This window comes from Hypanus sabinus, chromosome X2 (genome assembly GCF_030144855.1).
Source record: "Hypanus sabinus isolate sHypSab1 chromosome X2, sHypSab1.hap1, whole genome shotgun sequence".
Taxonomy (NCBI): Eukaryota; Metazoa; Chordata; class Chondrichthyes; order Myliobatiformes; family Dasyatidae; genus Hypanus; species Hypanus sabinus.
The window spans coordinates 2,552,485-2,624,573 of NC_082739.1; the positions used below are offsets into that span (position 1 = coordinate 2,552,485).

General features: G+C 43.8%; 1 protein-coding gene across 1 annotated transcript; it reads left to right on the forward strand.

Annotated features, from left to right (window-relative positions):
- Positions 1-10,422: 10,422 nt before the first annotated feature.
- pou2af2 (POU class 2 homeobox associating factor 2) lies at positions 10,423-52,318 on the forward strand. Its single transcript, XM_059956739.1, has 5 exons — positions 10,423-10,603; positions 13,283-13,395; positions 32,608-32,653; positions 42,650-42,957; positions 51,881-52,318. Exons 1-5 carry the CDS (start codon positions 10,423-10,425, stop codon positions 52,316-52,318), a joined length of 1,086 nt encoding a protein of 361 aa, XP_059812722.1.
- The last annotated feature ends 19,771 nt before the right edge of the window (positions 52,319-72,089 follow it).

Consider the following 72,089-nt stretch of genomic DNA (forward strand, 5'->3'; position numbering starts at 1 on the left):
GTCACTTCACACTGACACTCCAGACCTCATCCCTACACTGACACATTCCTCTCCACAGTCCCTCACCACCCCTCCATCCCCCATTCACTGTCACTTCACACTGACACTCCACACCTCATCCCTACACTGACACACTCCCCTCCACAGTCCCTCACCACCACTCCATCCCCCATTCACTGTCACTTCACACTGTCACTCCACACCTCATCCCTACACTGACACATTCCTCTCCACAGTCCCTCACCACCCCTCCATCCCCCCCATTCACTGTCACTCCACACTGACACTCCACACCTCATCCATACACTGACACACTCCTCTCCACAGTCCCTCACTACCCCCTTCATCCCCCCATTCACTGTCACTCCACACTGACACTCCACACCTCATCCCTACACTGACACATTCCTCTCCACAGTCTCTCACCACCCCTCCATCCCAAATTCACTGTCAATCCACACAACATCCCTTCACTGACACACTCCTCTCCACAGTCCCTCACCACCCCTCCATCCCCCATTCACTGTCACTTCACACTGACACTCCACACCTCATCCCCGCAGTGACACACTCCTCTCCACAGTCCCTCACCACCCCTCCATCCCCCATTCACTCACTCCACACCTCATTCCTACACTGACACACTCCTCTCCACAGTCCCTCAACACCCCCTCCATCCCCCATTCACTGTCACTTCACACTGACACTCCACACCTCATCCCTACACTGACACACTCCTCTCCACAGTCCCTCACCACCCCTCCATCCCCATTCACTGTCACTTCACTCTGACACTCCACACCTCATCCCCGCAGTGACACACTCCTCTCCACAGTCCCTCACCACCCCTCCATCCCCCATTCACTGTCACTCCACACTGACACTCCACACGTCATCCCTACACTGACACACTCCTCTCCACAGTCCCTCACCACCCCTCCATCCCCCATTGACTGTCACTCCACACTGACACTCCACACCTCATCCCTACACTGACACACTCCTCTCCACAGTCCCTCATTACCCCCTCCATCACCCATTCACTGTCACTCCACACCTCATCCCCACACTGACACACTCCTCTCCACAGTCCCTCACCACCCCTCCATTCCCCATTCTCTGTCACTCCACACTGACACTCCATACCTCATCCCCACACTGACACACTCCTCTCCACAGTCCCTCACCACCCCTCCATCCCCCATTCACTGTCACTCCACACTGACACTCCACACCTCATCCCTACACTGACACACTCCTCTCCACAGTCCCTCATTACCCCCTCCATCACCCATTCACTGTCATTCCACACCTCATCTCCACACTGACACACTCCTCTCCACAGTCCCTCACCACCCCTCCACCCCTCCATCCCCCATTCACTCACTCCACACCTCATTCCTACACTGACACACTCCTCTCCACAGTCCCTCACCATCCCTCCATCCCCCATTCACTGCTACTTCACACTGACACTCCACACCTCATCCCTATACTGACACACTCCTCTCCACAGTCCCTCACCACCCCCTTCATCCCCCCATTCACAGTTACTTCACACTGTCACTCCACACCTCATCCCTACACTGACACACTCCTCTCCACAGTCCCTCACCAGCCCTCCATCCCCATTCACTGTCACTTCACACTGACACTCCACACCTCATCCCTACACTAACACACTCAGCCTCACAGTCCCTCACTACCCCCTCCATCCCCATTCACTGTCACTCCACACTGACACTCCACACCTCATCCCTACACTAACACACTCATCCTCACAGTCCCTCACTACCCCCTCCATCCCCATTCACTGTCACTCCACACTGACACTCCACACCTCATCCCTACACTAACACACTCATCCTCACAGTCCCTCACTACCCCCTCCATCCCCATTCACTGTCACTCCACACTGACACTCCACACCTCATCCCTACACTAACACACTCCTCTCCACAGTCCCTCACCACCCCTCCATCCCCCATTCACTGTCACTCTACACTGACACTCCACACCTCATCCCTACACTGACACACTCCTCTTCACAGTCCCTCACCACCCCGTTCATCCCCCATTCACTGTCACTCCACACTGACACTCCACACCTCATCCCTACTCTTACACACTCCTCTCCACAGTCCCTCACCACCCCTCCATCCCCCATTCACTGTCACTTCACAATGACACTCCACACCTCATCCCTACACCGAAACACTCCACTCCACAGTCCCTCACCACCCCTTCATACCCCATTCACTGTCACTTCACACTGACACTCCACACCTCATACCTACACTGACACACTCCTCTCCACAGTCCCTCCCCACCCCTTCATCCCTCATTCACTGTCACATCACACTGACACTCCACACCTCATCCCTGCACTGACACACTCCTCTCCACAGTCCCTCACCACCCCTCCATCCCCCATTCACTCACTTCACACTGACACTCCACACCTCATCCCTACACTGACACACTCCTCTCCACAGTCCCTCACCACCCCCTCCATCCCCCATTCACTGGAACTTCACAATGACACTCCACACCTCATCCCTACACCGACACACACCACTCCACAGTCCCTCACCACCTCTTCATCCCCCATTCACTGTCACTTCACACTGACACTCCACACCTCATCCCCACACTGACACACTCCTCTCCACAGTCCCTCACCACCCCCTTCATCCCCATTCACTGTCACTCCACACTGACACTCCACACCTCATACCTACACTGAAACACTCCTCTCCACAGTCCCTCATCACCCACTTCATCCCCCATTCACTGTCACTTCACACTGACACTCTACACCTCATCCCCACACTGACACACTCCTCTCCACAGTCCCTCACCACCCCCTCCATCCCCCATTCACTGTCACACCACACTGACACTCCACACCTCATCCCTACACTGACACACTCCTCTCCACAGTCCCTCACCACCCCTCCATCCCCCATTCACTGTCACTTCACACTGACACTCCAGACCTCATCCCTACACTGACACATTGCTCTCTACAGTCCCTCACCACCCCTCCATCCCCCATTCACTGTCACTTCACACTGACACTCCACACCTCATCCCTACACTGACACACTCCTCTCCACAGTCCCTCACCACCCCTCCATCCCCCATTCACTGTCTCTTCACACTGACACTCCACACCTCATCCCCACACTGACACACTCCTCTCCACAGTCCCTCACCACCCCTCCATCCCCCATTCACTGTCACTCCACACTGACACTCCACACCTTATCCCTACACTGACACACTCCTCTCCACAGTCCCTCATTACCCCCTCCATCACCCATTCACTGTCACTCCACACCTCATCCCCACACTGACACACTCCTCTCCACAGTCCCTCACCACCCCTCCATCCCCCATTCACTGTCACTCCACACTGACACTCCACACGTCATCCCTACACTGACACACTCCTCTCCACAGTCCCTCATTACCCCCTCCATCACCCATTCACTGTCACTCCACACCTCATCCCCACTCTGACACACTCCTCTCCACAGTCCCTCACCACCCCCTCCATCACCCATTCACTGTCACTTCACACTGACACTCCAGACCTCATCCCTACACTGACACATTCCTCTCCACAGTCCCTCACCACCCCTCCATCCCCCATTCACTGTCACTTCACACTGACACTCCACACCTCATCCCTACACTGACACACTCCCCTCCACAGTCCCTCACCACCCCTCCATCCCCCATTCACTGTCACTTCACACTGTCACTCCACACCTCATCCCTACACTAACACACTCATCCTCACAGTCCCTCACTACCCCCTCCATCCCCATTCACTGTCACTCCACACTGACACTCCACACCTCATCCCTACACTAACACACTCCTCTCCACAGTCCCTCACTACCCCCTTCATCCCCCCATTCACTGTCACTCCACACTGACACTCCACACCTCATCCCTACACTGACACATTCCTCTCCACAGTCTCTCACCACCCCTCCATCCCAAATTCACTGTCAATCCACACAACATCCCTTCACTGACACACTCCTCTCCACAGTCCCTCACCACCCCTCCATCCCCCATTCACTGTCACTTCACACTGACACTCCACACCTCATCCCCGCAGTGACACACTCCTCTCCACAGTCCCTCACCACCCCTCCATCCCCCATTCACTCACTCCACACCTCATTCCTACACTGACACACTCCTCTCCACAGTCCCTCACCACCCCCTCCATCCCCCATTCACTGTCACTTCACACTGACACTCCACACCTCATCCCTACACTGACACACTCCTCTCCACAGTCCCTCACCACCCCTCCATCCCCATTCACTGTCACTTCACTCTGACACTCCACACCTCATCCCCGCAGTGACACACTCCTCTCCACAGTCCCTCACCACCCCTCCATCCCCCATTCACTGTCACTCCACACTGACACTCCACACGTCATCCCTACACTGACACACTCCTCTCCACAGTCCCTCACCACCCCTCCATCCCCCATTGACTGTCACTCCACACTGACACTCCACACCTCATCCCTACACTAACACACTCCTCTCCACAGTCCCTCATTACCCCCTCCATCACCCATTCACAGTCACTCCACACCTCATCCCCACACTGACACACTCCTCTCCACAGTCCCTCACCACCCCTCCATCCCCCATTCACTCACTCCACACCTCATCCCCACACTGACACATTCTTCTCCACAGTCCCTCACCACCCCTCCATCCCCCATTCACTCACTCCACACCTCATTCCTACACTAACACACTCTTCTCCACAGTCCCTCACCACCCCTCCATCCCCCATTCACTGTCACTCCACACTGACACTCCACACCTCATCCCCACACTGACACATTCCTCTCAGTCCCTCACCACCCCTCCATCCCCCATTCACTGTCACTCCACACTGACACTGCACACCTCATCCCTACACTGACACACTCCTCTCAGTCCCTCACCACCCCTCCATCCCCCATTCACTGTCACTTCACACTGACACTCCACACCTCATCCCTATACTGACACACTCCTCTCCACTGTCCCTCATCACCCCCTCCATCCCCATTCACTGTCACATCACTCTGACACTCCACACCTCATCCCCGCAGTGACACACTCCTCTCCACAGTCCCTCACCACCCCTCCATCCCCCATTCACTGTCACTCCACACTGACACTCCACACGTCATCCCTACACTGACACACTCCTCTCCACAGTCCCTCACCACCCCTCCATCCCCCATTCACTGTCACTCCACACTGACACTCCACACCTTATCCCTACACTGACACACTCCTCTCCACAGTCCCTCACCACCCCCTTCATCCCCATTCACTGTCACTCCACACCTCATCCCCACACTGACACACTCCTCTCCACAGTCCCTCATTACCCCCTCCATCACCCATTCACTGTCACTCCACACCTCATCCCCACACTGACACACTCCTCTCCACAGTCCCTCACCACCCCTCCATCCCCCATTCACTCACTCCACACCTGATTCCTACACTGACACACTATTCTCCACAGTCCCTCACCACCCCCTCCATCCCCCATTCACTGTCACTCCACACTGACACTCCACACGTCATCCCTACACTGACACACTCCTCTCCACAGTCCCTCACCACCCCTCCATCCCCCATTCACTGTCACTCCACACCTCATCCCTACACTGACACACTCCTCTCCACAGTCCCTCATTACCCCCTCCATCACCCATTCACTGTCACTCCACACCTCATCCCCACACTGACACACTCCTCTCCACAGTCCCTCACCACCCCTCCATCCCCCATTCACTCACTCCACACCTCATTCCTACACTGGCACACTCTTCTCCACAGTCCCTCACCACCCCTCCATCCCCCATTCACTGTCACTTCACTCTGACACTCCACACCTCATCACTACACTGACACACTCCTCTCCACAGTCCCTCACCACCCCCTCCATCCCCCATTCACTGTCACTCCACACTGACACTCCACACCTCATCCATACACTGACACACTCCTCTCCACAGTCCCTCATCACCCCCTCCATCCCCCATTCACTGTCACTTCACACTGACACTCCACACCTCATCCCCACACTGACACACTCCTCTCCACAGTCCCTCACCACCCCCTCCATCCCCCCAATTCACTGTCACTCCACACTTCATCCCTACACTGACACATTCCTCTCCACAGTCCCTCACCACCCCTCCATCCCCCCCATTCACTGTCACTCCACACTGACACTCCACACCTCATCCATACACTGACACACTCCTCTCCACAGTCCCTCACTACCCCCTTCATCCCCCCATTCACTGTCACTCCACACTGACACTCCACACCTCATCCCTACACTGACACATTCCTCTCCACAGTCTCTCACCACCCCTCCATCCCAAATTCACTGTCAATCCACACAACATCCCTTCACTGACACACTCCTCTCCACAGTCCCTCACCACCCCTCCATCCCCCATTCACTGTCACTTCACACTGACACTCCACACCTCATCCCCGCAGTGACACACTCCTCTCCACAGTCCCTCACCACCCCTCCATCCCCCATTCACTCACTCCACACCTCATTCCTACACTGACACACTCCTCTCCACAGTCCCTCACCACCCCCTCCATCCCCCATTCACTGTCACTTCACACTGACACTCCACACCTCATCCCTACACTGACACACTCCTCTCCACAGTCCCTCACCACCCCTCCATCCCCATTCACTGTCACTTCACTCTGACACTCCACACCTCATCCCCGCAGTGACACACTCCTCTCCACAGTCCCTCACCACCCCTCCATCCCCCATTCACTGTCACTCCACACTGACACTCCACACGTCATCCCTACACTGACACACTCCTCTCCACAGTCCCTCACCACCCCTCCATCCCCCATTGACTGTCACTCCACACTGACACTCCACACCTCATCCCTACACTGACACACTCCTCTCCACAGTCCCTCATTACCCCCTCCATCACCCATTCACTGTCACTCCACACCTCATCCCCACACTGACACACTCCTCTCCACAGTCCCTCACCACCCCTCCATCCCCCATTCACTCACTCCACACCTCATCCCCACACTGACACATTCTTCTCCACAGTCCCTCACCACCCCTCCATCCCCCATTCACTCACTCCACACCTCATTCCTACACTGACACACTCTTCTCCACAGTCCCTCACCACCCCTCCATCCCCCATTCACTGTCAGTTCACACTGACACTCCACACCTCATCCCTACACAGACACACTCCTCTCCACAGTCCCTCACCACCCCCTCCATCCCCCATTCACTGTCACTTCACACTGACACTCCACACCTCATCCCTATACTGACACACTCCTCTCCACTGTCCCTCATCACCCCCTCCATCCCCATTCACTGTCACATCACTCTGACACTCCACACCTCATCCCCGCAGTGACACACTCCTCTCCACAGTCCCTCACCACCCCTCCATCCCCCATTCACTGTCACTCCACACTGACACTCCACACGTCATCCCTACACTGACACACTCCTCTCCACAGTCCCTCACCACCCCTCCATCCCCCATTCACTGTCACTCCACACTGACACTCCACACCTTATCCCTACACTGATACACTCCTCTCCACAGTCCCTCATTACCCCCTCCATCACCCATTCACTGTCACTCCACACCTCATCCCCACACTGACACACTCCTCTCCACAGTCCCTCACCACCCCTCCATCCCCCATTCACTCACTCCACACCTGATTCCTACACTGACACACTATTCTCCACAGTCCCTCACCACCCCTCCATCCCCCATTCACTCACTCCACACCTCATTCCTACACTGACACACTCTTCTCCACAGTCCCTCACCACTCCTCCATCCCCCATTCACTGTCACTTCACTCTGACACTCCACACCTCATCACTACACTGACACACTCCCCTCCACAGTCCCTCACCACCCCCTCCATCCCCCATTCACTGTCACTCCACACTGACACTGCACACCTCATCCCTACACTGACACACTCCTCTCAGTCCCTCACCACCCCTCCATCCCCCATTCACTGTCAGTTCACACTGACACTCCACACCTCATCCCTACACAGACACACTCCTCTCCACAGTCCCTCACCACCCCTCCATCCCCCATTCACTGTCACTTCACACTGACACTCCACACCTCATCCCTACACTGACACACTCTTCTCCACAGTCCCTCACCACCCCTCCATCCCCCATTCACTGTCACTTCACACTGACACTCCACACCTCATCCCTATACTGACACACTCCTCTCCACTGTCCCTCATCACCCCCTCCATCCCCATTCACTGTCACATCACTCTGACACTCCACACCTCATCCCCGCAGTGACACACTCCTCTCCACAGTCCCTCACCACCCCTCCATCCCCCATTCACTGTCACTCCACACTGACACTCCACACGTCATCCCTACACTGACACACTCCTCTCCACAGTCCCTCACCACCCCTCCATCCCCCATTCACTGTCTCTCCACACTGACACTCCACACCTTATCCCTACACTGACACACTCCTCTCCACAGTCCCTCATTACCCCCTCCATCACCCATTCACTGTCACTCCACACCTCATCCCCACACTGACACACTCCTCTCCACAGTCCCTCACCACCCCTCCATCCCCCATTCACTGTCACTTCACTCTGACACTCCACACCTCATCACTACACTGACACACTCCTCTCCACAGTCCCTCACCACCCCCTCCATCACCCATTCACTGTCACTTCACACTGACACTCCACACCTCATTCCTACACTGACACACTCCTCTCCAAGTCCCTCAGCACCCCTCCTTCCCCATTCACTGTCACTCCACACTGACACTCCACACCTCATCCCTACACTGACACACTCCTCTCCACAGTCCCTCACCACCCCCTCCATCCCCCATTCACTGTCACTCCACACTGACACTCCACACCTCATCCCTACACTGACACACTCCTCTCCACAGTCCCTCACCACCCCCTCCATCACCCATTCACTGTCACTCCACACCTCATCCCTACACTGACATACACCTCTCCACAGTCCCTCAACAACCCCTCCATCCCCCATTCACTGTCACTTCACACTGACACTCCACACCTCAGCCCTACACTGACACACTCCTCTCCACAGTCCCTCACCACCCACTTCATTCCCCATTCACTGTCACTTCACACTGATACTCCATCTCACACTTATATAATCGTATTTTCTTTCCAAATGTCTGGCTGCTACTGGGAGATGTTGTGAATTCATCATTTCCTATCAGAATACCTGTTTTTGCAGATTCTCTGACATCTAGCGTTACTTCATGTGCATACAATGTTTTTGCTGTGCATGAGCCAATTTTCATGTATATACAAACATATTGCAGAGTTATTTGTACATTGTGTTTCCTGGGATTGATTCTGTATGTGTATTTGTTGTGGATTTTGCGCTTTCTGTTGCATTGGATCCGAAGTAACAATCATGTTCTCCTTTACCCTCGAGTGCTGCAGAATGACAATATAATCTCAAATCTTGAAACTTTCCAGCTGTACTGAATATGTGAAGGAAGTTAATTTTTTACGCAGAAGGTTGTTGGTGTCGGGTGTGGTAGTGGAAGAAGATATGAAAATGGTATTTATTTTTCTTTTAGATTGCACATGAATACTCAGGTCAAGTAAAGGTATGGTTTATTAACAGGCATTAGTTTAATTTGACATTGTGTGCTGTACTGTTCGATGTTACAATTGACAAGGACATTTTTCAATTCCCTATTTCTGTATTTGATATTATTTTGGCTCTAATACAATATTGTAGAAGTAATAATGGTCGGGAGAAATACTTTGCATTCTCTGTCTGCTCAAAGTGTAATCTGTTATCTGCTCTGAGTCCTGGAGTTTTATCATATGTTCATAGTTTAAACCTGTTCTACAGCTGAAGGCATAGCCTTCTTATTAGCACAATAAACAATGAGACTGCCTTTCTTTCTTTGGCAGAGATAGAAAGCCACAAGTTCAGGAAATCTGAAATATAAACAGAAACAGATATGTAGAAGAAATTTCAAAGCACTAGCTAGACGGTTGAAAAGACATCAATTAATACAAAATATTAATGGCCCATGTCACTATGCTTATTGAATTTGCTTAGATGCTAAATATATAATTTTTTATTATTGATGGTTCTAATAATGACTTGAAAAACATCACAGCAAAGTGTAAATTACTGTATATCATGACATTGATTGCATGTAAAGGTGTTTTCAAACAGTATGGGTTGCAGCAAAACTGGGTGCTGTTTTTTCTGCAGCTTGGATCCAGTAGTAAACACTTTATATTTACTGTGCTTTAGAGGTCTGCCATGAGGAAATGTGTAACAGAGAATGCAGGGATGCAACCCGAAACAAACATCGACTTCTGCTGGAGATCTTTAGCGCAAATTGATTTGGGCAAAGACACGTCGGTAAATGAATGTTGCCAGCTGGCACATTGCAGGGCGCAGGAGTTTGTGCCGAGGGGCACGTGGAGCAACTCAGAATCAAGTTTATTATTGCTTAACATTACGTGAAATTTGCTGTTTTTTCAGCTGCAGCATGGCGCAAAGATATAAAATTCTCCAAATGATAATGATAAATAAACTGTGTAGAGTTGGTGTTCATCGGTTCATGAACCATTTAGAAATCTGAATGCAGAGGAGAATCATTGAGTGTGGGTCTTTAGGCTCTGTATTTAGGTAATAATGAGAAGGGGGCCTGTCCCAGTTGGTGAGGGTCCTTAGTTATGGATGTGGCCTTCTTGAAGCAGCATCTCTTGAAAATGTACTTGAAGGTGGGACAGATTGTACCAAGATGGAACTGGCCGAATCTACCACCTTCTGCAGCTTCTTGCATTGGAGTCTCCGTAGCAGGCGGTGATGTAACCAGTCAGGATGCTCTTCACCACACACCTATAAACATTTGTAAGGGTTTTAGGTGACATACCAGATCTCTTCAAACTCCCAGTGATGTAGAGCCACTAGTGTGGCTTCCTCGTGACTGAGAAGGGACCCTCCGAGATGTTGATTCCCAGAAGCCTGACCTTTCAATTGCTGATCATTCCATGAGGAGTGGTGCATGCTCTCCTGATTTCCCCTTCCTAAAGTCCACCATGAGTTCTTTGTTGTTGAGATGCTATCCAACGAGCCGATCTATCTCGCTGGATGGAAGGAGCCGGTGCTGGTGCCACTACATCACTGGCTGGCTAAGGAGGGACTGAAGAAGAAGAAGGAATCTAATAGGAGAGGACAGAGGATGATGGGAGAAAGGGAAGGAGGACGGGCACCAGAGGGAGGTAAGGGGCAGGTGAGGAGAAGAGAAGGGAGCCAGAATGAGGAATGGAAAAAGAGAGAAGGAGGGAAGAGGGGAGAAATTACCAAAAGTCTGTGAAATTGATATTCATGCCAAGTTAGAAACATAAAAAACCTACAGCACAATATAGGCCCTTCGGCCCACAAAGTTGTGCTGAGCATGTCCCTACCTTAGAAATTACTAGGCTTACCCATAGCCCTCTATTTTTCTAAGCTCCATGTACCTCTCCAGGAGTCTCTGAAAAGACCCTATTGTATCTGCCTCCACCACCGTTGCCAGCAGCCCATTCCACGCACTCACCACTCTCTGTGTAAAGAGAGTGAACTTAATTAATGAATCAATGTTCGGGCTAATGAAAATTAACTTTTCACTGTTTTAAAGGTTTCTGGGGTATCCAATACAGACTGTGTTTTGAAAGGTTTGTGAATAGACTTTGCCTTTGAGGGATAGCTTGGAAATCTCACCATTCTGGTTCAGATCTGACTATCGGACACTCAAAAGGGACTTTTGTGATAAAGAGCTGTGAAATGTTCCTGAGATCGGGCCACAGTGTCCAACCTGCAAGGCCTGCTGGCATCATGCCTCACAGAAAACACTCAAGGGATAGCTCCACCAGCCCTTTGATTCCAGGGCAGTCAGTGAGGCTGAGGTAGAGTTTAGGGCAGTGGGCCTAATCATACACAATCCAGCATGCTGAGGCTCTTTTCCTTGGTGCAAATGAAAGATGGGAAACAAGTATATGGACAGGTTCATGGATGACAGAGTTTAGAGGGGTATGGGCCAAGTACTGCCAAATGGGATTAGCTTGAAACTGCAGTCAGTGGTCACTTTATTAGGTACACAGGTACACCTTCTTGTTAACGCAGATATCTCATCAGCCAATCATGTGGCAGCAACTCAATGCATAAAAGCATACAGACATGGTTAAGAGGTTCAGTTGTTGTTCAGACCAAACATCAGAGTGGGGAAGAAACGTGATCTAAGTGACTTTAACTATGGAATGATTGTTGGTGCCAGACAGGGTGATTTGAGTATCTCAGAAACTGCTGATCTCCTGGGATGTTCACACACAACAGTCTCTGGAGTTAACAGAGAATAGTGCAAAAAATACAAAAAGCATCCAGTGAGTGACAGTTCTGTGGGTGAAAACACCTTGTTAATGAGAGAGGTCAGTGGAGAATGGCCAGACTGGTTCAAGCTGACAGGAAGGCGACAGTAACTCAAATAACCACACGTTACAACAGTGGTGTGCAGAAGAGCATCTCTCAACACACAACACATCAAACCTTGAAGTGGATGGGCTACAGCAGCAGAAGACCATGAACGTACCGCACACTCAGTGTATATCTTTGTCAGTATGGGCGGAAGAAGGGCTTTTTTTCTGTGCACTACAGCTATGTGCCTTTAAATCATTTTGATCAAGGTGTTGAAACCAACAACCCACCCCACTTGCTCTCCATTCGCAAACAGGTGACTATAAAAGGTATATGGAAAGTACAGCTAACATGTAAATTTCTGCACCTGTCCTGAGCTGAGGTGTCTCTGTATTGCTTACAGCTGTCTTCAATCTGTTTGGTTAGGAAGGGAATTACTGTCCAATGTTCCCATTCCTGATTAGTCTTCCATGATCCTTGCCTGATAAGAAGAATACATTTAGTTTGAGCTTAGCTGATCACCACAACAATATTTTCCTTTACCAAAGTATTTGCTCCTATATTTGTGTGTGTGCATTGTATTTGCGTACATCTCTGTTAATGTTTATATGCTTGATGCTGGTCACAGCCTTTGCATTCAGAGCAGGATACAGGATGCGTGAAGGAAAGGGTTCACAATCAGGTTTTCTCTTTATATTTCATTTTTATATATTTTTAACAGTTCCATCAGAACATTCAAAACGTGTTTATCAGGGAGTCCGTGTCAAGCACACAGTTAAAGATCTGCTGGCAGAGAAACGGTCACGACAGAGTAATGTGCCCTTCAAATATAATGTAAGTATATGAATGGATGTTCTTAGATCCTTTTTTACAATCGTGTTTGGGCTAAACTGTGAACAAGGATCGCATACAAAATGCTGGAGGAGCTCAGCAGTTCAGGCAGCATCTACAGAAAGGAATTAACAGTCTAAGTTTCAGGTCCTGATGAAAGGTCTTAGTCCGAAATATTAACTGTTTATTCCCCTCCATAAGTGGTATCTGACCTACTGAGTTGCTCCAGTATTTTGTGTGTATTGCCCTGGATTTCTGGACAACTCTGGACAATGTTTCTCACCCTCCGCATGCCATCTTGGCTGAACAGAGGAGCACTTTCAGTAATAGACTGAGACAACTGTGTTGCTCCAAAGAGCGGTATACGAGGTCATTCTTACCCTCGGCCATTAGGCTCCATAATGAGTCAACTCATAGCTGGGGCAGTGATGACCCCTCCTGTTAGACTGAGTTAACTTATTTTTTTATTTTTTCTTACTTCACTTCTAATATTCGTATATTTGTGCACGTGTAATGCTACTGTGAAACTGTCATTTCCATTGGGATCAATAAAATATCTACCTATTTCCAGCATTTGCAGAATCTCTAGTGTCTGTGAACAAGGAAAAAAGCTTCTGTAAATCTTCTGTATGCTCCTGAATCTTTCATTTTAATTTCAGATTTAGGTAGATCTAGATGTTAAAACTAGAAGTACAAAAGAATTAATAACATTGTCTTGGCTAATTTATTTTTGAACTTGAATTTATTCACTTTATTTCATTTCTGTGGAGTTGAATTTGAAATCAAGTCATCAGGTATAACTTTTAACTTATTAGCTATTTCCAGGAGCTAGCTGGCTAGCTGTCTTCCATGTGAGCAGTTAAGTCACTTGTAGAATCATTGAATGTTCTGGAAAGACAAGAAGACCATAAGACATAGGAACAGAATTAGGGCATTCAGCCCATCGAGTCTGTTCTGCTATTTTATCATGGCTGATTTATTATCTATCTCAACTGCACTCTCCTACCATCTTTGTTGCCCTAATTAATCAAGAACTTATCAACTTCCACTTTAAGTATACCCCATGATTTGGCTTCCACAGCCACCTGTGGCAAATAATTCCACAGATTCACCACTCTCTTGCTGAAGAAATTCCTCCTTATCTCCGTTCTAAAGGTACGCCTCTCTATTCTGAGGCTGTGCCCTCTGGTCTTAGACTCAGCCCTATAGAAAACATCCACGCCATCCAGGTTTTTCAATATTCAATAGGTTTCAATGAGATCCCCCCCCCCCCCGTCATTTTTCTAAACTCCAGTGAGTACAGGCCCAGAGCCATCAAACACACCTCATGCATTAACCTTTTCATTGCCAGAATCATTCTTGTGAATCTCCTTTGAACACTCTCCAATGCCAGCACATCTTTTCTTAGATAAGGGCCCAAAATTGCTCACTGAAAGAAGGTGATCATTCAGCCCATTGAATCCATGCCAATGCCGAGTGAAGGGATTGTTTCAGCTCTATCCTTCCGCTGTCTCTCCCTGTAACCCTGTCATGTGCCTACTGAGATTCCATCAGTTATTAAGGTGATCGATTTTGGATCAACTATTTTCTGCATGCTTCCCCATCTACTGTGCCCCAAAGCAAAAATCTGCTGAAGTTTAAATGGTAATATATCTATAAGTAAAAAGTGAAAGGATGACTTTAAACTATTTTACAAATAATCCCTTGGGGGAAATGCACATCAAGCCATTTAAAAAAAAAATTATTTCGAGGTACAACACAGAACAGGCCCCAGTGAGCCACGTTGCCCAGCAACCTGCCGATTTAGCACTAGCCTAATCACAGGACATTATCAAATATGTGCTAAAGTCTTTAATATTATGATTAAATATGAACTAAAATAAGGTTTCTGGTAAATGATTGTTCAATTTCAAATTGATAAATTAATAACATCATTGGAATGGAAAGCATGAATAATTATTTTCTTTAGGCTGGGCTGCAAGCGGGGGTGCAAGTGAGGTAATTTGAGGCCGAGGTTTCTTACAAAAATGTCTCATCATCTGAATATTTATATGTTTGGTTTTATCTTTCTTCATCTTCTACCAACTGAGTAGAATTAATGAATTAATTTTCATATTTGTCACAGTAAGCCGGTGAAGCATGCAGTCCCAATACCAGGAAGAACAACTTCTCGCAAATGACATTCAAATTTCTCTGTGAAATTTGGTTGTCCCCTCCCAAAGGCTAGTTCACCAGATCTAGATACTGGGACTGATATGCAAACTCCCTGCTGGTTATACTGGCAAGAAGGTCAGAATATTGCCCCAAGTAAATTGTACCTTGGGGTCACTTGCCAACAATGTATTTATGTGCAAGGAACTGCTGTCAGTTGTTGGCACAGGTGAATGGCTTTCAACTAAAGGAGCTGCTATTCCCTAGGGTACAGCAGGATTGTGGTAATGTATTCCTTCAACCACATCATTTATTTGAAGGAACAGAAGACAAAGACTTCACTTCCATTGTGACCCGAGGCCTCAGACTGTTTACAACAATCAAATGACGTGTGGTTGGCTTTAGAAAGGGTGGGAAGCAGATTTACTTTGAAAGGAGGAAAGTTTTAAAGTCTATAAACGCAAGACATTCTGCAGATGCTGGAGACCCAGACAAACAGACACAAAATACTGGAGAAACTCAGCAAGTCAGGCAGCATCTATGGAGGGGAATTAACAGTTGATGTTTTGGGCTGAGATCCTTTGTCAGGACTGTCAATGTCAGATTTAAGGCCATGAGAGTTGGAACAGTGTGTGTGTGTATGTCTGTGTGTGTGTGTCTGTGTCTGTGCACAATGTTTGTCTTCTTGCTTTGGGCTTCCTTGCCATAGGATCTCACTCAATTGAGACTATACAGCTGCTTTGCCAGATTAAAATAATTCATCTACAAACATTTATGACTTTTCAAAATGCATTAACAGAACCAAGGATCAATATGCTGTGCATTCAGAGATGATCTTTTGCACACCACTGTTGTAATGCTTGGTTACTTGAGTCACTGTTGAACGATTTTGTAAATAAAACAAGTGAGTCATTTTGTGCGCTAAACAAAATCTGCAGCCCTTTACTTCCATTACTACTAAATCAAAAGCAGTCATCTTACACTAATGTTGAAAGTTCAAAGTAAATTTAATATCAACGTACATATACGTCACCATATACAACCCTGAGATTCACTTTCTTGCGTGCATACTCAATAGATCTATGGAATAGTAACTATAATAGAATCGATGAAAGTCTCCACCAACTTGGGCATTCAACCAGTGTACAAAACACAACAAATTGTGCAAATAAAAAATAAAGAAATAATAATAATAAATAAATATGCAGTAAATGTCAAGTATATGAGATGAAGAGTTCTTGAAAGTGAGTCCATCGACTGTGGGAAAACTTCAGTGGTAGGGCAAGTGAAGTTTCCCCACAGGTTTAAGAGTCCGATGGTTGAGGGTTGGTAACTGTTCCTGAATCTGGTGGTGAGAGTCTTGAGGCTCCTGTACCTGTAGTTGCGGAACTGTGGTGCCCAACCCCATGCTTTGTGACTAGGGGCTTGGTGATGTTTGGGAATTCACCCAGCAGGTGAGTGATTTCAGACAGAGTTATTGTGGGAACAGCATTACAACCAAAATCCTTTGTGTCCACAAGCTGGCATGTCTTTAAACATAAAACGAGGATAGTGATTGCTCAGGAGAGACAGCATGTGGTCTGAAGGCCTAATATCACCTAGGCCAGTTTAGGAGAGCAACTGTTTGGCACACTCAGACTCAGATAGTCCAAAAATCTGTGATAGTTGAGTTTTCAGAGTTAATTATTTATCATGTACAGGTGGGTCTTCTAGTAGATTCACCACTCTGGTTGCAGTGATGTTACAACATAGTAAAATTTGGTATTGTCCACGGTGATTTCTCGCAGCGCAAACTGGGCTTACACCTGCGCAAACTACGCGGTATCATGCTGTTTCCAAAACGCTGACAGTTTCAAAGCAACTGCATTGGTCGACAAATTGTTGAGTAACTCCGGAGACATCAGAGAACGTCAGGGTCATCGATATAGGATTTTGTGAATAAAATATGCAAGAGTCATTTTACGTGCTTAACAAAAGCCACAGCCCTTTACTTCCATTACCAACAAACCAAAAGCTGTGGCCTTAGACTGACGTCATTGCACCAGACACTGTCTCTTAAGGTGAACACAACTCAATGACACTGTTTGTGAATCACGTAGAACAGCTCCTATTATAAATCATTTGTGTCAACTGTCACCCATTGCATTACCCCATACTGTCGCCTTCTTGTCAGCTTCAGTCAGTCTGGCCATTCTCCTCTGACCTCTCTCATTAACAAGGTGTTTTTGCACACAGAACTACCGGTCACTGGATGTTTTTTGATTTTCACACCATTTTCTGTAAACTCTAGAGACTGTTGTGTGTGAAAATCCCAGGATATCAGCAGTTTCTGTGATACTCAAACCACCCTGTCTGGCACCAACAATCATTCCACAGTCAAAGTCACTCAGATCACATTTCTTCCCCATTCTGATGTTTGGTCTGAAGAACAACTGAACCTCTTGACCATGTCTGCATGCTTTTATACATTGAGTTGCTGTCACATGATTGGCTGATTAGATATTTGCATTAATGTGCAGGTGTACAGGTGTACCTAATAAAATGGCCATTGAGTGTAGTTTCTTAAGTAAATTATTTTGTTGTGTTAAAGGTACTATATAAATGATTTTTTTATCATTTATGTAAAACAAAAATGATTTGTTATCCCCAAATGACTTGTTGGTTTACTGTCATTTTAATAAACATATAAAAATTGCAGACTTCATATTCCTGTGTTGATTCAAAGACATAGCTTTTTGTTTGCATATCACATCTACCCTAGTAGTCATCCTTTTCTTCATAAATCAAGTCACCAAGTTGGAGGAGTGACACCTTATATTCCATCTAGGTAGCCTCCAACCTGATAGCATAAACATTGATTCCTCCTTCCGGTAATATTTTCTCCACCCCCTTCCCTCTTTTTCATGTTCCTTCTGAGTATAAAATTGCGTATAAAATTCTAAAGGGATTGGACAGGCTAGATGCAGGAAGATTGTTTCCGATGTTGGGGAAGTCCAGAACGAGGGGTCACAGTTTAAGGATAAAGGGGAAGCCCTTTAGGACTGAGTTGAGGAAAAACTTCTTCACACAGAGAGTGGTGAATCTGTGGAATTCTCTGCTACAGGAAACAGTCGAGGCCGGTTCATTGGCTATATTTAAGAGGAAGTTAGATATGGCCCTTGTGGCTAAAGGGATCAGGGGGTATGGAGAGAAAGCAGGTACAGGGTTCTGAGTTGGATGATCAGCCATGATCATACTGAATGGTGGTGCAGGCTCGAAGGGCCGAATGGCCTACTCCTGCATCTATTTTCTATGTTTCTATGTTTCTGATCCCTCTTACTTCTTTTCATTATCTGCCTATCACCTCCCTCTGTTACCCCTCCTCCTTCCCTTTTCCCATGGTTCAGTCTTCTCTCTTATCAGAATCTTCCTTCTTCATTCCTTTCCTTTTTGCATCTTTCACTTCTCAGCTTCTCACTTCATCCCCCCTCTGCCACCCACCTAACTTTTGCCTCACCTGGTTTCACCTATCACCTGCCAACTTGCCCTGCTTCCCCTTCCCCACCTTCTTATTCTGGCTTCTTCCCCCCTCCTTTTCGGTCCGGATGATGGATCTTGGCCTGAAGCATTGACTCTTTATTCCTTTCTATATGTGCTGCCTGACCAGTGAATTCTTACAGAGGTCTGTATGTGTTGTCATCTTGTTTGCTTGAAACCTAATTTCTTCAACCAAACTTTGGTTTACTTCCCCTAATATCTTCTTATAATATTCCTGTTAAGTCCCCTGAGTTTTGACTTCATTAAAAATACCACATCACTACAAGTTGTGTAGGGAGGTGTAGAATTAAATCCTTCCTTTTCCCAGTCTTTTCTTCCCAGGGTGCACAAGTTTCACAGTTCTGTACATCTCTGGGGTGATCACTTCTTGGTAATTCCTGTGAAGATTGATACTGGAATTGGAATTGGTTGTTATTGTCACATGAACTGAGATGCAATGAAAAGCTTATCTTGCATATTCTTTGCATGTTAACAAAACCCAATTTCCCTCGGGATCAATAAGGTATGTCTGTCTGTCTGACTGTCTGTCTGTCTTCATACAGATCAATCATCATCATCATTACACAAACACGGGGAAATCTGCAGATGCTGGAAATTCAAGCAACACACACAAAATGCTGGTGGAACACAGCAGGCCAGGCAGCATCTATAGGAAGAAGTACAGTCGACGTTTTGGGTACTGACGAAGGGTCTCGGCCTGAAATGTCAACTGTACTTCTTCCTATAGATGCTGCCTGGCCTGCTGCATTCCACCAGCATCATCATCATGTGCCATGTCGTATGATGTGAGCGATCATGGACTTTCCATGACCATGATTGTACTTGGGAGATTTTTCTACATAACTGGTTGCCATTGCCTTTTTCTGGGCAGTGTCTTTACAAGATGGGTGACCACAGCCATTATCAATACTCTTCAGAGCTTGTCTGTCGGGCGTCAGTGGACGCATAGCCAGGACTTGTGATATCCACCAGCTGCTCCATGGCTTCACATGACCCTGATCGGGGTGGGGGGGGGGGGGTAGATAGTACAAAGCATTTCCCTATGGCAGACTGGAGGACATGGGATTAAGGCTTGGAGTAAGAGGGGATCTAATAATGCATTTTTTCACTCAGATTGCTTGCAATCTGGAATACTCTGCCTGAGAAGGCAATGGAAGAGCACTTGATTCGCCAAGGCTATGAACCAAGTACTAGCAAACGGGATGAAGTGTAGATAGAATTTGGTGGTTATATGGATAAGGGGCCTGTTCACGAGGTGAATGATCCTAGAATTCTATGACTAATATTAAAATAGTATGCTGTTGGAGAATGTCTGCTCAAAGTTAATATATGCTGGGGTTAAGTTGATAGTTTATAACACTAAACCATGCCCTGTAAGGATGTACATTGCCCTCTGGCTGGAACTGGCCAACATTTTCTTCTTTCCAATGAAGGCTCACTCTTCTCAGAGTTCAAGAAGTTAGATTTCTACTGGCATGGGGTCGTCAGGCTCGATATAAAACTCCTGACGAAGGGTCTCGGCCCGAAACGTCAACTGTACTTCTCCCTATAGGTGCTGCCTGGCCTGCTGTGTTCCACCAGCATTTTGTGCATGTTGCTTGAATTTCCAGCATCTGCAGATTTCCTCGTGCTTTTGATATAAAACTGTTATTCTGCTGCTGATTTGCACTGTTTTTACCAGTACTATAAACTTCATGAACCAAAAGAATGTTTTGTTCCTATTAGACTGATCAGGTAAAACTGAGCATCATGCCATTTGTCAATAGTTAATATTCATTCATCATCCTGGGATACGCTGCTTGGCTGCTTGGCTTTTGTTGTCTGCCCCAGGCATTTCTTTTCTGTCTGTTGATAAGACAGGTCTTCAAACTAAATATTTGTCTTTTTATGTCATTTCTTTTACATGTTCTTCTCATTTTCCAGGTGCAAATTCCTACCGTACATATATCCTCAGAGAATGAGTGATGCTCAGATTTTATTCACTAAAGGACCCTTATTTCTAAGGTTTTGGAGGTGCTGGGAATCCAGAGTAACACAGCAGGTCAGGCAGCATCAATAGAAAGGAATGAAGAATCAATGTTTCGGGCCAAGATCAATGTTTCATGTTCTGATGAAAGATCACAGCCCAATATGTTAACTTCTTTTCCACAGATACTGCCTGACCTGCTGAGCTCCTCCAGCATTTAGTGTGTGTTGTGGAAAAGGTTCCTGTTTCTTAAACATCAAAGATGCAAGCAAGCAAGGAGGAAATTTTGGCATGTAGGGACAGTTGCTGTAGTATTCAACATGAAACAATTTGTCATCAATTCTTTTTGCAAGAGCTTTGAGGAAACACACATATGAAGCGCCAGTACCATTATACGCTTACTTTTTAACTTGTGTTGTAAATGCACTCTATTATTTGTTAGTTTATTTGTTGTAATATTACTTTATGTGTTATGTGTGAGTTATATGTACTGTGTTGTGCACCCTGGGCCAGAGGAACATTGCTTCATTAGTGGTATGCATGTGTACGATTGAATGACGATGAGCAGTTCTAATTTTTATATTGCTTATATTGCATCAGAGAGTACATTTTGGAATTACTTGAACAGCTGTAAAGTGCTTTGGGGCATATTGACAAGAACATGAGAGGTGCTATCAAAATGCAAATCTTTTATTTGTTTTGCTACAAGATCAAGAACATAGACACTTTAAGTTGAGTTGTATTCCTCTCTTCGTAGACCTGCTTTGCAACTGTGGCCTTGCAGTACTAGCAGCAATCTGAAGTTTACTTTTTCATTTTTACAGCAATGGCCCAGATGATGGGGATTCTTGATAGATTGCCTTCTTGTCAATGTCAATGCTGTCTGTGGTGGGGAGGGCTGTGCCTACGATGGACCAGCTGTGTCCACTAATCTCTGCAACTTCTTGTGTTAGAACAGAACACAAGGCACTATAGCACAGAACAGGCCCTTCGGTCCACAATGTTGTGGCAAACCTTTAACCTACTCCAAGATCAGTCTAATCCTTCGCTCCTACATAGCAATCCATTTTTCTATCATCCCTGTGCCTAAGAGTTTCCTAAATGCCTCTAATGTATCTGCCTCTACTACCACCTCTGGCAGGGCATTCCACACACCCACAACTCTAGGTGTAAAAAAAATCTTACCTCTGACTCCCCCCTCCATACTTTCCCCCTCCAATAACCTTAAAATTATGCCCCTTAGCCATTTCTGTCCTAGGAAAAAATCTCTGGCTATCAACTTGATCTATGCCTCTTATCATCTTGTATACCTCTACCAAATCACCTCTCATCCTCCTTCGCTTCAAAGAGAAAAGCTTTAACTTGTTCAACCTTTCCTCAAAAAACATGCTCTCTCATCCAGGCAGCTTCCCGGCAAATCTCCTCTGCACTGTCTCCAAAGCTGCCATATTCTTCCTATAATGAGGTAACCAGAACTGAACAAAATATTCAAAATGCTGTCTAACCAGGATTTTAAGGAAGGTCACCCATAGAGGATGGATTGATGCCCAGGTATGTCAAGCTGCTGATTCTCATCTCACTCATTCTTTTGCATGTAAGACTGGTGGTATCCGATACTCAGGCCAATTTTCCCCAATGGATCTTGTGCTTTTTCCAATAACATCACAATTGGTTAAGCTTGTTCAAGAGATTTTCACTTCAAACACTTTCTTGGTCCATGCTTCAATCACTTCCTTTAATTCTCTAAACTGCCAGTGAACCCATTTCCCTAGTCCGGCCTAATTGATCATCCCTGAATTCCATCACTATGTCTCTGGTGCTTGTGTCTTAAGTGCTGCAGTCCTTTAGCCCTGTAATTCTCTTATATAAGATATTTTAAAACCGGGTGGCATAGTAGCATAGCAGTTAGTGTAACGCTATTACAGCACCAGCAACCCAGATTAAATTCTGCTGCTGTTTGTAAAGAATCTGTATGTTCTCCCCATGACCACGTGGGTTTCCTCCGGGTGCTCCGGTTTCCTGCCGCATTCCAGAGGCGTACAGGTTAGTAGGTTAATTGGTCACATGGGTGTAATTGGGTGGCACAGACTCATTGGGCTTGTTACTGTGCTGTAACTGTAAATAAATAACACCTACCTGGAGGATTTAGTCATTGATTTATGAGATATAGCAGAATGCTCATTAAATGTAATGACTTGATCTGTATAAGCAGCATGTAAGACAAGCTTTTTTTATATTTGTGCATGTGACATAATAAACCAATACTTATAACAAAAAACATTGAAATTAAAAAAATCTGCAGATGATGGAAATCTGAAATAAAAACGGAAATGTTGGACATGCTCGGTAAGCCAGGTAGCATCTGTGAATGGTTAGAATTTGCTGCTCTCTCTTACTCTCTCCCTCTTTCTCTTCCCCTGAGGCTGAATGCTGTCATCAATACTCTAATGAATTTCTACAGATACAACAGTGAAAATACCCTGCCTGCTTGCACAGTGGCTTGATACTGCAATATCAATACCAAGAGGCATTGCAGCTCCACCATACTCAGTTAACACTCTACTACACTAGCAAAATTCACCCAAAGAGACTCAGAATAAGAATCAGAATCAGGTTTAATATGTTGTGAAATTTGTTGTTTTGTAGCAGCAGTACATTGTAATGCATAATAATAAAAATCTGTGAATTACAATAAGAATTATGTATAAATATGAATTTTAAAAGTAGTGCAAAAAAAGAGCAAAAACAAAAATAGTGAGGTAACCACTGTCGTGCCTTCTTTGTAACTGCATCAATATGTTGGGCCCAGGATAGATCCTCAGAGATGTTGACACACAGGAACTTGAAACTGCTCACCCCTTTCACTTCTGATTCCTTGATGAGAACTTGATGGTTTGAGCTCCCTTGCCTTCCCCTACCTGAAGTCCACAATCAATTCCTTGGTCTCACTGATGTTGAGTGCAAGGTTATTGTTCTGACACCTCTCAGACAACTGATCTATCTCACTCCCATATGCCACCTCATCACCATCTGAGATTCTGCCAACAATAGTTGTGTCATCAGGGAATTTATAGATGCCATTTGAGCTGTGTCTAGCCACACAATCATTGTTGTAGAAAGCATAGAGCAATGGGAAATGAGAAGAAGACATGTCCTGGATGATGGGGGTCCTTAATAACAGATGTCGCCTTTTTGAGGAATTGCCTTTTGAGTATGTCCTTAATGCTGTGGAGGCTAGTGTCAATGATGTAGCTGGCTATATGAAGCATATGCTTAAGCTAGAGAGAGTGCAGAAAAGATTCGTAGAAATGTTTCCTGGACTGTTGGGCTTGAGCTATAAAGAAGGCAAATGCAATTTAGCATTCATTTTGAGAGGACTAGAATATAATACCAAGGATATAACACTGAGGCTTTATAAGGCATTGGTCAGACTGCACTTGGAGTATTGTGAGCAAGTTTGGGCCCCTTATCTAAGAAAAGATGTACTGGCATTGGGGAGGGCCCAGGAGAGGTGATGCACCATCAATAACTCACTCTGAGATGTAAAGGCGAGATATTGGCTTTTATTGACTGGAAGAAGGAACAAGCAGTGAGTGACCACTATACTACATCCTGGAGACTGAGAGGCCGGGCTCAGGCCTTAATCGCCTTTATACTGGGGTCTGTGGGAGGAGCCACAGGAGCAGTCAGCAGGGGGTGTGTCCAGACAGGTATATGTAGTTCACCACAAGAGGTTCACGAGAATGACTCCAGGAATGAAAGAGTTAATGGATAAGGAGGGTTTAATGGCTCTGTGCCTGTATTCGCTGGTGTTTAGAAAAATGGTGGGGGGGGGGGTCTAATTGAAAAAATATCGAATATTGAAAGGCCCAGATAGAGTGGATGTGGAGAGGATGTTTCCTGTAGTGGGGAGTCTAGGACCAGAGGACACAGATAGAGTGGATGTGGAGAGGATGTTTCCTATAGTGGGGGAGTCCAGGACCAGAGGACACAGATAGAGTGGATGTGGAGAGGATGTTTCCTATAGTGGGGGAGTCTAGGACCAGAGGACACAGATAGAGTGGGTGTGGAGAGGATGTTTCCTGTAGTGGGAGGAGTCCAGGACCAGAGAACACAGATAGAGTGGGTGTGGAGAGGGTGTTTCCTATCGTGGGGGAGTCTAGGACCAGAGGACACAGATAGAGTGGATGTGGACAGGATGTTTCCTATAGTGGGGGAGTCTAGGACCAGAGGACACAGATAGAGTGGATGTGGAGAGGATGTTTCCTATAGTGGGGGAGTCTAGGACCAGAGGACACAGATAGAGTGGATGTGGAGAGGATGTTTCCTATAGTGGGGGAGTCTAGGACCAGAGGACACAGATAGAGTGGATGTGGAGAGGATGTTTCCTATAGAGGGGAAGTCTAGGACCCCAGGGTATAGTCTCAGAATAGGGTGATGTCCCTTTAGAAAAGAGATAAGAAATTCCTTTCATCAAAGGGTGGTGAATCTGTGAAATTCACTGTCACAGACAGCTGTGAAGGACAGGTCGTTGGGTATATTTAAAGTGGAGCTTGATAGGTTCTTGATTAGACAGGGCATTAAAGGTTACAGGGAGAAGGCAGGGGAGTGGGATTGTGAGAGATAGTAAATCAGTCTGGATGGAATGGCAGAACAGGCTCAATACGCCAAATGGCTTAATTCTGTTCCTCTGTTTTATGCTTTTTATGGAGATGTTAGCTAGACTGGGATTACTTGCCTTGAATGAATGACCTTCTTGAGATTTATTTGATCCTGGGAGGCATAGGATAGGGTAAATTGTCTCAGTCATTTTGTCAGGGTAAGGGAGTCTAAATCTTGAGGGCATAGGTTTAAGGTGAGAGGGAAAACATATAATGGGGATTACAGGATCAAGTTTTAATGCATAAATTGGATAGTACCTGAAATGAGTTGCCAGCGGATACAATTACAACATTCAAAGACATTTGAACAGGTGCCTAGATGAAGGTTTAGATGGATACAGGTGAAAGGCAGGTATATGTAATGAATGTAGATAGATATCCTGGTTGCCATGTACGAGCTGGGCTGTAGCATCGATCTATGAATCGTAAACCCTTGAAGAAGGCAGCACAATGACTCAGCTGGTGCCTTGATTTCAGTGAGTCACATTCAGTCCTGATCTTGTCTGTATGGAGTTTGCATGTTCTCCCTCTGACAGTCTGGCCTTTCTCTGGGTGCTCCAGTTTCCTCCCACATCCCCAAAGACATACAGGTCATGAAGTTAATTAGTCAACGAGGGCCCACCTTTAAATGAATAGGAAAGTAAATGTGGTCAATCCATAAAACAATGAAATGCATCAGGATTAGATAAAGTGAGATTTTATGAAAGAAAAATTTTATTATTTTTATTCAGAGATACAGCATGGTTACAGGCCTTTCTGGCCTAACGAGCCCACAATTAGCATTTGTTACTGTTTGTTACAGTAACTTTGAGCCTCCACATCCAACACATCATCCTTTGCAATTTCTGCTTTCTCCAAAGGGATCCTACGACCAAACGTATCTTTACCTCACCTCCCCCCCCACTTTCCACAAGGATTTCTCCCTCCATAATTCCCTTGTTTACTTGTCCCTCCCCACTAATCTCCCTCCCAGAGAGTTGTGGGGGTCTGGAATGCACTGCCTCGGAAGGTAGTGGAGGCCAATTCTCTGGATGCTTTCAAGAAGGAGCTAGATAGGTATCTTATGGATAGGGGAGTCAAGGGATATGGGGACAAGGCAGGAACCGGGTATTGATAGTAATTGATCAGCCATGATCTCAAAATGGCGGTGCAGGCTCGAAGGGCTGAATGGTCTACTTCTGCACCTATTGTTTGTTGTCCTGGCACTTATCCCTGCAAACAACCAAAGTGGTACACCTCCTCCCTCACCTCCACTCAGCACTCCAAACAGTCCTTCCAGGTGAGGCAACACTTCGCCTGTGAATCTGCTGGGGTCGTCTAGTCTATTGTGTCTGGTGCTCCCAGTGCAGCCTCCTCTACAGAGGTGAGACCCATCATAAATTGGGGACCGTTCTGTCAACCACCTCCATTCCATCCACCACAAGTGGGACTTCCCAATGGCCAAACATTGTAATTCCCATTCCCATTCTTGTTCCAACATGTCAGTCCATGGCTCCCTCTTGTGCTGTGATGAGGCCATCCTCAGGGTGGAGGAGCAACACATTATATTCCATCTGGGTAGCCTCCAACCTGATGGCATGAATATCGATTTATCTTTCCGGTAAAGAAAAACTTTTCCTTCCCCACTCTGGTCTCTTACCTCTTCCCACCTGCCTATCATCTCCCCTTGGGTCCCCTCCTCCTTCCCTCTCTCCCATGCTCCACTTTCCTCTCCTATCCGATTCTTTCCTCTCCAGTCCTCGACCTTTTCCACCCACCTGGCTTCAGATATTGCCTTCCAGCTAGCCTCCTTCCCCTCCCTCCACCTTTTTATTCTGGCGTCTCCCCACTTCCTTTCCAGTCTTAAAGAAGGGTCTCAGCCCGAATGTGTACTGTTTATTCATGACCTGCTGAGTTCCTCCAGCATTTTTAAGAATTAGTATTTGTCAAGCACTTTTAACATAACAGAGAGTGTGGAACACAAGCATAGCAGTTAGCACAAAACTATTACAGTGCCAACAACCCAGGTTCAATTGCTTAAGGAGGTTGTATGTTCTCCCCATGCCTGCATGAGTTTCATTCGAGCACTCCAGTTTCCTCTCAATTTCCAAAGACATATGGGTTGGCAGGTGAATTGGTCACCCAGGTGTAATTGCATGGCAGGACTTGTTGGGCCGGAAGGCCCTTTGCTGTGGTGTATCGCTAAATAAATACATAAATAAATTAAAATAAAAATCATCAACTCTTCTAGGTAGCTGTAAAATATCCCATGGTGATATTTTCAAGACAATCAATGGATGAATGAATGGATCCTGGAAATTAGATTCCCTGCCAATCTCAGATTTATATTTATTTATCACATGTACATCAAAACACGCAGTGAAATGTATCATTTGCGTTAACAACCCACATAACCTAAGGAAGTGATTGGGGCAGCCCTCAATTGTTGTCACACATTGCTGTGTCAATGTAGCATGCCCAAAATGTTCTGCAATCATAATATGACATCAATATTTGGGGAGCAAGCAGTATGCGATTTTATACCACGTTTCTGCATTAAGACTGTGACTACATTTCAAAAGTCATTAGCTGATGCATTAGGGTCATCCAGCTCAGCAAAAAACACTATATAATTGCAAATCTTTCTTTTTTTAAAAACAGGGGCGTCATCATGAAGCACGATTTGACAGCGACCCTCATAAGGAGATATTGGAACAGATGACCAAGAGCCTGGTCAAAGAGGTAGGTTCTAAAGTGTGTTTCAGATGAGGTGAGAGAAAACTTAGTGAGTTGATTCTAGGTCCGTTGCTAAATTCCAATTCTTTTAAAATCCATTTTCGGGTTTTGGGGTAGTTCTTTGTGAACCAAAATGAAAATGCGAAAAAGAAAAGCACAGAGTAATAGTTCAGACAGTGTTGGTAGATTAAGCTACAGGGACCACGTAGCAACATTCTGTTTCTATACTGCTATATTCTGACATTTGTGTGAGGGCACAATTCCAGAACTTACAATCAGAGGCCTGTACACCTTCTCGTTAATTCAAATATCAAACAGCCAATCATGTAGCACCAACTCGATGTATAAAAGCATGCAGACGTGGTCAAGAGGTTCAGTTGTTGTTCAGACCGAACATCAGAATGGGGAAGAAATGTGATCTAAGTGACTTTGACTGTGGAATGATTGTTGGTGCCAGATGGGGTGGTTTGAGTATCTCAGAAACTGCTGATCTCCTGGGGTTTTCACACACAACAGTCTCTAGAGTTTACAGACAATGGTGCAGAAACATCCAGTGAGTGGCAGCTCTGTGGGTGAGAACACCTTGTTAATGAGAGAGATCAGAGGAGAATGGCCAGACTGGTTCAAGCTGACAGGAAGGTGACAGTAACTCAAATAACCACACGTTACAACAGTGGTGTGCAGAAGAGCATCTCTGAATGCACAACATGTCGAACCTTGAAGTGAATGGGTTATAGCAGCAGAAGATTTCAATGGATTCCAAGGAGTATCTAATAAAGTGGTCACTGAGTATAGATTCTAGATAATGAAAACCTGTCATTTGATGCTGAACTGATTAAAATCAGAAATAGGCCAAAGACCAATAGCTCAAAATTAAAAAGTAACTGAAATCTATTGAGCTAGAGATGAAACCAGTGCATGCAAAGCAAACAACTCTATAACCATCTCGTGACTTTGTCCACCTCTTTCCCACCCTGGCAGTAATTGAAAATGAAGCATAGTATGAGATTCAGCCATATCAGTGCCTCGTCCAGCTTGTGTTGAGATGTGGGATTAGAATGGTTGCTGCTGGACTCAGGTGCTACATGATTGTGTACCACTGCCACTGCTGGGCTCATATCCAGCAGGTCACATGTGGAGGGCACAGCTACCACAGTTAAAGGTTGGTTCCATTGAATCATGATGTGAATTGGTTGGATCTGTCTGTAGATGCATTTCTCTGCTAATTTTACAGTAATTGATCTGCTTACGGTGAAGACAAATTCAGGACCGCTCTATCACTTTTATCTCTGAAATCCTACTCCAACAACATTTCCTTTGCTTCTAATAACAGCAGCAGCTTCCATTTATATAGCTCCTTTAATCTTGTAAAAATGTGCCAAAGATCTTCAGAATTATCAATTCTAACATTGTCTAACAATTAGCTTTCAAATTCTGATCTTTGATATTATGTTGTCTGTTGAAACTTTCCAATCCTGACCATGACCCCAGTCTATTCTCCCTTTGTTCTCCCTCTGAGATAAAAATGGGAGATTGAAAGATCTGCACTAATTCACTGAGATTCATGAACAGATTGTCTTCTAATCTGGAGAGCATTTAGCTCCAACCTGTGACTGATTCATGTTTTTCCTAATGCTGGGTCCTGATGTCAGGTGACAGACAGCTTATCATAGAACCCCCTCTCACAATAAATGCAACTTGTTTGACAACTGTTACCTCAGCCAGATAATAAGTTCATTTTCTTAAGGAGAGCAGAACACAAGGCAAATAAGTGGCAAAAGCTCCTAGTGCTCAGCCAACAACATCTAAAGGTATTAACTGTTGCAGCATGCAAATTGTGCTGTTAATATTTTTGCATAAAAATGATTCCAGTAGAGGAGGAGAGGTAGAGCTAGCTTTAAGGGAGTGAACTGTCACTGAGGCAAACTCCCACTTGGTCTCTTTATTTCTCCTTTTAGGGAGAATGATGATCACTGAGGGAAGTGGCAGGGTCCTCAGGAACATTGATGTACAGAGGGATCTCAGGTTGCAATTGCATTTCTCTCTGAAGATAGCGATACAATAGGATAGGGTGGTAAAGAAGGAGTGTGGTATGTTTGCTATCATTGCTTGAGTTATTGAGTATAAAAGTTGGCAAGTCATGTTGCTGGTATATAAAACGTTGATTGGTTTGTATTTGAAGAATGGTGTGTAGTTCTGGTTGACACACCATAGGAATGCTATGGAGGCTGTGGATATTCTGCAGGTGTTCACTAGGATGTTAACTAGATTGGAGAGTATTAGCTCCAAGGGGAGGTTGAACTAATTTGCATTGTTTACTTGGAAGCATTGGATGCTGAGTGACAATCTGATGGAAGTATATAAAATAATTAAAGAATAGCTTCATTTGTTACTGTATACTGAAATATGTAATTTGTGTCAATGACCAACACATTCCAAGGATGTGCTGAGGGCAGCTTGCAAGTGTTGCAGTGCTTTTGGCGCCAACACAGCATGCCCACCACTCACTAACCCTAAACTAGCATGCCTTTTGAATGTGGGAGGAAAATAGAGCTTACTCAGGGAGAACATACAAATACTGGGGAGTTACAAGGACAGCATACAAGTACCTTCCAGACAGTTACAGGAATTGAATTCTAATCTCTGTAAAGCGTTACGCTAGCTGCTACACTGCTGTGCTGCCCACATAAGAGGTATAAGTAGGATAGGTCAATAGAAAGTCTTCTATTCAGGAAGGAAATATCAAATACAGAAGAGCAGAAGCTTAGGGTGACAGATGGAAAGATTACAGGGGATGTGCAAGGTAAGGTTTTACACAGACAGTGGTAGGTCCCTAGAATCAGATTTATTATCACTGATGTCTGTCACAAAATTTATTGTTTTCTGGCAGCGGTACAGTGCAAGATATAACAATATTACTTAAGTTACAATAAATGAATAAAAATACTAAAGAGGGAAAATGAGGGAGTGTTCATGAGTTCATTGTCCGTTGGTGGTAGAGGGGAAGAAACTGCTCCTGAATCATTGAGTGTGGGTCTTCATGTCCTTGTACATCCTCCTTGATGTTAGTATTGATAAGAGGGCTTGTCCTAGATAGTGAGGGTCTTTACTAATGGATGCTGCCTTTTGAGGTGTTGCCAGGGAACGCGGTAGAAGCAGACAGAAATGTTTAAGAGGCATTTAGATGGACACATGTAGAGGCAGGAAATAGGTAGATGATGGAATTAGATAAAATTGGTTTCAAAGTTGGCACAGACATGATGGGCAGGAAGGCCTGTGCTGTGCTGTACTGGTCTATGTCTGCCTTCCACATTCTATCACACAGAGAAAAACTCTGGACTTTTATCATGTTGGCTTCCCCTTGTTTTGTTCAGAAAGTCCATCTTTGATCACATTCATGCCAGGGAGACATTAAGTAAAGCCTCCTTAAAAATATAAAAAGATTGGAGGTGTTGCTGAGTTGTATCATTGCTGGGCACCATGGTAACATAACGGTTAGCACGATGCAAGTACACCTTGGGGCGATCCAAAGTTCGTAGTTCAATTTGAGCATTGTCTGTAAGGAGTTTGTACATTCTCCCTGTGAACATCGTGGGTTTCTACCCACAACCTGAAGTCACACAGGTTAGTAGGTTAATTGGGTTGTGATTAGGCTGGGGTTACTGAGTGGTGCGGCTTGAGGGGCGAGAAGGGTTACTGAGTGGTGCGGCTTGAGGGGCGAGAAGGGTTACTGAGTGGTGCGGCTTGAGGGGCGAGAAGGGTTACTGAGTGGTGCGGCTTGAGGGGCGAGAAGGGTTACTGAGTGGTGCGGCTTGAGGGGCGAGAAGGGTTACTGAGTGGTGCGGCTTGAGGGGCGAGAAGGGTTACTGAGTGGTGCGGCTTGAGGGGCGAGAAGGGTTACTGAGTGGTGCGGCTTGAGGGGCGAGAAGGGTTACTGAGTGGTGCGGCTTGAGGGGCGAGAAGGGTTACTGAGTGGTGCGGCTTGAGGGGCGAGAAGGGTTACTGAGTGGTGCGGCTTGAGGGGCGAGAAGGGTTACTGAGTGGTGCGGCTTGAGGGGCGAGAAGGGCCTGCTCAATAAATAAATAATAAATAAAACTGGAATGGGAGACTCTGCTAAGTTGATGATCATTTGTACTGAATGTACTGTTGATTACATTTAACAATAAACTCTCCTTCCTCTTTAGACAGGAACTAATTCCTCTCAATCACCAGCTTATGTCCAAATGCCTGGTAAGTGGAATTTCTGCCAAATATTTGCGAAGTGTTCAATGGGATGAAAGGGTTTGGGTTCTGTCTTCTGTGCTTGCTGCCTCCATGAAGGTGATTAAAACTTCACACCAAATAAAACAAAAATTCTGAAAGTATAATGTTTGAACTTACTGTTCATTCCCTGTTCTATTGAATACTGACATTTCATTTCTGGATGTTAATGAGCTGCAGGTTTTAAAAAAAGCTATGTGTCAAGAAGCAAACTTGGCAATGGTCCTGTGAAGCGTCACAGTAGTGTGGCAGTTAGTGCGACACTTTGACAGCTTGGACCATTGGAGTTCAATACTGACGCAGTCTGTATGTTCTCCCCACGACTGTGTGCGTTTCCTCCAGGTGCCCTGGTTTCCTCCCACAGTCCAAAGATGTTAGTAGGTTAATTGGTCACGGTAAATTGTCTTGTGATTAGGCTCGGGTTAAATCAGGTAATAATGAGAAACAGATGAGAGACGGAGTACTCGGTGATACAGGGCCGGAGTACAGAAGGAGCGAGGACAGGAGAACATGGCAATGCAAAACCAGACTCACAACTAGTGGGAAACACACAAAAAGACAGAGTTCAACTGGAGGTACTGACAATCTCTCATTTTTTGTACACCTCTATCAAATCTCCTCTCAGTCTTCTACATTCTAAAGAATAGAATCCTAACCTATTCAATCTTTCCTTGCAACTCCAGTCCTCTAGCCCCAGCAGCATCCTTGTAAATTTTCTCTGCACTCTTTCAATTTCATTGACCTCTTTCCTGTAGGTGAATGCCAGAACTGTGGACGATACTCCAAATTAGGCCTCACCTAATATGTCCTAGTGAATTGTCGAGGTAGACAAGAAATGATCCAAGTAGTCTTTACTTTTTATTAAGTTGCTAACTCTTGCTCATGATTAGAATAAGGTTAACATTTATGTGGTAGAATTACTGTGGTGCAGTAATTCTACCATAAAACTGCTAGTAATTCTGTTGTGCCTTTTCCAGTAATTATCTTTATTGAGCCTTGGCTTTCTCTCTAATACTCATTTTAACTGTAACACATTGTTCAGGTTGTTGTAGCCGGAGGAAGTAGTGTGGACAAGTCCCACCATCTATTAAATGCTCCCAATGGCATGCATTTCAAATAGACTCTGATAACCAAGTCCAGTTCCTGGCCTTCACATGTGGCTTAGCTACTAAGCCCTGTGGAACTGTTTCTACTGCCAGGAGAAAGGGCAAAAGCAGGTTATTGGTGCCTTAAAACCAGTTGCTGTAGGCAGATGGAGCTCATCAGCTGTGGTTGCCAGCTCATCTAGGAGAAGATAAACTCTGATCTCAAACCTCCATTGCCTTGTGGCTGTACCCACTCATGGGGAAGGCTTCGGGAGTAAACCTTGAGGAAAAATCTGGAGCTGGAGTCCTTAAGGCAGTCATACACTGAGTTTAATGCTGACTGACAACTCCTGTGACACCACTGGTGCCAAACTGTATCGGTCTCTGTCATTCCTTTGGGCTCGCTGGTGCATGTAGAGGGGGAGCCTGCTGCATGGGCAACAGCTTGCGCTCCATATTGAACTGCCCAGTCTTGTGTATCACGTTGACAGCTGGGATACGACATCCATGACTAACAGAGGGCCTCATTGTTAAGACAATGCTAGTCATATGCAATAAATAAACCTACACTAGTGGAGATGATTCATACATTACTGACATTGATTAAGAGTGCAACACAGCTTCAATAGGTCAACATCAGATCTCAATATCAGGAGGTGAAGTAAGTTTTTCTTATCAACAAATACACCAATACACTTCCACTCTCGTATTGTTGAAAGTACACTGACTGGTTGTATTATGGTCTTCTATGGCAATTTGAATGCACAGGAACAGGAGACTAGTGTATCATGGGCACATCCATCCTCACCATTGGGGTAGTATCTAGATGTGGTCCTGCCTTAAGAAGGCAGGCATCATCAAAGATCCATCACCTTTCAACAACCACTTGATTCTGGTATGGTCCCGGAGGACTGGAAGATTGGAAATGTCATTCCACACTTTAAGAAGGGAAGAAGACAAAAGAAAATAAATTATAAGCCAGTTAGCCTAACCTCAGAGGTTGGGAAAGTGTTTGAGTCTGTAATGAAGGAAGAGGTTTCAGGGTACTTGGAGGCTAATAATAAGTCAAAGTCAGCATGGTTTCTGTAAATTGGAAATCTTGCTGACAAAATCTGTTAGAGTTTGAGGAAGTAACAAGCAGGGTGGACAAAGGAGAGGCAGCAGATGTCATTTGCTTGCATCTTCAGAAGGCATTTGATAAGGTGCCACACATGAGGCTGCTTAACAAGGTAAGATTCCATGGTGTTACAGGGAAGATACTGGCATGGATAGAGGAATGGCTGATGGGCAGGAGGCAGTGAGTGGGAATAAAAGGGGCCTTTTCTGATTGGCTGCCAGTGACTAGTGGTGTTCCTCAGGGGTCAGTGTTGGGACTGTTACTTTTCACATGGTTTGTTAATGATTTGGATAATGGAATTGATTGCTTTGTGGCAAAGTTTGTGGATGATTCGAAGATAGGTGGAGGGGTGGGTAGTGCTGAGGAAGCAATGTGATTGCAGGACAAATTGGAAGAATGGGCAAAAAGGTGGAAGATGGGACACAGTGTTGGGAAATGTATGATAATGCATTTTGGTGAATGGAACAATAGTGCAGACTATTATCTAAATGGGGGAGAAGGTTCAAACATCAGAGATGCAGAGGGACTTAGGAGTCCTTATGCAAGACTCCCAGAATGTTAGTTTACAGATTGAGTCTGTGGTAGAGAAGGCAAATGCAATATTAGTATTTATTTTAAGGGGAATAGAATATAAAAGCAAGGAGATAATTCTGAGGCTTTATAAGACACTAGTCAGGTTGTACTTGAAGTATTGTCAACAGTTTTGGACCCCATATCTCAGAAAGGATGTGTTGTCATTGGAGAGTCCAGAGGAGGTTCATGAGGATGATTCTGGGAATGAAGAGGTTAACATATGTTGAGTGTCTGGCAGCTTTGGGCCTGTACTCACTGGAATTTAGAAGAATGGGAGGGGATCTCATTGAAACCTACCAAATATTGAAAGGACTAGACAAGGTGAATGTGGAGAGGATGTTTCCTCTGGTGGGGCTTTCCAAAACTAGAGAATACAGCATCAAAATTGAGGGGTGACATTTTAGAACAGAGGTAAGGAGGATTTTTTTTTAGCCAGAGAGTAAAAATTAAATATGTGGAATGATCTGCCACAGACTCCGGTGGAGGCCAAGTCCATGGGTATATTTAAGGCGGAAGTTGATAGTTTCCTGATCGGTCAGGGTATCAAAGGATATGGTGAAAAAGTAGTGTGTGGCATTGAGTGGGATCCGGGTCAGACATGATGGAATGGCGAAGCTGAATGGCCTAATTCAGTTCCTCTGTCTTATGGTCTTATCCCCATCATCCATCTTCTTGGGCAGGAGGTACAAAACCTGCATTTTCAGACAACCCGATTCAGGAACAACTATTTCCCTTCAACCATTCAGTTATTGAATCAACTGGCAAAGCCATAATCACTACAGCTTAGCAACACTAGGAAAATGTTGACCTCTGTGTGCTTAAATGGACTCTTTCTTTCCAATTGTGTATAACTTATGTTTAATTTATTTCTCTTGTGAATGTTGTGTATCTGATGGCCTGTCCCTGTGATGCTACTGCGAGTAAGTTTTTCATTGCACCTGTGCACATATGGACAGTGTAGTTCTGTTTAAAGTATGTTGTGTTATAACAGTAAAATGATTTGCTTACTGCATGAGATCAATACAGATAAATGATACGTGCAAGTTCATTTCCTCAAAGTGCAAAGGCTGCAGAGAAAAAATGACAATAAAATAATTAATTTATAATGACCTCATATGCAAATCACTTCAAAAGAAGTATAAGTATATTTATACCATCAGGAGATCTAACAATATATTTATATATTTATTGAGCAAGCCTTTCTGGCCCTTGGAGCTGCACTGCCCAGCAGTCCCTCGATTTAACCCTAGCCTAATCAGAAGACAATTTGCAATGACCAATGAACCTACCTACCAGTACGTCCTTGGACTGTGGGAGGAAACCAATGCATTCCACATGGAGAATGTACAAACTTCTTGCAGACAGCACTGGAATTGAACTCCGAACTCTGATGCCCCGAGCTGTAATAGCATTGTGCTAACCTCCACGTTACTGTGGTGCCCATACCAATGTTCAATGCTGTAATAAATTAATAATAACTTAATAGTTATTATTTCCCATGTTATAATATGGGAAAGGACATATATAGAAAGGACTATTTTTGTGACCATTCATAAGACCATAAGACACAGGAGGAGAATTAGGGCATTTAGCCCATTGAATCTACTCCACCAATCTGTCACGGCTGTTTTATTATCCCTCTCAACCCCATTCTCCTGCCTTCTCCTCTTAACCTTTGATGTCCTTACTAATCAAGAACCTATCATCCTTCACTTCTAAATGTATCCAATGACTTGGCCTCCACAATCATCTGTGGCAATGAATTCTGCAGATTCACCACCCTCTGGCTAAAGTAATTCCTCCTCATTTCTGTTCTATGAGGATGTCCCTCATTTCTGAGGCCGTGACCTCTGATTCTAGACTCCCCCACTATAGGAAACATCCTCTCCACATCCACTCTAACTGTGTCCTCTGGTCCTAGACTCCCCCACTATAGGAAACATCCTTTACATATCCACTCTATCTGTGTCCTCTGGTCCTAGACTCCCCCACTATAGGAAACATCCTCTCCACATCCACTCTATCTGTGACCTCTGATTCTAGACTCCCCCACTATAGGAAACATCCTCTCCACATCCATTCTGTCAAGGCCTTTCATATTTGATAGGTTTCAATGAGTTCCCCGCCCCTCCACCCATTCTTCGAAACTCCAGTGAGCACAGGCCCAGAACCATCAAACACCCCTTATACATTAACACTTTCATTGTCAGGGTCATTCTCGTAAATCTCATTGTGGCCCTCCCCATGCCAGCATGTCTTTTCTTAGATAAGGGGCCAAAACATTAATTTCATTAGATGTTTTATAACATAATATGAGACATAACCAAGCATGGTGTGTTCATACTTCAGTAATACCAACATGATTTTTTCTGATCTATACCCAAACACTCTGGGCTGAAACTGCTCAGCTACTTTGAAAAGCCACGTTCCACATGGGAGAGATGATCCAGACAGTGATATTCCTCTTTAGATGTTAAATGGGAAGAACACAATCCCAGAACAGAATTCTCACAGGAGGAGAATGATTTTTGCTGGGGAATTTCATTAAGAGGCAATGATATCAGACCTTAACTGAAGAGGCACAGTGTTGCTCGACGTAATGCAGCTGCTTGAGAGCACCAGGGTCTTGGGTTCCATCCTGACTTCCTGTCCTTCTGTTCATCCACCTACAGGAACAATAACAATAAAATTGAAAGAGTACAAAAAAATTTACAAGGATGTTGCTGGAACTTGAGGACCTGAGTTATAGGGAAAGGTTGAATAGATTTGAACTTTATTTCCTGGAGTGCAGGCAATTGAGGAAAGATTTGATAGAGGTATACAAAATTATGAGGGGTGTAGATAGGGTAAACGTAGGGTCATGCTTTTCCACTGAGGTTGGGAGAGACTACAACTAGAGGTCATGGGTTAAGCATGAAAGGGGAAATGTTTAAGAAGAACATGAGAGGGCACTTCTTTACTCAGAGGGTGTTGAGAGAGTGGAATGAGCTTCTAGCACAAGTGGTGGATATGGTTGAATTTCAATACGTAAGATAAATTTGGACAGGTGCATGGATGAAAGGGGTATGGAGGGCTATGATCCTGCTGTGGGTCAATGGGACCAGGCACATCAAGAGTTGTCATGGACTGATTGGGCTGAAAGGCCTGTTTCTGTGCTGTAGTGCACTATAATTCTATGACCACATGGGTTTCCTCTGGATGCAATGGTTAACTTCCACATACCAAAGACATATTGGATGTTCAGCTAAATGGCTACTGTTTATAATCCCTGCTGTACATCAAAGTTCAAAGTTTATTTATTATCAAAGTACATATATGTCACCATATACACAACAGGACGGACAAACAACTGATGTGCAAAAGACAACAAACTGAAAATACAAAAGAAAATTATAATAGTAATAAAGTAATAAATAAATAAACAAACAAACAAACAAATAAACAAATAGATAGATGAACAAACAAACAAACAAACAAATAAATAAATAAATAGATAAGCGAGCAATAAATATGGAGAACATGAGATGAAAAGTCCTTGAAAGTGAGTCTGTAGGTTCTGGAACAGTTCAGAGATGGGTTGAGTGAAGCTGAGTGAAGTTAACCACTTTGGTTCAAGAGCCTGATGTTTGAGGGATAATAACTGTTCCTGAACATGATGGTGTGGGTCCTGAGGCTCCTGTACCTTTTCCTGAAGGCAGTGTGAGAAGAGAGCATATCCTGGTGGTGGGGGTCCCTGATGAGGAATGCTGCTTTCATGTGACAACGTTTTGTGTAGATATGCTGAATGGTGGGGAGAGATTTACTCATGATGGATGGGGCCGTATCCATTACTCTTTGTAGGATTTTCTGTTCAAAGGCATAGTTGTTTCCATACCAGGCTATGATGCAACAAATCAATATACTCTTCACCACACATCTGTAGATGTTTGTCAAAGTGTTAAATGTCACGCCAAATCTTCACAAAGTCCTGAGGAAGTAGAGGTACTGTCATCCTTTCTTTGTAATTCCACCCATGTGCTGGGCCCAGAACAGGTGCTCCAAAAATAACACCTAGCAAATTTAAAGTTTCTGACCCTCTCCACTTCTGATTCCCCAGATGAGAACCAGCTCATGGACCTCCTGTTTCCTTCTTCTGAAGTTGGTAATCGGCTCCATGGTCCTGCTGACATTGAATGAGAGGTTGTTGTTGTGGTTCCGCTCAGCCAGATTTTCAATCTCTCTCCTCTCTGCTGATTCATCACTACCTTTGATTCAGCCTACAACAGTGGTGTCATCAGCAAACTTAAACATGGTATTGGAGTTGTGTTTAGACTCACAGTCATAAGTACAAAGTGAGTAGAGCAGGGGGCTAAGCACAGAGCCCTGTGGTACACCTGTGCTGATGGAGACCGTGGAGGAGATGGTGTTGCCAATCCAACTGACTGGGGTCTGCAAGTGAGGAAATCAATTACACGAGGAGGTATTGAGGCCAAGGTCTTGGAGCTTATTGATTAGTTTTGAGGGGACGATGGTGTTGAATGCTGAGCTGTAGTCTATAAAGAACATCCTTGTGTATGCATCTTTGCTGTCCAGACATTCCAGAGTTGAGTGAAGAGCCAATGAGATGGCATCTGTGAGGACCTGTTGCTCCCGTAGGCAAATTGAAGCAGATTCAAGTTGCTTCTCAGGCAGGAGTTGATATGTTTCATCACCAACCTCACAAAACACTTCATCACTGTGGATGTAAGTGCTACTGGATGATAGTCATTGAAGCAGATCACCACGTTTTTCTTAGGCGCCAATAAAATTGAAGCCTACTTGAACTGGCTGCTAATGCGTGGATGCCTCAGACTGCCAAAGTGAGAGGTTAAAGATGTCAGTGAACACTCCAGCCAGTTGATCAGCACAGGTCTTTAGTACCTCATCTGAGCCGAATGCTTTTTGTGGGTTCACCCTCCTGAAGGCTGCTCACACATTGGCCTCAGAAACTGAAATCACAAGATCATTGGGGGCTGTGGGAGCTTGTGAAGGTCCCTCCACATTTTGATAATCAAAACGAACATAGAAGTCATTGAGCTCATCTGGAAGCAAAGCCCTGCATGCTATGTCGCTTGATTTAACTTTATAGAAGGTGATAGTATTCAAGCCCTGCCACAACTGTTGAGTATCCTTCATTGATTCAAGTTTGGTCCGGAATTGCCAGTTCGCCAGTGAGATGCCTTTCCGGAGATCGTACCTGTACCTTTTGTAACTTTTGTGGTCACCAGTCTTGAATGCCTCTGATCTGGCCATCAGCAGACTGCAGATCTCATGGTTCAGCCACGGCTTCTGGTTGGTGAGGACTCTCCCCAATGATTTTGTGGGCACACACTCGTCTACGACTGTTTTAATAAAGTTGTTGGATTCATTCAGATCCACAGATGAGTCTTTGAACTCGGCCTAGTCCACTGACTCGAAGCAATCCCGTAGCCGCTCCTCTGCCTCCCGTGACCACCTCTTTGCTGTCCTCATCTCTGGAGCTTTGCTCTTTCGCCCCAGCCTGTATGCAGATAGGAGAAGGACAGCCAAGTCAAATCAAATCAAGTTTAATTATCATTCAAACCATACATAGATACAGCTGAATGAGACAGCATTCCTCTGGGGCCAAGGTGCACAGCATTCAAAATAGCGAGGAACATAACTCAAAATAGCAAGTAACATAATTCAAAATAGTAAGCAAAGAAGCATATTCACTCAAAAAAGCATGTAGCGACAAGGCCCTGAGCGACAATGTCCAGCAATCGATGGTAGGCTCTAGACAGAGCACAGATGCATGCAATCCAGCCTGTCATTCCACCACTTGAACATGGGATGGCAGCACCAACAGGAGAGGCCAGAGGCCAGGCCCCAGCTGAGCTCAGATACCAAGCTGTAAATACCTGGTCTGCAGCAGAGGCAAGCCCGAGGCTTGAGGCCTAGTCCTCACTACAACTGAGGCTACACAGCTCCATGTCATTTGTCCCTGCACTAGGCCTGTGGTAACTTACATTATCACTGTCCAACAGCAGTCGCAAGTGAAATGTCTGAGACAATCACCAACTTCGAAGCTTCCGAGTAGTAGGCAGCATCACGGTTTGCTGTCATGTCAGCTCTTCATGTACCCAAACCAGTTCCTCTGATATCTCAACCGTCTCCTTCTCCAACATCCAGGCCAGCCCTGTCGACACCTGTCCGGCTACTCTGATCAATGAGCAGCTCACTGATGGAGTGGCCTGCAGTACTTGGTATTCTTGGAGTAGAATTGTCTTTGGATCATAAGAAATGGATTTTACAAAGAAAAAAGAACCTTTGGTTGGCCCCCCAGAGGCTGCTGTGTTCACACGCGCCACCATCTTACTGGAAGTGATCAGATGTCCAAAAATGCAGTCTAGGCATGGAATGGTTGGCATTCCTAATCGTAGTTTAACAGGGGTTTAGTGAAGTACAGGTTGATGGGCAATGAGAAGGAACAAATTACATTTGCCCCATCCTGTTGACCCAGTTGCCCCAGCACTAATTCCCTAGAGTGTCAGGCCAACATCTACCCCTTCATTGATTATAAGCTTAAAAAACAACCCCAGATCAATTTCTACTCTTGTATGTGCTTCCATAAGCATATTTTATTCTGACAAATTCAAACTACCCAAAACAGTATCTGGAATTCTCACCAATACCTACAACTAAACAGGATAAAAAAAAGCAATGCATCCTTCAGTTCAATTAAATAAGGATCCTCTAGTGAGTGTTTTCAATTGCCAGTTAAAATCATCACGATGATATGAGGCATAGATAGAATGGATAGCCAGAGAGTTTTTCCCAGGGTGGAAGTGTCTAATATGAGGGTGATTGAAAGTAGGTATTAACGGGATATCAGAGGTAAGTTCTTTACAGAGAGTGGTAGGTGCATAAAACACCTTGCCATGGGTGGTGGTAGAGTCAGATATATTAGGGGCATTTAAGAGACTGTTAGATAGGTACATGGATTATAGAAAAATGGAGGGCTGTGTGGGAGGGAAGGGCTAGATTGATTTTAGAGTTGGTTAAAAGGACAGCACAACATCATGGGCTGAAGGTCCTGTACTGTGCTGCAATGTTCTATATTCTATATTTAAAGCACTTTATGATTGTTATTAATGCTGACTTTTATTGACCAGCTGGAATGAGAAATAACATGTTTTGATTCTGTTGGAATAGGTTCCCATGTTATACCCAGCTACTATGGTGTAAGAAGACCTTATCTCTCTGATTCGGACCTGCCTCATTGCCCTTCATCCAAACATTACTCAGCGGATGTGTACTCACCTTCACTGAGCAGCAAGTCCTTTGGGTGTGAGCCACCAGCCATCACTGGGTATCAACATCTGCTTGATCCATACATCACAGAAACATTTGGAGATTACCGCACACCGACCTTTCCAACTGCAACAAGTTCCATTTTTGCACCTCAGCCTCTTGCACCTCTCATTCCTCCTTTTCCCAATGAGTCACCCCATTTCCTACTGGTATGTAAATCTCCATTTTGCTTCTTGTTTGTGACAAACCTGTAGTATTGTGCAGTTAGGTTGACCAAAAACTTTTGAAGTTGTGTTTGAACTGAGACAATTCCTTGCCCTTATCTCAATACATAAAAATGACTATAAAATAAAATATATAAAAATAAATAAATGGTGCAAAAAGAACACAAGATGTGGAGGTAGTTTTATGGATTAATTGGCTGTTCAGAGATCTGTTGGTGGAGAGGAACAAGCTTAATCGAAATTGATGAGTCTAATACATTTACTTAGTTATGCACTTAGTTATGTACTTGATTTTCTATTAAACTTGTAACTCAAGGTAAGTAATTAACAAGATTAGTGATTTTAATGCAAGGTGATGCTGATTACTGGGTGGTTTGAATAAACCAACTGGCATTAAGCTGAAATCTTTGCCAGGGAAATCTGAAATTCCATGAACGTGCGCACAAGATATTCTGCAGATGCTGGAAATCTTGAGCAAAATGCTGGAGGAACTAAGCAGGCCAGGTAGCATCTATGGAGGAGTGTAAATAGTCAAAGTTTTAGGCTGAAACCATTCATCAAGACTGCAAAAGAAAAGTTAAAAGTTCAAAGTTAGGTACAGAGGAGATGTCAGGGGTAAGTTTTTTATGTAGAGAGTGGTGAGTGTGTGGAATGGGCTGCCAGTGGTGGTGGTGGTGGAGGTGGATACAATAGAGTCCTTTAAGAGACTCCTGGATGGCTACATGGAGCTTAGAAAAATAGAGGGCTATGGGTAAAACCTAGGTAGTTCTAAGACAGGGACATGTTCAGCACAGCTTTGTGGGCTGAAGGGCCTGTATTGTGCTGTAGGTTTTCTATGTTCTATGTTCTAAAGTAAATTTATTATCAAGGTACACCACACCTTGACAGTGTGAATGTCACCACACTGTATACTACCCTGAGATTTATTTTTTGTGGGCGTACTCAATAAATCCATAGAATAGTAACATAATAGAATCCATGAAAGACTAAACCAGCTTGAGCATTCAAAAAGTGTGCAAAAGACAACAGACTGTGCAAATATCAAAAGAAAGAAATAATAATAAGTAAGTCATTGAGAGTGGTTACCACATTCTTCTTAGGCACCGGTATAAATGAAGTCTGCTTCAAGTAGATAGATACCTCAGACTACCAAAACGAGAGGTTAAAGATCTCAGTGAACCCTCCAGGCAGTTGATCAGTACAGGTCTTCACTACTTGGCCAGGTACCCTGTCTAGGCCTGATGCTTTTTGTGGGTTCATCCTCTTCGAAGGCTGCCCACACATCGGCCTCAGAGATTGAAATCACAGGGTCATTGGGAGCTGTGGGAGTTCTTGATGGTTCATCCATGTTTTGATGGTCAAAGCAAGCATAGAAAGCATTGAGCTCATCTGGAGTCAAAGCCCTGCTGTCGCCTATGTCACTTGATTTAACTTTGTTAAGAGGTGATGGTATTCAAGCCCTGCACTTTCTTTTTAAATCTTTTTATTAATTTTGAACAAACATAAATGAAACATGAATACAGAGAGTTTGAAAGTACATAATTAATAGGTTAAGTATACATTCATATAGATGATAATCTATATATAATAACCTCCCAAACTCATAGTGATTACAAACAAAGGGAGTAAAAAAGAAGAAAAAAAAATCCCCAAAAAAAGAAAAGGAAAAAAACCCTAACCAACATGGGCCATTGCATTATGTCAAATATACACAGTAGCATCAATAACTCCGCACCTCCATCCAAATAATTAAGGATAATAGAAACAGGGTTTAGGAAAAGTCAGTTTAACTGATATGAAAATGTTGATAAATGGTCTCCAAGTTTCTTCAAATTTAACTGAAGAATCAAAGACAAAACTTCTAATTTTTTCTAAGCTCAAACAAGAGATAGTTTGAAAAAACCACTGAAATATAGTTGGAGGATTAATTTCTTTCCAGTTCAATAGGATAGATCTTCTAGCCATTAATGTAACAAATGCAATCATCCATCGAGCTGAGGGGGATAAACAAATAGTGTCCACTATTGGTAAACCAAAAATTGCAGTAATAGGATATGGTTGCAATTTGATATTCAGAACTGTTGAAATAATACCGAAAATATCTTTCCAATAATTTTGCGAACAAGGGCAAGACCAAAACATATGGGTCAATGAAGCAACATCAGAATGACATCTGTCACAGGGATTAACATGGGAGTAAAATCGAGCAAGTTTATCCTTGGACATGTGAGCCCTATGTACAACCTTAAATTGTATTAGGGCATGTTTAGCACAAATAGAAGAGGAATTGACTAATTGTAAAATTTTCTCCCACTGCTTTGTGGGTATAAGACAATGAAGTTCTTTTTCCCATTCCTTCTTAATTTTTTCTGATACTTCTATGCCACAACAATCGAGCATCCTTCATTGATGCAAGTTTAGTCAGGAATTACCACTTCGACCATGAGATGGCTTTCTGGAGATCATACCTTTTGTAATTTACTTGGTCCCCAGACCTGGATACCTTGGATCTGGCCCTCAACAGACTGAGGGTCTTCTGGTTGGGGAAGACTGAATGATTTAGTGGCAACACACTTGTCTACAACTGTTTTAAAGTATATTACAACCATGATGTATTCATTCAGATCGCTAGATAAGCGGTTGAACACGGGTGAGTCCACTGACTCAAAGCAATCTGATAGCCAGCTGCTCCTCTGCCTCCTGCAACCACTTTTTTGCTGTCCTAATATCTGGAGCTTTGCTCTTTAGCCTCTGCCTGTATGCAGATAGGAGGAGGACAGCCAAGTGATCCGATTTACCAAAATGCAGTCTGGGCAGGAACAGGAGACTTTCTTTATCTTTGTGTAACAGTGGTCTGGTATGTAGGGACCTCTGCTGCTATAGGTTATATGCTGATGGTAATTGGGCAGGGCTTTCTTCAAACAAGCCTGGTTGAAGTCTCTGACTGATTTGAAATGCATCAGGATGGACTGTTTCTTGTTTGGAGATGGCATCACGCAGTATCTCAAATACTTGATTACAGTTGGCTGCTGGTGGTATGCAAGCTGCCACCAAAATTATGGAGAACTCCATAGGTAAGTAGAATGGACAGCATTTGACTGTTAGGTGTTCAAGGTCAGGGGAACACAAACTCAACAAAACTGCCACATTGGAGCACCACAGAGAGTTTATCATGAAACACATACCTTTTGCTTTCTGGCTCAACAGTTAGGTCCGTTCTGTAAACTGAGAAACCTTCAGGTCTGATGGCTGTATCTGGCTTGCTGGAAGAAAGCCAGGGTCAGAAGTCAGAATAAGAAGATGAGGATGAGGAGAAGGAGTACAAGCTAGCAATGGTAGGTGAGACCAGGTGAGGGAGAAGGTGGACTGGTGGGGGAGGGGTGATGAAGTGAGAAGCTGGGAGGAGATAAGTGGAAGAGGTAAAGGGGTGACGAAGAAGGAATCTGATGTGAGAGGAGAGTGGATCATGGAAGAAAGGAAAGGAGGAGGACATCAGAGGTAAGTGATAGGCTAGTGAGGAGAACAGAAGGGATGAGAGAGGAACCAAAATGGGGAATGGAAAAAGAGAGAAGGGATTGGGAGAGAATTTGATTTTCATGTCATCAGGTTGAAGGCTACCCAGATAGAACATGAGGTAGCCATGGACAGATATGTCAGAATCACTCACCTTTCCCCTCACCTAGTCTTACCCCTCACCTACTAGCTTATACTTCTTTCCCTCCTGCATTTTCTTACTCTTGCTTCTGTTCCTAAAATTTTCCCAAGACATTTTGCGGGCAGCTCACAAAACTATTCTACTAAATATACCTCTTCTCAGCTACCATCTCTGCAATCCACAGCCAGTAATTTTCCTTTGGGGGTGTGCTTTTGAACCACCTGAACAATTTGGATTTTTTGCAGTCACTTGAAGGATTTGGTGATCTAGACTCTGCAGCCACTGGGCTCCACCCACCTCAGTGCTGAACTGACTCATTTAGCACATTGGATGTTTGTTAGTTTTTGTGTTTCTTTGTTTTCTTGCTGCCAGAAGATGAATATCAAAGTTGTATATATTATACAGTGCCTTGAAAATGTACAAGCCTTTGCTGATATAAATGAGTATTACAACCAGACATTTTTTGATCAATTTAACTGAGAATTTTTACTTGTGAATCACACACTCCTTTTTTTCCCTCACAGTCAAGCCCAAACAACATGGAAAATTGTGAAGCATAGAACACTAAAAATTCAAAAACTGAAACATCAGCAGTTTCACAGTTATCATCCCCTTTGCTCAGTACTTGTTGAACCAGCTTTCGCAGCTATTCCGGTATTATCTTTTTAGATAAGTCTCTATTAGCTTTGCACAATGTGACGGAGCAAGAGTTGTCCATTCATCCTTGCAAAATTGCTCAAGCTGTGCCAGGTTAGTTGGGGACTCAGCAGTCTTGAGGTCTTCCCAGAGATGTTTGATTTGGTTAAGGTCAGGACTCAGAATCGGCCACTGAAGGACATCAATTTCCTTAAGTTGATTCCTCTGGTAGTGTGCTTTGAGTTTTTGTCCTGCTGAAAGACTAATTTCCTCCCCAGTTTTAGCCTCTAGCAGAGGCTAACAGGTTCTTATCCAGAATCTCTCTGTATTTAGCAGCATTCATCTTCCCATCAATCCTGACCAGATTTCCAGTCCTTGCTACTGAAAAGCATCCCCATGACATGATGCTTTACAGTCGGGATGGTGTTAGCTGGCTGATACGCAGTATTAGATTTATGCCACAGGTACCCCTTAGTGTTGAGGCTAAGAAGTTCCACTTTAGTCTCATCCAACCACAAGACCTTCTTCCACATCTGTATAGTATCTTCTAAGTGATGTTTGCAAAGTCTTTACGGGCAAGGATAAGCTTTTTATTAAGCCAGGGCTTTATAGGTTACAGGGAGAAGGCCACTCACTCAGAGTGACTGGTGTCACAGTAGCCTCTCGTACAAGTGCCATTCCTCTCTAGTGACTAAGTTTAGAGGCTGCCCTGACCTAGGCAGTGTGGCTGTAGTTTCATATTTTTCCACTTTTCCACAATGGACTGCACTGAGCTCCGAGGTGCCTTTGAGGTGGTCTTGTACACTTCCCCGGATTTGTGTTTCTCTATTATCATTTCCCTGACTTGTCTCGAATGCTCCCTTGTCGTCATTTTGGTTTGGTCTGTTGAAAATCCACCATACTGTTGGACTTTACAGAGAGAAGGGGTATTTATCCTTATGAGTTCATTGAAAACAGGTGATCCTCCAATTTTCTACATCGATAAATTGGGTGAGCTTGTAAGGTAATATGCAGTATTGCACTTGAGGAAAGTTAGCATAGTAATTACAAAGCAGATGAATACTTTTTCAGCTCAATTTTGGTTTTTAATTTTTAGTAAATTGTTGACAGATCTTGGAATTTTTCTTTTGATTTGACATGATGCAGAATGTTTTGTAGATTAGCTCATGTGGTGAACTATGTGCCTGTCGGGACACGCCCCTGTGGCTCCTCCCACAGGCCCCTGTATAAAGGAGACCTGCAGCCTGAAGCTCGGCCTCAGTCTCCAAGACCTTGTATGATAGACACTCACTCCTGGTTCCTTCTTCCAGTCAATAAAAGCCGATATCTCGCCTACGTCTCAGTGTGAGTTATTGATGGTGCATCAGCTCAAAAATCATATTTCAGTACATTTTAAATTTAGAAAATGAGAGTAAAATATGAAAATAGTTGTAGGGGCTGAATACTTTTTCAAAGCACTGTACATACTTTGAGAATAAATTTACTTTGAACTTTGAACTTTTCTGCCCCACTTCCTTTCCAGTCCTGATGAAGGGTCTCAGCCCAAAATGTCAACTGTTTATTCCCCTCCATAAATACTACCTGACCTGCTGAGCTCCTGCAGCATTCCATGATGATATTCCTGCCTTCTAAACGGAAGAAAAGTCATTGGAGCAATTTATTGCAACCTGTAACTGAAGTCCAATCAGGAATACAATGCCATTAACAATCTAGTTGAATAGGCTTATTCCCGAGGGAAGTGAATTGATGTATAAAATGCTCAGAAATATGAGGGTGATAATTTTCTGCAAAGCTGAAAGAGAAGGCACAAGCCACACAGAACAACCCAAAACAATCAAAATAATTTTACGAGTGCGCAGGGTCTGTAAATCAGTAGTGTGATCTAATCCGTAGTTGAATCTGAGTAAGAAACATTCTGCAAAATGACAACAGTGGTTGAAGTGCTGAAGAAACGTTAATGACCCCAGGCAAAATCATGAAGTGTTTTTAGATATACAGCACATCCTTCAATATATTTTAGATACTTAATACATTAAAATATTTGGCAGATGAATCATCTCTGATGATATTGGTAAATACAATTTAAAAACTTAACTTTGTATCTGAATGTCCATGCTACTTGTGGAGAGCTACACACCTGTTGAATGTAGTGCAATGGTAGAGATATTCAAATATTCACCTGTAATATGTCATTAATTGTCAAGAATATCCTGCACATCCTGCCTTAAGTCATCAGGTGGCTAATTATGGGAGCTTGCTCAAAGCCAAAGCCAGGAACCACATCAAGGGAATAATTGAGTCTTTGCAATTAACAGTTGAAGACAGTAAAGTATTACAGTTGTATTAAGTTATAGCACAAAAACGCCAACTTGTCTGTAATGGGTCCAAGTCTCCCTATCAAACCTTATATCCTCTTGTTGCTCATAGATATTCTTTTTCCATTTAAGTGTGTCCTTCCAATTCACTGCAAAATACTGGGTAAATGCAGGGTAAAATGTTTCTCCTGAATCCCCCATTGGAGTTGAGTGATCACCTTGCTTTAATGTCTTGTGGATGATGCTCTGTCTCTACAGGAAATGCAGCAATGTCAAAATCTAAGTAAATTTATCATCAAAGTACTGTATCTACACTACTGTGCAAATGTACTTGGGCTCATAGATATATATATAAAATAGAGAGAGAGAGAGAGAGAGAGAGAGAGAGAGAGAGAGAGAGAGAGAGAGAGAGAGAGAGAGAGAGAGAGAGAGAGAGAGACAGAGAGAGAGCACCAGGGTGCCTAAGACTTTTGCACAGTGCTGTATTTCTCAACATGGAGCAGGGAGCGAGTTTGTAAACCTGGTGGGAGCAAAGGATGTTGGGAATGGAGAGGGTGGAAGGGGTGTGGGACAGCTGGCAGAGAAGGCGTGCCAGGGGCAGATGTGGCAGGGGTCCAGACCTCACCACACTCAGCCCTTAAACACCAGGCAAGGTCATTTGATCCAAACAACTAGTTTATTGATCATTACAGAATGTCTCTCTGGTGCTTCCCCTCTCCCTGCCCCCTTCCCACTCTCCATCCACTATAGAGACCCTTATCAGAATCAGGTTTATCAAGACCTCCATGTTCTCGATACATTGAATATTTATTATTATTATCTTGTTTGTTTCCTTCTTGTATTTGCACAGTTTGTTGCTGTTTGCACACTGGTTGCTTGTTTGTCTTGCGTGCAGTTTTTTTGATTCTCTTGTGTTTCTTGTGTTTACTGTGAATGCCCACAGGAAAATGAATCTCAGGGTATGTATTTTGATAATAAATTTACTTTCAACTTGAGATTCATTCTCTTGCAAGCGTTCACAGGAAAATAAAGAAATTGCAATAGAATTTACAGAAAACTATGCATAAATAAAGGATGATAAACAACCAGAAGAAGACAAATAAATAAGTAAGTAAGTAACTAATACTGAGAAGATGAATTATAGAGTTTTTGAAAATGAGTTCATAAGTTGTGGAGTCAGTTCAGTGTTGACGTGAATGAAGTTATCCACAGTGGTTCAAGACCTGAGGCTCCTGTACCTCCTGCCCAATGGTAGTGGTAAGAAGAGAGCATGGGTTGGATGACGGGGGCCCTTGATGATGGATGCTACTTTCTTGTGGTAGTGTTCCTTGTAGATGTGCTCAGTGATGGGGAGGGCTTTGCCTGTGATCGACTGCACTGTGTCCACCATTTCCTGTACACTTTTCTGATCTTGGGCATTGGTGCTTCCATACCAGGCCATGATGCAGCCAGTTCGGATACTCTCCACTGTGCATCAATAGGAGTTCAAGTAATGGACACAAAATGCTGGAGGAACTCAACAGTATCTGTGGAAGAAAGTACAGTCGAAGTTTCAGGCCGAGACCCTTCAGCAAGACTCATAGAAGATTGTCAGTTTTAGATGACATGCTGATCTATGCTAACTTCTCAGAATGTAAAGGCACTGTCAAGCCTTTTTTGTGCTGGTCCCAGGACAAATCCTCTGATATAATCATGCTCATGCCCTCTCCACCTCCAATCTCCTAATGAAGTCTGGCCATTGACCCCCAGCTCCAGTGATTCAGGTTCAATCCTGTCCTCTCATGCTGTCTGCGCAGAGTTTTCGCATTTCCCTATGATTGTGTGGGTTGGCTTTTGCATGTTCTGATTTCCTCCCATATTCCAAAGATCAGTTGATAGTTTTGAAGATTAATTTTAAAAATTTTGCTTTATTCTTCACATGCACATTGAAACATCAAAACATACAGAGAAATTCATTTGCATCAATGAATGACCAACAGTCTGAGGATGTGCTGGGTGCAGCGCAAGTGTTGCCACGCTCCTGGCAACAACTTACTAACCCTAACCCATGCACCTTTGCAATGTAAAGAAGTAAGACAGGCCAGAGGATACATTTCTAAAAAGGGCACAAGAACAGAGAGATGTGTGAGTATATATTCACATTTGCTAAAAGCAGAGGGATTTTGGGGTTCAAGTTCATAGATTCCTGAAAATGGCTACACAGGTTGATAGGGTGGTTGAGAAGGCTTATGGCATGTTTGCCTTTATTACTCGAGGCATTGAAGTTCAAAAGTTCATAAAGTGCTCTTGCTTTGTTCTTCAGAGAGATTCCTGGGACAGCATGCAAGAAAATGTTAGTCATGGCACTGCAATTTGCGACACGCTCCAGCAGATGCAAGCAACAGCCGCTAACTGTCAATCACAGCACCATGGCAACCACTCCATGCCCGACACAGAGTCTGCCTCTTCATCTCAGTACAAGAATGTCGCTCGGAACAACGGTGAGCCAAGCCAGAGCTCTCAGCCCTACTCTCTTCACCCGATGGAGGAGATGCACTTCAGTTCTGGTTACCCAGTCACCTCAGCCTATGGGTGTGCCCCATTCATGACTGTATCCTCTGAACTAGCCGCCAAGACCATTCACCTCTCATCTGAGGAATCAGCCGACACCACGTCCACCTCCCTGATTGACATGTCCTCTTGGGCAAAAGAAGATGGCGGCACCAGCTGGCCTTTGTATGAAGTTAGGCGGACCTACTAAAACGCCTTGGCTGCCCAAAATGTTGTAAATCTAGATAGATGAAGGGTTGGAGTTCTTTATGTCAGGCTGTAGTGTGTGCTTTGAGGGAGGAATAGTTAAAAATGAATCCATTATTAGTCTTGATTAGGAAATGAAGTGTGATTCTTGGACAAAGAAGTTGCACTATACCTGATGCAGCCAAAGAATATGAAGTAATTAGTTTAATCAGATCTAAAGATGTGTGACATTAATATGCATTTCAATTACATTGTTAATGTATCTTGTACAGAGCACAGGTATGTGAACCTGGCTCAAACCAGTAACAAATGTTAAAAGTTATTTTAAAGAATTGAGAAGTTTAAAAATAATTAAGAATTTATTGCTTTTAAGCATTGTTAAGTGAACTTAGTTAACTAAAGTGTATGCCATTTGTTTTATTATACTGCTTTATTGCCTTTCCTCTCCATTCAACTTAGTGATTTGCCGTTTCTACACCAGGTTCAGCAGGTATAGATTTCCCAGGGTATATGGTGAGGAAGTGTAGATATTTATAGTTTTCCTAACTCTTAGACTACTCCAAAGTCAAAGCAGAGTCACAGAGTCATAGAGCAGTTCAGCACACAAACAGGCCCTTTGGTCCATCTACTCCGTGCTGAACTATTAATCTGCCTTGTCCCATCAACTCACACCTGGACAATAGCCCTCCATATCCCTCCCCTCCCATCCAAACTTCACTGAAACTGGAGGATCTGAGTCCACTGGTTGCTCATTCCACACTTGCACGATCCTCTGAGTGAAGAAGTTCCCCATCATGTTCCCCTTAAATGTTTTTCCTTTCAACCTTCACTCATGACCTCTAGGTCTCACCCAGCCTTGGTGGAAATGTATTTACCCTATCTCTGCCCCTCATAATTTTGTCTATCCCTATCAAATCTCCCCATATCTACACTCCAAGGGACTTTTGCCAGAGTCAACAAAAAAAAATCCAGAAATCACCTTTGACCCTTCATGTTCGCACAGTATTTGGAGTCATAGAATCATACAGCACAGAAGTAGGCTGATCAGCCCAACTTGATCATAGAGACCAAGATGCCCATCTAACCTCATCCCATTTGCTTGCATTTGGCCCATATCCCTCTAAATCTTTCCTACCCATGTACCTGTCCAAGTGACTTTTACATGTTGTTGTTGTTGTACATGACTCAACCACCTCCTCTGGCAGCTCATTCCATTTACTGCATGAAAAAGTTGCCCTCTCGACCCTTTTAAATCTTTTCCTTTTCACCTTAAACTTATGCCCCCTAGTTTTTGATTAACTGTGTGCATACTTGGTGATATTCTAGCACAGATTGGGAAATGGCTGGTATTTCTCAGGAAAATCAGGTTTGCGTCAAGATACTGTGTGGGCCAACATGTGGACAGTTTATCTCAGTGTGGTAGTTTCATAGAATCATAATGTCATAGAACACTACAGCACAGAAGCAGGCCTTTTGGCCCATTAGTCCATGCCAAACTATTATTCCTGCCCAGTCCCATTGTCCTGCACCTAGGCCATTGCTCTCCGTACCCTTAATTTGTACCCCTCAATTTTCCTGTTCACTTAGTTTCAAATAATTGCTGAAATTTCATATGAAATTATTATTATTGAGAAAAAATGACTTCACAGAGCTAAAGTTAGGAAAATGGAAATTGCTTCAATAAAGAGGAATGTTTTATTGTGGCAAGTGACAGGTGCACAGTTACACCCCATCTGATTTATGAATGTTTGATGCCTTTGTGAGATGGGCACGGGAGGTGGGGTCGGGGCTGTAGGGGACATGAGCCTATCCACAAGAAATAGAATTGCAAGCACAGCTATTGAGAAGCTATCAGAGAGAGGCAACGCCTCAATGATTCCATTACTAGATCAGTAAACAGAAGCCTGAATAAATGATCTGGAATAATCTTCTGACAACCGCTATCTTCAATAAAGTCTGGCGAGAAAAAAGACAGTGCTATTGGCTGTGACCATGTAGTTATTGGATTGTCATTTGACCCACTGATGTCCTTCAAAATGAGAAATATGTGCCCTTGCATATACCACTCAGTAACCGCTTTATCAGGTACCTCCTGTACCTACTAAAGTGGCCACTGAGTGTATGTTCATGGTCTTCTGCTGCTGTAGCCCATCCACTTCATGGTTCGACATGTTGTACATTCAAAGATGCTCTTCTGCACACCACTTTTGTAACGTGTGGTTATTTGAGTTACTGTCACCTTCCTGTTCGCTTGAACCAGTCTGGCCATTCTCCTCTGACTTCTCTCATTAACGAGGTGTTTTCACCCACAGAACTGGATGTTTTTTCTTGGGTTTTTCACACCAGAGACTGTAAACTCCAGAGACTGTTGTGTGTGAAAATCCCAGGAGATCGGCAGTTTCTGAGATACTCAAACCACCCTGTCTGGCAGCAACAATCATTTCACAGTCAAAGTCACTCAGATCACATTTCTTCCCCATTCTGATGTTTGGTCTGAACAACAACTGAATCTCTTGACCATGTCTACATGACTGAAACATACCTGAACCCTTCTGTCCCCATTTTATTCTGCATGATTTGGCAGCTGTCTACACCCATGATCCATCGTGAATAATCAAAGTTGCTCCGCAAAATTACTTGCTCAAGATTAAATTTCCACTCCAGCACCAAAGAACCACTTAGAACAGAGATGAGGAGGAATTTCTTGAATCAGAGAGTGGTAAATCTGTGGAATTCATTGCCACACGCGACTGTGGAGGTGAAGTCTTTATGTACATTTAAAGCTTGATTTGTCAGGACATCAAAGGTGACGGGGAGAAAGTCATAGAGCTGGGTTAATAAATCAGCCTTGATCAAATGGCAGAGCAGACTCCTAAGTCTTATGGTCTTTTGGTCAGTTACCTTCCCACCCACTGCTGTTGCACTGGTTGTGTTCAGGTAGTACAGCATCACCACTGCCTATTTTGATGCCTTCACTGTAACTTTTAAAAATTCAATTTGGGTGGCACAGTAGTATAATGCTAATACTGTGCTGGTAAGCCAGGTTCAATTTTTCCACTGTCTGTAAGGAGTATGAATGTTCTCCCTATGACCACGTGGGTTTCCTCTGGGTGCTCTTGCTTCCTCCTACAGTCCAAAAGTGTACTGGTTAGTAGGTTAATTGATCCATGGGTGTGACTGGGCAGGGCGAGCTCGTTGACAGGAAAGGCCTGTTACTGTGCTGTACCTATAAGTAAATTAATTAATGAATTAATGATAAATTACAATTGTTTATTGTAGCTTTGATTTAGATTTATGATTGAAAGAGTGACAAATCTACAATTTATAACTTCGATAAGTAATTTTCAAATAATTGTGTAATTAATGAAGGAGAATAAACACATCTATCAAAGCAAGATTCTGAATGACGTGAGAAGTTATTGATTTAGTTTTAAGTTCCAATGGAGTTGATTCCATCTAGTCACCTTGATCTGAGTAGCTGCTTCTTAGCTGATGAGGGCTCCTGGATGACTCACACTAGACTAGCCAGGTGAAAAAAGGCCACTGAAGCCAGTAACACATCTCCAGATGAACAAAACATAAAGGTAATCCATGGGCAAGTTTAAATTGTGCATTCAAAACTGGTGAAACCTAGAGAAACTAGCTTCATAAGGTAAAGCAATAGCTCTTGAGATCATGATTTTCTTCTCAGATATTTCCCTTGGGTCAAACATGACTTGCCTGAAGGAGCTGTTATGACTATCACATCTGAGGCTGGAGGTAATTGATATGGGATGGATGATTTTAGTCAGTGTAAATCCTTGTAACAATTTATATATTCTATATTTGTCAAGAACCTTTGCGCCATCCACAACAAGCAGGATTTACTGCTGGTTTAATTCCATTTTAATTCCATTCCCCAGTGTCACTCTGACATGTCAGTCCATGGCCTCTTCTACTGCCATGATGAGGTCACACTCAGATTGGAGGAGCAACACCTTATATTCCGCCTGGGCAGCCTCCAATCTGATGACATGAACATTGATTTCTCTAACTTCTGGTAATTTCTCCCCTTTCTGTTATGTTGGATAACTCTAAAAACTAATTGAAAGAACAACACTGGAGCAGGGACGCATGCGTACTGAGTTTCTTTTCTTTAGTTAGGTGTTCACATATGATGTGGTGGCAAAATGACATATAACCCATAATGACATATAACCATATTATGACATATAACCCATAATGAATTATGCAAGTAAACAAAGAATGCTTCATAAAACAATATATTTACAACATTATTGAAATATTAAATACACAATGCTCCTCCCTGCTTAGCTGTAAACCCCAGCTCAATATAGAATGCGTCTCCACTCAAATATGTAACTTATTGCTCTCTGGTCACTGTGTACGCACAGCATACTATATAATACAACTACTACACTATATAGACTTCCACAGCACAGGAAATTTTCATTTGTCCCATTCAGGCCTAAAGATTTAATCCCTGTGGAGGATATCTTACTCTTGTGGGGTTAACGTCCTTCCTGACAAGGGGAATCACTCTGCTTGGCAGATGAGCCTTGTGGCTGCAAAATAATCTCAGATTCTGGGGCCTCCTCCATGTTGGTTGTAGGAGCTGTCTCTGGGACTGTTGGAAACGGTTCTTACATCCCTGGACAACTTTCTTCTGGACGTGTTGGCATCCCGAACAGTGCGTGGCAAGCTGCTCAGTCTGCTGATCAGCAAAGCTTTGAGTCAACGCTTTCATTTTGACCATGTTTAGCATGTAGCTTCTCCAACACTTTAGCTCTCAGCTTGGATGGCACAACAACTCCCAATCCCCACGTAAGGCAATAAGACCATAATAGAGAGACATTTGATTCACATTGGGAAGAATATGCCTGGAGGTTTGACATCTTTTGTAAATATTTCACGTATTTCGTTTGCCAATGGTAAATGGGACGATCCATCAGCATTTCCATGATTAGTTGACCTCTTGAATTTGATCTTGTAGTTGTGTCCTCCAAGAAACAGAGCCCATCTCTACATTTGTGCTGCTGCTGTTATTGGAACACCATTCTCTGGATTGAAAATGGACACGAGTGGTTGATAATCAACAATGAGAGTAAACTCTCTCTCATACAAGTACTGGTTGAAATGTTTCACACCCAAAACCAGACTCAAGGCCTCTCTGTCAATCTGTGCCTTATTTTTCTCTGCAGCGGTAAGGGAATGTGATACAAAGGCTATGGGGTTTTCTCTTCCATCACTCATAACGTGTGACATCACTGCACCAATACATACCGTAACGCGAGACATCACAGGCAAGCTTCACTAGACAACGTGGATCATAACGTGTGTGAGTACAGTGTCTGACATCACCATTTCCTTTGTCTTTTGGAAAGCCACCTCACTCTGCTTTGTCCATTGCCAATTCTTCCCTGTCTGCAGTAATGCGTTCAAGGGGTGGAGCACAGTAGCTAGATTTGGTAGGAACCTATTATAGTAATTGATAAATCCTAAAAAGGACTGCAACAGTCACATGTCCTGAGGGCTTGGGGCATCCACCACTGCTTGAATTTTCTCAGCAATGTTTGTGTGTCAATGGTGTGGCCACAGTAAGTGATGCTTGGTTTACAGAATTCACACTTGTGTGAATTGGCTTTCATACTCATTGTATTGAACACAGAAGATGGAATGTTATGTTGAAGTTGTACAAGACGTTGGTGAGGCCTCATTTGGAGTACTGTGTGCAGTTTTAGTCACCCATCTACAGGAAAGATGTAAACAAGGTTGAAAGACTGTGGAGAATACTTACATGGCTGTTGCCGGGTACTGGAGAACCTGAGTTATAAGGAAAGATTGAATAAGTTAGGACTGTATTCTTTAGAAAGTAGAAGATAGAGAGGAGATTTGATAGAGGTTTACAAAATAATGAGGGCATAGACAGCAAGTGGGCTTTTTCCACTGAGATTGGGTGGGACTATAACCAAAGGTCATGGATTAAGGGTGAAAGGTGAAAAGCTTAAGGGGATCATGAGGTGATACCTCTTCACTCAGAGAGTTATGAGAGTGTGGAATGAGCTGCCAGTACAAATGGTGCATGCAAGCTTGATTTCAGTGTTGAATAGATGTTTGGATAGTTACATCGATGTCAGGGGTGTGGAGGGCTGTGGTCCCGGTGCAGGTCAGTGGGAGTAGGCAGTTTAAATAGTTCAGCATGGACTAGGTGGTCCAAAGGGCCTATATTTGTGCTGTACTTTTCTATGACTCTATCATTCTAAATGATAGTCTAAATTCTAAATCTTAAGGCTACCCAACCCTATGTCACTCTCATCATTATCAGATTTTTCATCAAGCATGCAGATCAGTGCTTTTTTTTGTAACTGCAACTTGACTTTTTATCCTTCTCTCTTCCCTGTGCAGTCTATTTATTTTTGTCTCTCGAACATGCTCTTTCTATGTGTTGCATCTTCTTCAAGTTTCGCCTTTAAACCTGCATCGGTCTGTTGTCTGTGAGCCTCTGCAACAATAGTAAACACAATTTTTTTTGGCCAGGTTGGCTTCTGTTTAGACATTGCTATTTTGTTCATGTTCACTATCATTCTTAACTGCAACTCAATTGCATCTCTGGCTGCTGTATCCATTGATACAGTGATTTCAACTGCTCTTTTAAATGTGTACTGAGCTTCAGTTAGGAGCCATTTTTGAATGGTTTCTTGTAAGATTCAGCAAACTAAATGATCTCTCAGTGTATCATTAAGACCATGACCAAACTGACAATGCTCAGACAATCTTTACAATTCAGCCACTTGCTCTGAAATGGACTACCCTTCCTTTTGATTCCACTTAGGAAACCTAAAGTGTTCCACAATTAACAATGATTTTGGTTCTAAGTGTTCCTGCATTACATTCATAATATCCACTAAACTCATTTCAGCTGGTTTGGTTGGAGCAGTTAAACTCCTATGCAAACTGAAGGTTTTTCCACCTATTGCACTCAGTAACACTGGCATTTGTATTTTATTGGCTATTTCATTTCTTCAAAATACCGCTCAATTGGTTCAGTGTACATTATCTAGTTATCTGTTGTGCAATCAAATGTATCTGTCTTTCTGACATAGCAAGATGTTTCAGCTTTTAAAAAAAAGATTATTATTATTATCAACTGGTTTATGAAGCCGTGAATTTAATCTGTTTTCTGTCTTTTTTTAAAATTTAGCTATCGCTCTTCCCTTCCAAAGAAACACTTGTTTTTTTTACTCATATGTCTCTCTCCCCTTGAGAAGAACAAACACGCTGTTCTTCAGAGGGTAGCAAGTTGTCTCAGGTCAATTTTAAAACTTACTCATCACCACTGTTACATTTTGTAACTCCAAAAATTAATTGAAAGAAAAACACAGGAGCTCAGGGATACGTGTACTCAATTTCTTTTCTTTAGAGAGGTGTTTGTATATGATGTTATTTGTGATTGGTCTTTGCTGGTTCCCATCAGAAGGACTCAGAATTCCCAGTCCGTTCATGGATGGTCCCTTTCCATTCTAACCAGCACTGTCCAAAGGTTTGCACAAATTGGTGAGGAATTGGTCCTTGGAATGTATACTCTGTCTGCCAGGTAATTTCTTGCCTCAATGGAGCAGTGTGTGTTTAGGCATTCAATGTTGGGGATGTGAATGACATCACCTGTCCATTGGTGCTGGCTGAGCGAAATCAGAAAATTGATGCTGGGGATGTTGACTTGGGAGAGAACATCGAGACTGGTTCACTAATTATTTTAAAAGATTGTTAGCAATTCTTTGGTTTTTGATGGTGACCATGTCAGTTTCTGATAGAGGCTGAAGGGCAGGGCTCATTAGTGTCCAGGAGATCAGGAGCTTTGTGTTGGGTTTGATCTTCAAACTCTTCGTGCTGGGAAGTGAACAGCATCATCACTGAGATCGGCTTTTGTGGAGAGACAGCCCTCTAGAGATGGAAATTTGTCCATGTTCTCAAGGATCTCAATGTTGGCTGTGGCGGAGAGGCTGGGAGAGACAGTAGATCAAGTTGATAGAGAATTCATATCATGGGCTTTTATCATAAGGCTATTCACTCCAATGTTCAGTATTGATACTGGTTTATTTTTGTCACATGTTTCAAGATACAGTGGAAAAACTTGTCTGGCATACAGTTCATACACTGCATTGAGGTAGAATAAGGTAAAATGATAATTCAGAATAAAGTGCAACAGCTACAGAGAAAATGCAGTGCAGGTAAACAATAATGTGCAAGATAACATAGATTGCGAGGTCACGAATGCATCGTATTGTACAATATGTCCACTCAAGATTCTGATAATAGCGGGATAGAACAGCAGGTGAATGAGTCAATGACTTGGGTCTTGGCATTTGTCAGTGCACATTGGCAATATTTGCATACTTGGCACTCATGAAAATAAAACTATGTATCATCTCGTTTGAAAAAAATAAATTGTGCATGTCTCCAGTTGTGTGCTGGCTGGCTTTCTGCATTTTGCATGGTGTTCCATCTAGTGGCCATATTCAGAAATACTGCATATTGGGCTGAAAAAGAATTGAGAAGGGTTTTGAATTTATCTGCTTGGCAAACAAGATTAGAAATTACTGGTAAAACCAATACAATCTTTTCTCACCCACCTCTACTTTGTTGATATCTTTCTCTGTCATGGAAAATATCATCTATATTTAAATCTGACTACATTTTCCAGAATTCTCTCAGTGATAAAGTTCCTCTTGTCCTTACCTACAATCCCATGAGCCTCTGCATCCAACACATTATCCTCTGCTATTTCCCACCATCTCCAAAGGGATCCCACCACTAAGCATATCTTTACCTCCCCACTTCTCTCTGCTTTCTACAGGGATCACTCTCTCCATGATTCCCTAGTCCATTTGTCCCTCCCCACTAATCTCCCTCCAAGCACTTATCCCTGCAAGTGGCTGAAGTAATAGACTTGCCCATTCACCTCCTCCCTCACTACCATTCAGGGTGAGGTGACACTTCACCTGTGAATCTGCTATTGAGTCCAGTACTCCCAGTGTGGCCTCCTCGACATTGGTGAGACCTGTCAGAAGTTGGGGGACCACTTCATCGAGCATCTCTGCGCCATCCGGCCCAAGTGGGACTTCCCAGTGGCCAAATATTTTAATTCTGATTTCCAATCCAGTTCCAACATGTCCATAAGACGATAAGCTGTAGGAGCAGAATTAGGCCATTCAGTCCATCGAGTCTGCTTGCCATTTCATCATGCCTGATCCAATTTTCCTCTCAGCCCCAGTCTCCTGCCTTCTCCCTGTATCCCTTCATGCCCTGACCAATCCAGAACCTATCAACCTCTGCCTTAAGTATACATAAAGATTCAGCTTCCACAGCTGCCTGTGCCAAAGAATTCCACAGATTCACCACTCCCTGACTAAAGAAATACTTTCTCATCTCTGTTCTAAAAGGACGCTCCTCTATTCTGAGGCTGTGTTCCCTGGCCTTAAACTCTCCCACCATAGGAAACGTCCTCTCTACATTCACTCTATCAAAACATTTCACCATTCAATGTGTTTCAATGAGGTCACCCCTCATTTTTTAGAATTTGAATGAATAGAGCCATCAAACGCTCTTCATATGACAAGCCATATTTTTTAAGAAAGGAAGGAGGGAGAAAACAGAGAACTATCATCCTGTCAGCCTAACATCAGTAGTGGGGAAGATGCTAGAGTCCATTATTAAGGATGAAATAGTGGCATATCTAGATAGCAGTGATAGGATTGGGCTGAGCCAGCATGGATTTACCAAGGGTAAATCATGCTTGACTAATCTGTTGGAGTTTTTTGAGGATGTAACTGGGAAGTTAGACAAGGGAGATCCAGTGGATGTAGGTTACCTCGATTTTCAGAAGGCATTTGATAAGGTCCCACATAGGAGATTGGTGGGTAAAATCAGAGCTCAGGGCATCGGGGGGACGATATTGACATGGATAGAAAACTGGTTGGCAGATAGAAAGCAAAGAGTAACGGTGAATGGGTGTTTCTCGGAATGGCAGGTGGTGACTAGTGGGGTGCCACAGGGTTCAGTATTGGGACCACAGCTGTTTACGATTTACATCAATGGTTTAGTTGAAGGCATTGAGAATAACATCAACAAGTTTGCTGATGATACCTAGCTGGGTGGCAGTGTGACAAGTGATGAGGATGTTAGGAGAATTCAGGGTGACTTGGATAGGCTGAGTGAGTGGGCAGATACTTGGCAGATGACATTTAATGTGAATAAGTGTGAGGTTATCCACTTTGGGAGTAAGAACAGGAAGGCAGATTATTATCTGAATGGTGTAGAGTTAGGTAAGGGAGAAATACAAAGAGATCTAGGAGTCCTTGTTCATCAGTCACTGAAGGTGAAAGAGCAAGTGCAACAGGCAGAGAAGAAGGCTAATGGAATGTTGGTCTTTATTACAAAGGGAATTGAGTTAAAAGCAAGGAAATCCTTTTGCATTTGTACAGGGCCCTGGTGAGACCACACCTGGAGTATTGTGTACAGTTTTGGTCTCCAGGGTTAAGGAAGGACATCCTGACTGTAGAGGAAGTGCAGAGTAGATTCATGATGTCAATTCCTGGGATGTCCGGACTGTCTTACGCAGAGAGGTTAGAGAGACTGGGCTTGTACACACTGGAATTAAGGAGATTAAGAAGGGATCTGATTGCAACATATAAGATTATTAAGGGATTGGACAAGATAGAGGCAGGAAATATGTTCCAGATGCTGAGAGAGTCCAGTACCAGAGGGCATGGTTTGAGAATAAGGGGTAGGACATCTAGGACAGAGTTAAGGAAAAACTTCTTCTCCCAGAGAGTTGTGGGGGTCTGGAATGCACTGCCTCGGAAGGCAGTGGAGGCCAATTCTCTGGATGCTTTCAAGAAGGAGCTAGATAGGTATCTTATGGATAGGGGAATCAAGGGATATGGGGACAAGGCAGGAACCGGGTATTGATAGTAGATGATCAGCCGTGATCTCAGAATGGCGGCGCAGGCTCGAAAGGCCGAATGGTCTACTTTTGCACCTATTGTCTATTGTTACAGACTGAGATGTAGGAGAAACAGTCTCCCTTTATTCCCACTCTTTGCCTCCTGCCAATCAGCCAATGCTTTGTCTGTACTAATATCTTCCCTGTAATACCAAGGGCTCTCATCTTGTTAAGCAGCCTCGTGTCTGGCACCTTGTCAAAGGCCTTCTGAAAATCCAAGCACACAACATCAACTGATTCTCCTTTGTCTATCCTCCTTGTTATTTCTTCAAAGAATTCCAACAGATTTTTCAGGCAAGGTTTTCCCTTGAGGAAACCATGCTGACTATGACCTATTTTATCATGTGCCTCCATGTACTCTGAGATCTCATCCTTAATATCTTCCCAACTACTGAGGTCACACTAACTAACCTATGGTATCCTTTCTTCTGCTTCTCTCCCCTGCTGAAGAATGGAGTGACATTTGCCATTTTCCAATCTTCTGAAACCATTCTAGTGATTCCTGAAAGACCATTACTAATGCCTCCACAATCTCTTCAGCCAGCTCTTTCAGAGCCCTAGTGTGAACACCATGTGACTTATCTACCTTCAGACCTTTCAGTTTCCCAAGAACCTTCTCTCTGGTAATGGTAACTTCACTCACTTCATGCCCCCTGACACCTGGAACTTCCACCATACTGTTAGTGAATTCCACATTGAAGACTGGTGCAAAATACTTCTTCAGTTTGTCTGCCATTTCCTCGTCCCCCATTATTACCTCTCCAGCATCGTTTTCCAAATAGTCCAATATCTTCTCTTGCCTTTCTTTTACGCTTTATATATCTGAAGAAACTTTTGGTATCCTCTTTAATATTGTTGGCTAGCTTAATTTCATTTCCATCTTTACCTTCTTAATGACTTTTTTAGTTGCTTTCCGTTGGTTTTTAAAAACTTCCCAATCCTCTAACTTCCTACTAATTTTTGCTGTATTATATGCCCTCTCTTTGGCCTTTATGTCAGCTTTGACATCTCTTGTTAGCCACAGTTATGTCATCTTTCCTTTAGAATACTTCTTCCTCTTTGGGATGTATCTATCCTTCACCTTCTGAATTGCTTCCAGAAATTCCAGCCATTGCTGCTCTGCCATCATCCCTGCCAGTGTTCTTTTCCAATCAACTCTGGCCAACTCCTCTCTCATGCCTCTGTAATTCCCTTTTCTCCACTGTAATACTGATACATCTGACTTTAGCTTCTCCTTCTCAAATTTCAGGGTGAATTTGATCGTATTATGATCACTTACCGCTAAGCGTTCTTTTACTTTAAGCTCTCTGATCAATTCTGGTTCATTACACAACACCCAACCCAGAATAGCTGATCCCCTAGTGGGCTCAACCATGAGCTGCCCTAAAAAGCCACCGAGTAAGCTTTCTAGAAATTCCCCCTCCTGTAATTCAGCATCAATCTGATTTTCCCAATCTACCTGCATATTGAAGTCTCTCATGTCTATTGTAACATTGCCCTTTTGGCATGAAATTTCTATCTCTCATTCTAATTTGTAGATCACTTCCTTACTACTGTTTGGAGGTCTGTGTACAACTCCCATCAGGGTCTTTTTTACACTTGTAGTTCATTAGCTCAGTCCACGACCTTCTCTTATGCCAAGATGAGGCCACCCTCATGTTGGAGGAGCAACACCTTATATTCCATCTGGATAGCCTCCAACCTGATGGCATGAATATTGATTTCTCCTTCCAGTAAAAAAGTCCCCTTCCTCTCCCCCCTTCCTCTATTCCCTACTCTGACCTTTTACCTCTTCTCAGCTGCTTATTACTTCCCCTGGGTCTCCTCCTCCTTCCCTTTCTCCCATGCTCCACTCTCCTCTCTTTCTCAGATTCCTTCTTCTCCAGCACTTTACCTTTCCCACCCGCCTGTATTAGATTTAAGCAGAGAACAAGGAGCAATCCTAGGAACTACAGACAGGTGAGTCTCATGTCAGTTGTAGGGAAATTGCGGGAGAAAATTCTTAGGGTTAGGAAACTTGAGCGTTTGGAAACCCATGGCCTAATTAGGGAGAGCCAGCATGGCTTTGTGCGGGGCAAGTTGTGCCGTACCAACTTGATTGAGTTTTTTGACACGGTGATGAGACAGATTGATAAGGGTAGGGCAGTGGATGTTGTCTACATGGATTTTAGTAAGGCACTTGTCCAAGTCCCTCATGGAAGACTAATCCAGAAGATTAAGATGCATGGGATCCCTGGTGAATTGGCTGTTTGGATTCAGAACTGGCTTGCAGATAGAAGACAGAGGGTAGTGATTGGAAGGATTTATTTGAGCTGGAGATCTGTAATTAGTGGAGTTCCTCAGGAATCTGTGCTGTTTGTGATGTACATAAATGTCCTGGATGAACATACAGATGGGTAGGTTAGTAAGTTTGCAGATAATACCAAGATTGGTGAAGAGTGGTGGATGTCTAGAATGTGCTGCCTGGCAGCGAGTGAGAGGCTGGTAGACGGTGTTGAACACCCGCTCACCTCTGCACCCTCCTTGATGGTTTGAGTCTCCCTTTGTGCTTTGATCAGTGAGAGATGGGGTTGATCATGGGTTCACTATTGCCCCCACCCACCACCCTGTCTCCAGGCTTCCTGGCCTCCATGCCATACACTTTGCTCGCGGCCTTGTGGTACCCTCTCGGAGACAGCAAAGCGCCAGATTGCCCACTCAGCCCAAAAACACACCAGAAGGCAGATAACAGGCTCCAAGAGTAGCAGAACCACCCCTGAAATGTAAAGAGGTGAAAGGAGATGCTTCATGACCTGTCTTGAGGCTATCGCCTTTGGTAGTGTTGTTCACTGGTGCCATCTTCTTCCAGAGTTGATGTGATCTTTCAATGATTCTAATATGGTTATTGGATTTATTGAGTATGCCCACAAGAAAATGAATCTCAGAATTGTATGTAGTGACATGTGTGTACTTTGATAATAAATTTACTGTGAACTTAGAATTTTTTTCTTCAGCCTCCTCAGAAAGTAAAGGCATTGAGGTAAAGATGCTAACAATTGCAACAAATTTTTTAATACACAGAATTATGAGAAGATATATTTCATTTTTTGCTCTCCAGTTAGTTACAAATTGACATGTGAAATGAAACTAAGAAATGTTCTTCAATAACAACTCATTTTTTAGTTAGTCTTGTCAACGATTTTGACAAACTCCAAGATATAGCACAAGAGGGAGCATTTTATCTATTTGCTTTGAATAATGATATGCATTCCTTGCACTCACTAACTTCATTTTGATGAGACAGCAAACCCAAAATACATCCCTCAAGAGCTAAAAGTTATATGCAGCTCCTACACTAACAGGTTGCTAAAACCAGTTTAAAAATTTAATCATAATTAATTATGCAATTATAAGGAAATGTAATTCGACTGTAAATGCCAATGCATTTAACTAGTATGATAGAAAAATATATTTGAAAAACTGAGAGTTAAAGAGAAAGGTGTGAAGCAGTAAGAGTGGAATGTGGAATAGTGGAATAGGAGTCACAGTTTAAGGATAAAGGGGAAGCCTTTTAGGACTGAGATGAGGAAAAACTTCTTCACACAGAGAGTGGTGAATCTGTGGAATTCTCTGCCACAGGAAACAGTTGAGGCCGGTTCATTGGCTATACTTAAGAGGAAGTTAGATATGGCCCTTGTGGCTAAAGAGATCAGGGGGTATGGAGAAAAAGCAGTTACAGGGTTCTGAGTTGGATGATCAGCCATGATCATACTGAATGGTGGTGCAGGCTCAAAGGGCCGAATGGCCTACTCCTGCACCTGTTTTCTATGTTTCTACATTTCTATGGAAGGAAGTAAATGTGAGTGTGGACGTGTATGTGTGTGTCTGTGTGTGTATGGGTCATGTGCTGTGTGAGTGATTGTGGGTATGTGTGTCTGTGTATGTGTGTGTGTGTGAGTGGGTGAGTATGTATTTGTATTGTGTCTCTGTGTGTGGGTGTGTGTCTGTATGCATATGGGCCTGTGTGGGTATGTACATCTGTGGGCTTGTGTATGTGAGAGTATGTGAGTGTGGGTGTTTGTCTATGTCTGTGTTGGTGTGTGTATGTGTGTGTGTGTGTGTGTGTTTGTGTGTGAGTGATTGTGGGTGTGCATTTGTGTGTGTGTGTCTGTGTGTGTGTTTCTGTGTGAGTAAGAGTGGGTGTGTGTTTATGTAAACGTGTGAGTCTGTGTCAGTATGTGTTTGCATCTCTGTGTTGTGGCCATACGTGTGTGAGTCTCGGTGAGTGTGCATGTGTATGTGTTTGTTTGTGGTTGTGAGTGTGTGTATATGTGCGTGTCTGTTTCTGTGTCAGTGTGAGTGTGTGTGTGTGACTGTGTGAGTGTGTGTGTGTGTGTGACTGTGTGAGTGTGTGTGTGACTGTGTGTGAATGTGACTGTGTGTGTGACTATGTGTGTGACTGTGTGAGTGTGTGTGTGTGTGTGTGACTGTGTGTGAGTGTGACTGTGTGTGTGTGACTATGTGTGTGACTGTGTGAGTGTGTGTGTGTGTGTGTGTGTGACTGTGTGAGTGTGTGTGTGAGAGTGTGTGTGTGAGAGTGTGTGTGTGTGTGTGTGTGTGTGTGAGTGTGTGTTCTGTGTGGCTGTATTACAGATGATGGTCTTATCTTCATGAAGGTGAATGATCTAAGCTCAGAAAATCAGGGTGTCAAAATGGTTTGGGTTGTTACTAGAAATAGTAAAGGTTAGGGGTTACTTCTATGATTTCCAGTTTCCTTAACAGTAAGAGCCAATCAGGATAAAGTGTAAAAAATAATTTACAGGAATTGTTGGAAAGTTATGGTGGTAATCGCTCAGAATTGGTGAAGTCACACATGGACTAGGTGGACAAAGGCAGCCTTGATGAATTGGTTAATGATTTCTTTGTGGTGGCACTCCTAGGTTGAGTTGGATGGGGAGAAGAAAGTGTAATATTTTTTCATCCGAAAAGGGCAGGACAGAGAACAAAATTGCAGAATGTAGGCATGTCAGCCTATTCTATGCCAACCTCCCTTTCATTAACCTCCACTTCTGCCTATGACATTGAGCCAACCTTTTAACCTACTCTAGGATCAATCTAACCCTTCCTTCCTACATAACCCTCCATTTTTCTATCATCCACATGCCTATGTAAGAGTTTCTTAAATGTCCCTAATTTATCTGCCTCTACAATGCATTCGCCACTCTCTATGCAAATAAACTTACTTCTCGCACCTATACTTTCCTCCAATCACCTTAAAATTGTGCACCATCACATTTGCCAATTCCACCATGGGGAAGAAGTCTCTGACCCTCCACTCGATCATCTTGTATACCTCTATTATATCACTCTCATTCTCCTTCATTCCAAAGCAAAACTCACTCAACCTTTCCTCAAAAGACATGCTCATGTCCCAATGTTTTTCAGAAGTTCCAGCACATCCACTTTCCTTTGCCATATTCCAGCATTTTAGTCTGTTCTGGCTGTACATTTATCAAGTCAATGCCCCTCCTGCTTGTCTTACCCTCCCTCTAGTTATCCTCCATATGCAGTATGTGTAAAATGCCTTGGGATTTTCCTTAATTCTACTCGCCACGGCCTTCTCATGTCTCCTACCAGCTCTCCTAAGTTCTTTTTCAGCTCCTTCCTGGCTACCTCGTAACTCTCTAGTGCCTTGTCTGATCCTTGCTTCCTAAACCTTAAGTAAGCATCGTTTTCCTTCCTCTTGCCTAGATGCTCCACATCTTTTGTCAACCATGGTTCCTTCACCCTCCCATCATTTCCCTGTTCAATGAGAGAAGCCCTTCCACAACCACATGCAAGTGCTGCCTATGTCACAAGTGTATCCATGCTATGTTGGTGCTGAAACATGACAACTCTTGCGGGCTGCCCCCAGCACAATCCTCGGACTGTGCTGTCTGTTAAAGCAAAATGATACATTGCACTGTATGTTTCAACGTTTTGATGTACATGTGACAAATAAGGCTATTCTTTAAAGAAATCTTTAGTGAAATAGCTATGTGGTAGTGTAGCGCTTAGAGTGGCGCATTAGGCTCGGGATGTTGGAGTTCAGAGTTCTCTATGTCCTTCCCTTCAGCACATGGGTGTTCCAGTTTCCTCCCGGAATCCAAAGATGTACTGGCTAGTAGGTTAGTTAGTCATTGGAAATTCTGCTGTGATTAGGCTAGGGTAAAATAGGTGGGTTGCTGGGTAGTGAGGCTCGTTGGGCTGGAAAGGCGATATCTCTAAATAAAATAACATATTTATCTGACAATCTGGAAAATTAGCTCAGCATGTCCTGGGATCAAAATCCAGTCCAGTACCCAATCAGCTTATGCTCATCATTCACACAGTGATGGAAGCTGGTGAAGAGAGTGTTATTCAGTAACACTTCATTACTGAGAGCTTGCTAATCATTGCCAGGACTACTCCAGACCTGGTTCAGGTACGGGCTGAAGACCTGAACTAGACTCAGAATTAGGTTTAATATCACTGGCGTATGTCTCGAAATTTGTTACCTTGAGCCAGTAGTACATGCGACACATGATTTTAAAAAAACATAAATTGCAAAAAGAATATATATACAGTGTATAAAAAATTAAATGAAATAAGTATTGATAAAGCGGGCAAAAAAAAACAAATACATCATGAGTTAGTGTTCATGGGTTCAATGTTCAATCAGAAATTGGATGGTAGAGTAAAAGAAGCTGTTCCTGAACCACTAGGTGTGTGTCTTCATGCTCCCAAACATCCTTCCTGATGGTAACAATGAGAACAGGGCACGTCCTGGGTGATGAGAGTTCTTAATTACGGATGCAGCCATTTTGAGACATGGCCTTTTGAAGGTATTATTAACGCTGGGGAGGCTGGTGCCCATGATGAAGCTGACTGAGTTTACAACCCTCTGCAGCTTTTTCTGATTCTGTGCAGTAGTCCCTCCTTTCCAGTGATGCAACCAGTTAGAATGCTCTCCACAGTACATCTGGAGTCATGTGGAGGTAGAGCAGAGAAACAAATGCTTCTGCTCACTAGTCACCAATTATGTTAATCCCATTTGTTATGCTCATTATGCCCCCCACCCCAACAATTTACTACTCACCCACATCAGGGCAATTGTGCTGGCCAACAGGTGGCGGGGGCGGGGTGCGGCATGGTAATATAATGGCTGATGGCAATATAATTTTCTTTACAGCACCAGCTGTAAGATCTGGATTCAATTCTGTAAGGAGTTTGCACATTCTTCCTGTGATTGTGTGGGTTTCAAATTCAAGTTCAAGTTCAGTTTATTGTCATTTAATCGTACCTGTGTATACCACCAAATGAAACAATGATTCTCAGGACCAAGGTGCATAACACAATACATATAACTCACACACATAACACATCAAGTAATATTACCACAAATAAATTAACAAATAATAAGGTAGCTGGGTGCTCCGGTTTCCTCCCACATTCCAAAGATGTACCGGTTAGAGTTAGTGAGCTGTGAAATGCTATGTTGGCACCAGAAGTGTGGTGATGCCTGTAGGCTGCTCAGCATGATTCTCGCTGATTTGATTTAACACAAACGACACATTTCACCGCATGTTTCGATGTACATGTGACAAACAAAGCTAACCTCTGAACATTACTATGGCAAATTTGACCGGCATCAGGGAGGATAGACTGGGTTCAGTTTACTATCTTTACACTAGCGGACTGTCCCCAGCACTTCCTCGGACTGTGTTGTTCATTGACACAAACAACACACTTCACCAGATGTTTCAATGTACATGTGACAAATAAAGCTAATCTTTCTATCTCAACTTCCTGCTGGGAGGTAGGAGGTGAGCAACTTCATGAGGTTAGGAATGAACCCAGACCTCTGGGACTGGGAGGCAACAGCTCTACTTACTGCCCCATTGTTTCACTCTTGACATCAGGCTAGCATTTGACCAAGTCTGTCTTCAATGAGTTGTGGTAAAACTGAAGTCAGCAGGCATCCTTCGTATGATAATTTTGATTGTTCATTTTGATGAGTTTCTCAGAAAATGAATCACTGTTAAAGAAAAAATGAGAAGATCAAGATTGTAGTGGGTGTCCAGGGAGGGGTAGCACCTCTGGTGAAGGGGCTTGTCATGTCCATTCTGGGGCAGCTCACTCACCTTTGGATCCCACCGGATACTCAGCTCTCACCTGTAGCTCCGAGTAGCTGTTTGCATGTGACAGCAGCCATACCCCAGTACACTGCTTCAATAGGCGGGCTAAAGCAGGTGAGAGTGTCCAGCAAGCCTCATAGCCCTAGTGAGCCCCTGTTCTAGCAGATGAGATCAACAGTGAGATCCAGAAAGGCAATTCTGGAGAAGCATTGAAGTAGTCATGGTCATCCACTGCAACTAAGGAAGAGCCCAGTCCGTGACAACTACTCGTACCACTGGACCCAAAGTTCCAAGGACAAGAGAGTGGAACTGCCCCAATGCAACCAACGGCTTTTCCACTTTAAAAACTCTCCCACACAGGTTGGATACGATAGGCAACCAAGGATATTTATGAGGTTTTGGAAGTAGCTGCTTATTATAGCCCTGGACAATGTTCTTGACCTAGAACTTGGGGACAGTTTCAGATGATAGGAACTGGGCCTTGCAATTAGGGAATTGAATATTAACAGCTGCCTGACCTGCTGAGTTTCTCCAGCATTTTGTGTGTGTTACTTTGGATTTCTCGTATCTGCAGAAGCTCTTGTGTTTGTGAACTCTGCAAATTAATCTTGCTTTTTATGTTATTCCTTCAGGTCTGA

Coding starts and splice junctions, on each gene's coding strand:
- pou2af2 (XM_059956739.1), top strand. CDS start 10,423: ATGAGGAAATGTGTAACAGAGAATGCAGGGATGCAACCCGAAACAAAC. Junction 13,396..32,607: donor ATGTGCCCTTCAAATATAAT/GTAAGTATATGA, acceptor CTTCCTCTTTAG/ACAGGAACTAATTCCTCTCA. Junction 32,654..42,649: donor AGCTTATGTCCAAATGCCTG/GTAAGTGGAATT, acceptor CTGTTGGAATAG/GTTCCCATGTTATACCCAGC.